Source organism: Capsicum annuum, chromosome 5, assembly GCF_002878395.1.
Source record: "Capsicum annuum cultivar UCD-10X-F1 chromosome 5, UCD10Xv1.1, whole genome shotgun sequence".
NCBI lineage: Eukaryota > Viridiplantae > Streptophyta > Magnoliopsida > Solanales > Solanaceae > Capsicum > Capsicum annuum.
The window spans coordinates 42698402-42770490 of NC_061115.1; positions in this window are offsets into that span (position 1 = coordinate 42698402).

The following is a 72089-nucleotide window of genomic DNA, read 5'->3' on the forward strand; positions in this document are numbered from 1 at the left end:
TGGACTGAGCTTACATACTGAATATGTATGTCTGATAAATATAATGCATGACTGAACTGATTCATGAATGCATGACTGACATGAACATGATGTGCAGCTGAAGCTGAGCATGATAGATAAAAATCTTTGAAGATTTGGTACCTTATAGTGAATTTGGATTTGTGGAGAAAAGATTAGGGTACTTGGTCCCATATCTACTTCTTCTTCCCAAGTGGCTCCCTCAACAGACTAATTCCGCCAAAGAACTTTGACTAGTGGAACTTCTTTGTTCCTTAGTCTATGAACTTGATGATCAAAAATTTTGATTGGAACTTTCTCAAAGGAAAGATTGTTCTAAATATCTATAATTTCTGAGGGAACAACTACAGCTAGATTACCAATACACTTTTTCAATAATGAGACATGGAACACTGGGTGTACTGAGGCTAAATCTGATGGCAACTATAGCTCGTAAGCTACCTTTTTGAAACTACTGAGAATTCTGAAGGGACCGACATATCGGGGACTGAGTTTTCCTTTCTTGCTGAATCTCTTTACTCCTTTCATGGGAGAGATTTTCAAGAACACAAGATCACCAAGCTCAAACTCAAGATCCATTCTCCTTATATCTGTATACGATTTCTGTTGGCTCTGGGATGCCTTAATTTTTTCTATGATCAACTAAACCTTTTCCAAAGCATCAAACACTAAGTACTACTGTAGCCTCACATACTTTAGACCAACCAATTGGAGATCTACATCTCCTACCATAGAGACCCTCAAATTAGGCCATACAAATACTGGAATGACAATTGTTATTGTATGCAAATTCAATCAATGAAAAATGGTGATCCCTACTACCTTTAAAATCAACAATGCATGCTCTTAACATATCCTCAAGAGTGTGAATTGTCCTTTCTGCATGGCCATCTATATGGGGGTAGAAGGTAGTATTGACGTATACTTGGGTAAAAAGATCCCTTTGGAATGCTTTCCAAAAATGAGAGGTAAATTAGGTACCTCTATCTGAGATAATAGATAAGGGAACACTATAAAACCTAACCAACTCTCTGAGATATAGATTTGCATAGTCCTCGACTGAGTAAGAGGTATGGACTTATAAGAAATGAGCTGACAATATACCCTAACAATGCAAATCACCATCTCCCCCTTGGAAGAAAACCTCCATTTATTGATCTCTGACTGAATCTTTCAACTTAACTAGACTTGGATCTTTATCCTGCTTGTCCTTCACCTCAGAAACTAGAGATAACTCTAAGCTACTCTACACCTATACACTACCTTCTGCTTAATCGAGTAAATGGAAACCTAGTAGGGAAAGTTGATGGACTTCCTGAGCTAACTTTTTCTTACTATCCTCAACATAAGCTACACTACCCCTCTATTCAAGGACTGGTTTATTTGGAAACTAAAAATGAACTATTCTATTTCTACAATCAACGGAGGCATAGCATAAGTGGAGCCAATCCATACCGAGAATGACACTAAAATCCATCATCTCTAACTCCATGAGGTCTACTGAGGTAACCTGTTGAGATATTGTGACCGAACAGTTCTTGTATACCTGCCTGACAATAATGGAATCCCCTTCTAGGGTAGACACTAAAAAGAGTTCTGCTAGAGTTTCATGACTGGCTCTAAAATTGATAGCTATTTATGAAGTTACCAAAGAAAGAGAAGCCCCAAGGTCTAGTAAAGCATAAACTTGTAAGTGAAAGACCTGCAACATACTAGTAACTACATCAGGAGAATTTTCCTAATCTTGGCGGGACTGAAGAGCATATAATCTATTCAGATGCTGACCACTGGTAGCACTGGAAGTGGAACCCTATTGAGTTAGCGGCCTGATGGAACTGATAACTAATGGGACTGGCCCTGTTGGTGCGCATCCCTACCTTTGTGAGCAACTACCCGACACTCCCAAATTTGATGGCCTGGATTTCTACACCCGAAGCACATATCAGTACCCGCTCTACACTCACTGTGATGGTGTTTGGCACACTTCAGAAATAATGGATTATTACGAGCACTACTAATAGGTCTCACTACTAACACTGACCTGGGACTTAGTGCCTGGTTCCCTATCCCTATTATCATCTATGAATTTGGGTACTGGGGAATTGACTGAAGAAGTTACTAGGGATGAAGACCTCTAATGAAACTGAGGACGGTTACCACCTTCTGACTTTGCCTAATTAAAGTTAAAATTACCCGTCCAAGCTCTCTTGTTTCGTCTCTCCCTCTTCTTAATCTTTTGCTTCTCTATTTGTTGAGTATGGAGCATCAGTCTAGACAAGTCTATCTTACTAATTAGTAATATGGTCCTATACTCCTTGACCATACTATCAAACAAGCCAGACACAAATTTTCTCATCTTAGACCTACTGCCAACCACCATATGAGGAGCATATCTATCTAACAGAGTGAACTTGATAGAATACTCCCTCACACTCATGCTTCCTTGCCTCAAATTAATAACTTGAACACTTTGGCCTCTCTCAACCCTAATAGAAAGAATCTGTCCAAGAAAGCTGTGGCAAACTCTTCCCATTCTATAGGTCCTGCATCAATACCTCTATAAACTTTTCACTACTTAAACCAAGTATGGTCTACATCCTCTAATTGATATGTAGCCAATACAATACTCTAACTAGGATTTACCCGTATAGCATCCATGACCTTCTGAACCATAGTTAAGAATTCCTGTAGATCCTCTTCAGACTTAAAACCTGTGAAAGAAGAAATATTCATCTTGGTGAAATCTCAAATTTTTGTTGCAGCAGTATTGGCCACTAGGTTGGCTAGAACAGCCACTGGCCATTCATTCTATGCTGCTACAGAGTTTGTTAGAATAGTGAATGCAAACCTAAATTCTATGTGAGAGACATGCTCGTCCATAGGATTTTCCTGGATGGGCTGAGGGACTGGCTGAGTTCCTGTTCTTCTTCCGTTCTTCTTGGGACGCATGTTTTATAAACAGAAGAAGTAAACATATTAGACAGAGAGTTTAACTTGAGCTCAGTCTCACTCGTATGACATGAATACTGAAAGAAGGGAAACTTTTTTCTAAATTCCTTGTAGCCACTCATTCGTAAGTGTGGCGTGCTACACAGCCATGCACAGACACTACCCAACGTGGCTTTCAGACTTCCTAGGACACTTTAAAACATTAGTCTCTGATACCAAGTTTGTAATGATTCGAGACAACCCCCTTAGTCATCACACGGTGCTTACGGTCTTAAAAGACCACAAGCTAACCCATGAGCTGGTACCTGCTGTGAGCACTGAATAATATAATCATAAATGCGAAAGAATAACTGAAGTTCCATAAGATTTTAAATATCTAAATTCAAACTAAAATATAAATCAAGGAAAATGACTGTTTGAGTCTGATAAAGTACTGATAAACTAAATAACTAACTGATTATAATATCTGAAAAGCCTTTTAGACTAACTGGCTGAGAGTTAATAGGACAAGCCCCCAACTAAATCTACTGACTACAGAAATAAAGACATGAAATAAGATAGTCTGTCCTTGGGTGGTGAGGACTTGCCACTGCTACTGTACCGCTGAGAATCTAAGGGACTAAGTGTAATTTAAGAATTGAGCGTCAGCACCTATGATATAAGACATCATAGCACAAAAAAAAGGTATGCAATCAGTACTTTGAATGTACTGGTATGATAAATGAGGCAGGCTAACATGCAAAGTTTCATGAATAGGAGTAATGATCTATCTGAATATACATGTAAAACATGAAATACTAAATAGAGAATATAAAATCTGTAGATATTGAACATGCATAAAAATCTGTAGACACTGAGGATGCATGACCAAGCATATGACATGAGCTGAGTAAAATTTGTAAACTGAAATACTAGAATAACTAAAATTTTTACACTTTAGTCAAGCTATACTAAGATTGAAGAACTGAATTGGAATTGTGATTGAAACTGTATCTGAGACTGTGGGAGATATAATCTAACCGACATTCCCCTAATTTGAGCTAATCGGGGTCCAACCTGTAACCCCAATTGGAAGGGTATTAATATCATGCCATGAGTATTAACACTAGTTGTATGGATTTAAAAACTGATATCATGTCCAAAGGAGTAAGGGTGTCAACCCTAAATCGACCGGTCACCCCTGTGAGATAGTCAAGCCTAATCTAATGTATGACTAATCATATCTGACGCTGGCTACTTATTTTTGGAGTATAGGGATTTCTACTAATAACTCTTCCTATCTAATAGGGAAGCCTCCATCCTTACACTCACTCGGTGCTAAATCCTACTCCCAACTGAATGACACTGAAACTCTAGACTATTCTGAGTTTAACTGACTATGGTATTTGAGATTTCAATACCCCCAGGACTCAAAATAATAGTAGAAACATGACACTAAATCTTGGGGGACATAAGATGAAGGTTTTCATAAAACATTTATTCTTGTAGGCATTTTATCAAATGCTTGTAGTTCATGATTAAAAATAATCATAAAATTACTAAAGGAACTGCATAATTGGAATGAAATTAACATAGAAAACAATAATTCATCTTTTATTTCAGTAAACGACAACACCAAAACATGAAGAACTAAAGAACAACATTAATGTCGTGGAATTATGGTATTAAATTATAGTTCATAGAGATTAATGGATGAAATCTTGCCTTAAAATTAAATAACTTAAAAAGATTACAACTTTGCAATTAAAATGGGATACTTGGACTCTATGGATGAAAGGTATCCATGGATGAACATCTAACATACCTGGAATGTTGGATTTGGAAGGATTGAAGGAGAGTTCTTGAGAAATTGCCTTGAATTTAAGAGCTAGGGTTTCTTGTTCTTGAAAAAGAGGATCATTAATTTTTAAGAAGAATTGAATAATGATGACTACTTAAGGTATTTAGGGGTTAAATTTCGTGTTTTAGGTTATTTAGAGCCGTGGAAAAAGACCAAATTACCATTGGACAAATTTAGAAACAGAAGCTGAAATCTAAAAAACCTGATTTTTGGCCTTGTCACGATGTGCCACTATCGCGCCAAGCCACTAAAAAAAGACAACTGGGACCTGGACAAATGTCGCAACGTGGGGATATTGTTGTAAAGTTTTTGATTCCATTTTGACCACCTACGTGATGCGCCATGATCGCAGAGTCATACTGGAAATTAACAAACGGGAATTTGTCCTGCTCCGCCACGCGCCATGATCGCGGAGTCATACTAGAAATTGACAATTGGTATTTGGGCTACTTATGCGACATATAGAGTGTTAAAATGATGATGTATTGCAACTAAAACTTAAAATCACCATAACTTCTTGCGCTGTTATCGTATTTGGGCGAATTTTATACAGTTGGATAGCTAATTGAATTTCTACGCAAAGACAGGCTCTAAATTGAAAAATAATAAGCATTTTAGAAATTTCATATACGATTACTCATGCACTGGGACTTAGATTATGCTAGAGAAATATGGGGTGTTACATGGATCCACCTTGATCCCCTCACTACAAACAACATGCCTATGGAAAGTCGCAATATTTAACAAAAACTCACACTTAGAAAATTTAGCATAAAATTTCTATCCTCAAGAGTTTGCAACACAATTTGGAGGTGATTGCCATGACACTCCTCACTCTTATAATACACCAATATCTCATCAATGAAGACTATCATAAATAAGTCTAGAAACTTCCTAAAAACCTGGTTCATAAAATCCATAAAAGAAGCCAGAGCATTATTCAATCTAAATGACATAACAGGAAAATCAGAGTGGCCATACTTGGTGCGGAAAGTAATCTTTGAGATGTGAATCTATTAAATTTTTAGTAGATCATAGCCCGAACAACGATCAATCTAGAGAAACACCTAGAATCCTGAAGTTGGTCAATAAGATCTTCAATTTTAGGAAGGGGTTACATATTCTTCACCATCTCCTTAGTTATAAAGTTGAACATTTGTTTAGTTAATTTTCATTATTATGAATTTTTGAATAATGAAAAGTCACTTCTTGAATCACCCACCGAATTATTCAATTATCAATAATCTAAATACATCAAAAGTGACCCATCTTTCTGATGCACAAAATGCATCAGAGCAACCCACGGCGAAACACTAGGAAGGATGAAACCTTTATCAAAAAGATCCTCTAACTATTTCTTTAGATCTTTTAACTTAGGCAGAGCCATTTTATAAGGAGAAATGAAAATTGGACAGGTATCTAGTATAAAATCAATCACAAAATCTATTTTACTATCAAGAGGAACTCTAGGATGATCAACGATAAAAACTTTAGGAAATTCACTAACAAGGGGGACAAATTTAAAATATGGGACTTCAGAATTAGAATCCTTAAACCTAATCAAATGATACAGGAACCCTTTGGAAGTCAACATCTGAGATCTAAGATAAGAAATAAACCCCCCTTTAGGAACTAAGGATCTTCCCTCCCATTAAATTACCTGTTTGTTAAGAAGTTGAAAATACCTTTTAGGACCTATAATCCTGAGATGCTTAGCATGAACGATGCCAATCCATCTCCAAGATCACATTAAAATATACCATGTCAAGCTCTATTAGATCCACCAATATCTTCCTATGATAGATGGACACCACACAAAATATATATATATTTCTAGTAGCTAAACAATTACCCACGAGAGTAGAAATCGAGAAGGGGTTGGAAATATTTTTGGGACCAAAACCAAAATGCATAGCCACATAAGGGGTCATATAGGAAAGGGTAGAACCCGAATCAAGAAAATAGTACACACCATGAGAGAAGAGTTGTAACATACCAATAACAATATACGGGGATGCCTCAGATTCCAAGCAAGTAAAATAAGCATAAAGATGATGTTGACCAGTGACAGTAACTGAAATAGAGCCCTTTGGTTCGGAGCCAAAGAAGTGGTGATTAGAACCTTAGTGGCTCCAGTGGCTATCTTAGTTATAGGATAGTCCCTCCCCTCATTACAATAACCATAATGAAGCTGTACATAAAAATAATAAGGTAGATAAGGTGGGGCCAAGCTCCACTAGCATGAGACTGGGTACCTTGTGTCTTAGGACCGTAGCAATCTTGAAAACAACGGTTACCAGACGGCTTAGGATAAGTCGCACCAGCCAAATAATATGAATCAAAATTTGCCAAAGTCTTTTTCTTTGTCCACTACCTATCATCTTTCACACTGCTATGCTAATTTGTACACTACTATAATTATCTAAACTTATTTTTGCCTCTCTCTTATTTGTACCTTTCTCTTCTTCTCATCCTCTAAATACTACATATAAACCATAAGTCTAGAGATGTCCATATCATTGTTCAACATTGTAGCCTTACACTCCAATACCAAGTCACAGGATAAACTAGAAACTAACTTTCTCATCTTGGATCTCATAGTAGACACTAACAATTGAGCATAATGAGACAACTTCTAAAATTTCATTTCATATTCATTCACACTAATCTTACCTTCGTTCAAATTCACAAATTTCTCTACTTTATCTTCCTTTAGATCCTAGGAAAGAAATGTTCAAGAAAGGCTCTTGAAGTTTATATGAAAAAGATAGCTAAACGTCATCACCTATAAGTTTTACTCAATCCTCATACTACTAATATTCTATGTCTTTTAGTTGTTAAATAGAAAAAAAACACCCTTAGAATCAGTAGCATTCATCATACTAAAAATTATATCAATCTCATAAGCAAACCCTTGAGAATCCTCCTCAACTATAGAATCTATAAAGTTTTAAGGATTCAACCTCATAAAATGACCAATAAACTGACCCCTAATAAAGGAGCAATAAAACTGACATGATTAGATTGGCAAGACTCAGATGCCACCCATTAAGTAGTCAGGCGAATTGATTGGTAGAACTCTGCATTAGAATGTCTTCCAATGGATGCTGAACAAAAGTATCACCAGCTTGGGGAACTCGAAGAGGACTACTAGGGTTTAGTGGAGCACCATGTAGGGCAGTGAACTTAAGAGCAGGGTCATTAGATCGAGTCTTCACTCTATTAAGAAGGTGAGTTTCAACCATACTAACCTTAAAGAAGACAAAGGTCCCTGCAGAGTTTTTATGGATATCATATCTTCGGGGAGTCATGATATGAAATACGAGAAAATTAAGAGTTGGGAAAATTCATAACACCAGACTTATTATCCCATATTAGAGAACAAAAAAGGAAAATATTCCTAAATGTTTTGTGGCCTCCCCCTTATAATTATGGTGTGATACACACCCATAAATGGGACTCTACTCCACACGATTGTATGAACACCCAAAGACCATGAATCATGCTCTGATACCAAGATTTTAAAGACTCAAACCAGGGACTAAGAGTGATGGTTAACTCAAGTACACCATAATCTTGAGATATCCCTCTTATATAACTTCAAGAACATAATAAAGATAAACAACAGAAAACAACCATAGATGGAAATAAATGTAGATAAGAAAAAGATAATATAATTGTCAAAATGAACATCTAACCCACACTTGTCCACAAAATCCTCTAAATACCAAATTATCAAATTAGGTCAGGACAGTAACTCCCCAAGTTTTTGGTCCTTGAAATTTTCTATAATTTTATCCTCACTGTCTTGACTATTACTTTCCCTATGAGTTGAAGGAAAACTTAATGGGTCCTAAGGACCCAATCATAACTAAATTAGTAAGTATGACTAAATTATTCTCTTAGTATGAGTGGTTTAGAAGGATTCATAAGTAAGCATTATGTTCCATTCCTTGCAAATCATAAGGTGTCCAATGCTTACCCCAAATAGGTTCCATGTTGACTATGATTAGAGCCTACAAGTCATAAAGTCTCGTTATGAGTCGTAGTAGTTAAGTCATATGGTCAACAAATTGGGAGTTCCCTAGAGACTATTTCGGCTACAACTCTGGGTTACAATTTGTAATGAGTCCCTATGAGTCATATAGTAACACATAGTCACTGACGACTAAATTTTAGTTTTTAATTGTGGTCACTTTGGACAATTCCCTCCATAGCCAATTAAAACCCCATCTACATAAAGAACTTTATATGGGTTATTTCTCGTTTATAACATACTCAAACACTTCCAAAGGTCTTTCAAGTCTTTTAATTTTCCATACTTAGGGTATTCAAGCAATAGGCTATCAAAATGCTCAAGGGTTGAATCCTTTCAGTGAAATTTTATATTTTAGGCATGTTTATCTTCCCTAATTAGTAAATTATTAAAAGGATATGTTTCAAAGTTTTGTTCATATTGTATTAATATTGGTTTTGAAAATGTGGGTGAGGGTATTTGAATAACTTACATGAATATGATATTTCTTGTTTGTCCCTGTATGGATCATTTTATAATGGTCATTTTAAATATCAAATTGATGCATGCTACTAGTTAATAAATTAAGAGATTGTGTTTTCCTAATTCTTGTGACTTTTGAAATGGTTATGACTTGACCTCAACCCCCTATTGTTGAATTGGTTTTGAATATTAAAAATATGCTCATTGAACTATTGTTGAACTATTGCATAATATTTAAGGTTAACAACGAATAATTATTTTTAATTGAACCTTATGGGGTTGTACAATTTCCAAATCAAATATAAAATTACCAAAGAGGATTGTGATCCCCCCCCCCCAAATAATGATACTTTATGTTACAAGTTGAAGTTACCTTGCAAGTGCAGTTTGTATGACGATACCAATAATGTATGCCTAAATGTGTATAATGGTTTAATGAAGGGAAATGTATAATAATTGTTTAAATTTGGCTTTAATGAGGATTGTGCAACTGAGTCGGGAAAGTGAAGGTCTCGAAGAGATAATACTGCATACTGTTGTTGACAATGCTAGGGTCTAATGACAGTGTGGTTTAGGTCCCACTTATTGTATTAATATGATTTAGAGGTTCGAGTCCCTAATATTATATTACATGATTTTGTACTGTATCACCTTAATATTCTGAGAGGTTTCAGTCTCCCTTAGTAAATATATATACCCTCTAGTTCGGCCATATGTACTAGGGCCCTAATAGCTAGGGAAGAGTTGGTCCCATATAGCCGGTGGATGCCTTCTTATGCTATGACAGTTGAGCTACACAATCTAGGCTAACATTTTAAGAAGCATGCTAAGCCTTGTTTCCATCTCATAGCATATGATATATATATTTAAATGTATTTGATTATATGTATTAGTTTTTAATAATTTCAAATTTTTGATCATGACATTATCTTATCCTTCTACCTGAGTTACAATAAAGTGCTCACCCAACTAAACATCTTCGAATGTTGTATCCTTACACGAAGCAGGTACCAGAGATACCTCTATATTTCCTGTGTATAGTAAAGTAGATTGACTCGATTCTTCAGTCCATTGTGGTAAAGTGGTAAGCTTTCATTCTCTGAAAGACTTAGACATTTCATCCACCATTACCATAGATTAGAATTTAGAGTTTTTATTATCATTCACTTTATCATTTTCATTTTCATCTATCAAAGTTGAGGACATGTCCCCACTAAGACTGGTTTTTGCTTCTTGTTTTAGAAAGCTTTGGTGGATAATTGTAGACATAGATTATGTTTTTTGACTATTTTGGTCGGTAACTAGTTACCGATTATAGACATAGCTTTCATTCTTTAAATCTTACCTTGTTCTATCATGTTATATATTTGAAATTTCTGATATTAGAGATATTGTGTTGTTTTGTTAGGTGCACATAGGTGGTCTCCAATCCCCAGTGGACATAAGAAACATATCACGACCTGTCCCTAGTTTAGGTTATGACAAAGATGGTATATGAGCCTAGGTTTGTTTCCATTAGGAGTCTACCAAAGCTGTGTTAAGTGGAGTCTCTTTTATGTGTGTGTAGCGTGCCACACTTATAAGGTAGAGGCTATGAGGCATTTAGGATTGTTTCCATTTCTTGTTGTTCAATTTCAAGTTATAAAGTCTATGGTATTGAATCTCCTCTAACCCCTATTTATTTGATTCTAAGATCACGCCTCCTAGAAGATTTGATGTTTATGGAAACTCTTCCGTCCTAAATGAGGACAATAAGGATGAATCTCGTCCTACTCCAGTAGTTTATACCCAGTCTAAGGTCGCTTTTTCCAATTGTCCTAATAGAGATCCACTAATTTCCCCTGTCTCTACTCAAGCACCTCAAGCAGGTGTGACTAATGCTATGTTTTTCTAGTTAATTCATTTGCTTACCCAGTTTGTGACCTACCAGACTGAGCATGTTACCTATATTGCTCCATCTCCTAAGGCCAATAAAGTTGGACAATTCATGAGGGTAAAGTCTTCCTATTTTCACTGTATCTAAAGGTAAGAAGGAACCGCAAAATTTCATTAATGAGATAGAAAAGATCTTTCGTGTGATATATGCTATTGATGTGAAGGGTGTAGAATTCGTAGCATATCAGTTGAACAATATAGCATACCAAAGGTATGAAGAATGGGAGAAACTTATGGGAGATGATGTTGAGTCCGCTTTTTAGGATTACTTCTTTAGTGCCTTTCTTAATATCTTCTTTCCATAGGACTTGAGGGAGGCAAAGACTAAGGAATTAGAAAATATAAAGTAAGACAGAATGACAATAAGTGAGTATTCCTTGAAGTGTAAACAACTATCGCATTATGATCTTGTGTTGGTATCTAGCATGAGGGATAGAATGATGATGTTAGCCTCTAGTTTGTCACACGATTTGATCTTGGAGATCAAGGTTACCTTGTTGAACAAGGATATAGACATCTCTAGCCTTATGGTGTATTTGTAATAATTTGAAGAGGAAAAAAAGAAGTAAGTAGAGATGAGTGAAAGAAAGAATAAGAAGTTTTAATATTCGGATTAGGGATGAGGTCGGCAATAGAGTGGTAGAGATGATGGAAAATGGTCTAAGAAAAAATACGGCAATTCTGGTTCCTACTTTATGGCTAGTGCTCATTATCCAAAGTCATTGAGTGATCATCGTTCTCCGCATGATAGTGGGTTTAGATCATAATAATTGCATCCTAAGGCTAGTAGGTATAATTCAACTCCATCGTATCATCCTTGTATATTCTATGGTTAGGTGCAACATGGCATTTTTGAAAAAAGGATGAACAAATATTTTAAATATAGTAAGATTGATCATATGCAAATTGATTTTCCTTCTAGGACTACTTCTGGGGAAAATAAGATTTCTGTTGCTATTTCATTAACTTTTACAATAAAGAGTGCTATTTCTATTTCTGGCTCTAGCACTTATCGTAATTATCTGTATCCTCTTTCCACCCACCAAGAATATGAGGCATCCCATGATGTTGTTGTGGGTACATTTGAACTTTTCTCATTTGATGTATATTGTCTACATGATCCTTGGACTACCCTCTCTTATGTGACCCCATATATGGCTATCTATTTTGGTTTTGATCCTAAGTGTATTTCAAACCTCTTTTCTGTATGCATCCTAATAGGTGACTCTATTAGGGTTAGAACGGTTTATTGGGGTTGTGCAATGTTGTTCTATAGTAGGGAGAACTTGGTAGACTTGATAGAGTTGGACATATTAGACTTTGATATCATTTTTGGGATAGATTTGTGGCATTCATGCTATTCGAGTGTTGATTGACGAACTCGAAGGGTCAGTTTACATTTCCCTAAAAAATTGATGATTGAATAAGAAGGTAGATCCCTAGTACCTAAGGGAAAGATCATTTTGTATCTTATAGCCTAAAGATTGGTTTATAAAGTGTGCCTCTATCACTTAGTGCATATTAAGGATTCTAGATCTGGGGGTCCTTCTTTGCAAACTGTCCCTATAGTCTGTAAATTTTTTGAGGTGTCTCTTATGATCTTCCTGGTACTCCTGTCTATATGGAAAATGATTTTGGGATTGATCTTCTTCTGGATACTTATCCTATTTCTATTACACCTTACAAAATTGCTCTGGCTGAGTTGAAAGATCTCAAGGAGAAGTTGAAAGATCTTCTAGATAATGTATTTATCCTCACTAATACTCTCTATGGGGTTCTTCTATTTTTTGTTTGTCAGAAGGATATGTCCCTTTTGGATGTGTATTTATTACCTCCATTTGAATAAGGTCACCCTAAAGAATAAGTATCCACTTTCAAAAATTGATGATTTCTTCGATCAGTTTTAGGGTGCTAAGTTCTTTTCTATGATTGACCTTCGGTTAGTTTATCATATGGGGAGGTGGATATCCCTAAGAATACCCTTTGATCTTTGTATGGTCATTTCAAGTTTTTGGTAATGTCCTTTAATTTGATTAATGCCCGGAAAACTATTATGGATCTTATGAATTTGATATTCCATCATTTCTCGGATTTTTGTGTGATTGTCTTTATTGATGATATTTCGATGTATCCCAAGATTGAGGTAGATCATGTCGATCACCTCAACTTAGTGTTGCAAAAATTGAAACATCAGCAGTTGAATGCATAGTTATCAATGTGTGAGATCTGGATAAACGTTGTGACTTATCCAGGACATGTTATTTATATTTAAGGCATCATGGTAGATGCACATATCATTGTAGGCTTTAAGAAGTGGCCTAGACCTATAAGTCAAACTGACATTCAGAGCTTCTTGCATTTAGCTAGCTATTATAGAATGTTTGTGGACATTTTCTTTTCTATTGCTTCCCCATTGACTATGTTAACTTAGCAGAAGATGAAATTTTTTTGGTTTAGTGCTTTTTAGGGAAGTTTCATAAAGCTGAAGAATAAGTTAGCATCAACTTTTGTTTTGACTCTGCTTAAGGGCACTGATGGTTTTGTGGTATTTTGTGATCCATCCCCCATAAGATTGTGACATGTATTGACTTAACATGGCAAGGTGGTTGCTTATTCCTCTAGACAATTGAAAGTCCATTAGAAGAATTACCCGACTCATTATTTCAATGGTGTTTCCATTAAAGGTAAGGCAACGTTATTTTTATGGGGTCCATGTTGATATTTATTTTGATAATAAGAGTCAGCAATACGTGATCACTTAGAAGGATCTAAATCTCAAGAAAATGAGAAGTCTTGAGTTGTTCAAGGTCTATGACATAAGTCAATGCTATAATCTAGGAAAAGCTAACGTGGTTGCTAATGTTCTTAGTAGGTTGTCCATTGGAAGCTTATCTCATGTGGACGAAGAGAAGAAAGATTTGTTGAAGGATATTCCCCATTATGCTAATCTAGGAGTCCATCTCTTAGATTCTAAGGATGGTGGTGTGATCGTTCAATAGGTGCCGAAGTCATCCCTTGGTGCTGAGGTGAAGAAGAAGCAGATGTTAGATCCTATTTTGATGCAAATTAAGAATGATATAGGTAAGCAAAAGGTGATGATTTTCGAGATTGGTGGTGATAGTATCATGAGGTACAAAGGTAGATTATGTATTCTCGATATGAATTGGTTGTGAGAATGATTTTTGGTCGAAGCTCATGAGTCTTATTTACTATTCATCCTGGTTCAACAAAAATGTTCCATGACCTTTATGAGATGCATCGGTGTAATTACTTGAAAATAGATGTGACTAATTTTGTGGCTAAGTGCATGGTGTGCTAGCAAGTGAATGTGGAGGACTTGAGGACTAGGGGGTTGACTCAAGATATTGAGCTACCATATGGAAATGAGAGATAATAAATATCGATTTTATTACCGGTCTTCCACGGTCTTGCAAGAAATTTGATTTGGTTTTGTTCATCATAGATAGGATGACTAAGTCTGCTCATTTCTTGCTAGTAAGGAGAAATTTCGTTTATGATAATTATGACAAGTTGTTCATAGAGGAGATCGTGAAGTAGAATGCTACTCCATATTCCATCATATTTGACTAGGGTATTCAATTGTTATCTCACTTTTGGAGGTCGCTCTAGAGAGGTTTAGAAACTAAGGTAACACTTAGTACTGCTTTCCACCCACAGACAGATGGGCAAGTGGAAAGGACAATTCATGCCTTGTAAAATATGCTTAGGGAATAAGTATTTGATTTGTGTGGAAGTTAGGTTAACAACTTGCCTCTCATATAATTTGCCTACAATAACAATTATCACTTTAATATTTGTATGGCCTCGTTTGAGGCCTTATATGGTAGGGGGTGGAGGTATCCACTTGGGTGGTTTAAGGTCGGTAAAAATAAGCTATTTGGTGTAGATTTAGTTCACCAAGCCATGGTAAAGTAAAGGTGATTCAGGATAACTGAAGGCTACCCAAAGGATCCAAAAGTCCTACGCGAATGTGAGGCAAATGGAGTTGGAACTCAGTGTTGGTGATTGGGTCTTCTTTAATGTATCTCCCATGAAAGGATTGATACAGTTTGTTAATAAAGGGAAACTTAGTCCCTATTACATTGGTCCGTACTTGGTTTAAAGAGGGTTGGTAATGTTGCATATGAATTGGAGTTGCCTTTTAGTTTGAACTCTATTCATATGGTGTTTTATATTTCAATGTGGAGAAGGTATGTTGGTGATCCTTTAATAGTTATTCCCTTGGAGGAGGTGGGTATTTTGGATTCCTTGGCCAATTAGGAAGCCCTGATTGAGATTTTGGATTGGTAGGTCCTTCTGTTGTGGACTAAGGGTGTGTCTTTGATAAAGGTTCATTGGAGGAACTAAAAGGTTGAAGAAGCTACTTCGAAAGTCTAGGAGGACATACAGTAAAAGTATGTATTCTTGTTCCATGTTTCAAAAAATCGTGCTTGAGGTATGTAAATTCGTGAATATTTTTTATTTATTTTTTTGTTAAATTCAAGTGTGATTATGTTTGGATTGAAATCATGCAAATAAATGCCTCGTCTTGGAATTCAAGGATGAATGATCATATATGGGGAGGGGAGAGTATGTAAGCCCCCAGATTTTTGGTCGTTGAAAATTTCTGAAATTTTATCCTAACTCTCCTAACTCTTACAGATGACAATGACAATGACAATGTTAATGATAATGAGAACTCTTAATTATAATTTATGATAATAATTGATAAAATGTCTAGGTCTTCCTACGAATGAAAGCTCACCAATCTCCACACGAACCGAAGAACTGAGCCAATCGACTTATCTCTGCACAGAAAAAGTATAGGCATCTTGGGTACCTATATCACATGGGTATATAACACAATTAGTGGGGTGAAAACTAGTATGTAACTCAGAGATAGGGATAACATAATGCCATGATCAACAATTCAAAATCATTCAAAACCAATGCACACGATCAAATGTATATATATATATATATATATCACATGCTGGGATAGGAAAACAAGGCTTGGATTGAATTTTTAAACTTTAAGCTTGATTGTGTAGCTCAACTATCATAACATACTAAGGTATCCACGAGATATATAGGCCTAGCTCTTCCCCAGCTTGTAGGGCCCCAGAGCTTGGGGTCGCACGAACCATAGGGTATATATATGCACTTTGTGGGACTCAAACCACCCGGCATATCAAGGTGACATAAGCACCAAATCATGTAATATAATATGGAAGACTTAAACCATCTAATCATATGATAATTATAAGGGGCACTTGACAGTGCCCGAGCGCACACGCAAGTGGGCATGGTCTACAAAGTAATATAGTGTCCTTAAAGAAAACCGAATATCGATCCCTCAAAGACTTTTTCCAACATCTATTCAATGCTAATTCACTATTGAGATCAATCTAGCGTAAGCATAACCAAAAGAGTTTTGAATTTTTGTAAACTAATGTAAAGTAAACTGTACATAAAATAAAATCCTTGAGACAATCAATGGATACAAACACTGGATTAAAGCACTACAAACAATCTTACTATGCTATTGAACTTCTTTTGCAAAATCGATTATCTTGGTTGTTGATTTGTAGGTTTTATCACATGATCATGGTCTCCCGTCCTCGAATATTCCACCTACTTGGATATTAAAACTACATCATTGAGTAGGGATGTAATAATCCAATTAGATGCATTAAGATATCATCCTACATGTGAACCCAACAAGGCTTCTAGGTATATCCCCATTCTAGATGATAATTCAAATTCTATATTTCATAAAAGAATAAGAATCTTACTTTGCTTATCCCCACGTTCTATCTTCCTTTTCCCCTTCCCCAGATCACAAGGTTGAAAATATATGTATTCTAAATTTAGCTACTCCTTAAAATATTTTTAAAAAGGATAAACAAATAACCAAAGATGATAAACAAATCAAACAAACTCAATTCAAAATGAGAGGAATCATGTTCTTGGCTTTAACCTCAGAAAGGGTGCCTTTAGCCACTAATCGACATAATCATGATCCAAATGCTAGAATAAATAATCAATTATATTAAAAAGCTAAATTAAAGAATAATAAAACCTAATTTTCGCATTAATAAGCCTCCAAAATCTACCGAAGACGTTCCAAAGTGAATACAATGTGATTAAGGTCGTGTATTTATAGTAGGAGGGAAATGGGCCGTGAAGTAATAGAGGGGATGTCGCTTCCCTTGGACCCTGGACTGCTTGGGGATCCATGGACTCAATTCAAGTCCTACAAAGGTGACTCCTACTACTTTATTCCATCGGAGTAGAAGGTACACCACAGTCTAATCGCCTGTCCGCACTAGAATTGCCATTTCACGTCTACTCTTTTCTCAAGCCCTTCTCCTTCTGTATCAACCCCCATGGTGTTGTTTCTACTTGATTTTCCACTTTTATATCATCAAAATATAATAAAATATGGCCAAAAATAATCCTATAACATTAAACACCATGTATTATAGCTAAAAACAACACAACATTCATAACGATGAACTAGAAACTCGAGCTAAGTCTAGGCTTGCCCGCTTTGATCTTTGTTTAGTGTTTTTACTATTAAATTGATCCAATTTCACTTTGAACATTATAAATAATTTTTTCCACACATAATTACATAATATAAACCGTTATTAACTCATTACACCATGATAAATAAGAACAACACCTAGCTCAAGCTAGTACAACTAGTTTTCTCGTTTGAACTCTTACTGACCAATTTATGTACAAACTTGTTTGAAAGACACCTTTAAAATTTTAATAACATACTTAAGCATTTATATTCTTTATTATATCATAATTCACACATAAAGCACATGAATTTTCCTCAAAACAAGGATAAATGATCAAGGATAACGATTCTAAAGTGTATAAATACACCCAACATCACCACCCCACACTTAAAACCTTGTTCGTCCTCGACCAACTCTTTACTCTAAGAATCATAAGATGAGGAGTCTCTACCCTTCTACTATAAGAGAGACACTAATGCTAGTACTACAATGACTGCACAAAATGCAAATTCCTACACTAAGCATGCTATATACACAATTGAAAGTTAAATAACACGACTTCAAAACATACTAGCCTTGAGAATTGACTCACCTAGTTAGAAAAATCATATGTATAATTCAATTAATGACATCACACAATTCACCCAACTTTGATCAAACCTGTGCCCTCACAACAAAAGAGTTACCCATTAATTCTCACATCAATACAATTTCTAACATAATGGGTACAAGAATAAAATTTGTGCTAACTCTCACAAGGAAATAATAAGTTACACATAATGAACCATAGGCTTTCCTTTAGTGTAATACTCAACTAATATCAGAATGTTGAAGCCTAAGATAAAATAGGTCTTCAATGGTTGTAATGTAGGCTAAGGAATGGGTAGGAACTATTTTGGCTGGGAATAGTAACTATCTTCCCTAAGCACTTTAATACATCACACATATCATTCAGCTAACCTTCAATAACTACTTTACACCCATTTTGTCTACCTACGTCTTTTGTTTTGCCGCATCTCATTAAGTTTATTCATATACACATGGTGGGAGTGTTCTTTATTCATACCTTATTTAATTTAAACAAATTTTTATTCTTTCATTACACAACTCCCAACCACAACTTATACCAATTGTACACACAAATAACTATCACTTTAGGGTTTTAATTTCCCCTATCTCCTACTTGACTTTTCAACTCCTTACTTAATTAATTTTTCACTAAAGCTCTTAGAAGCCTTAGATCAAATTAAGGTCAATCAACAAAGGGATTAGGCTACATATAAAGCTTCAAAAAAATAAGCTAAAGGTTTAATGGGGCTAACTAGGATTTTGCACAAGAGTAGGTAAAAGAAGGTATAACACATGGCTATCATAGAAATACCTAAATCATCTCCTAAACCCATAATCTTAATTTTATTTTTCACACACAGAGGCAAGTTCTAGATATCACATGCAACAATGAATATATAAACACCTCACATGCACATGGAACATGCCCAACTCCAGTGGGATCCTTATAGACTCTCAACCAAACAATAGTACAAATTCAATATTAAGCCAATAATTACGAGAGTCATAATCACGAGCCTAGGAGTCTCAAAAATAGTAATTGACACAATCAACATGCTTTTTACCATTAAAACACTTTCATCATGCAATCAACTATAGAACTAAAAAGAACATCTCACTTATTTCTAACACAAAAATTTAAAAATTACCCTTAAATGGGAAATTTCCTCACCCTACACATAAAATCTACTTTGTCCCAAAAGTATACTAAAAAGTAGAGATAGAAATACACCTTGAGGCCTTTAGGACTACCTAGTAGCATTTTTATATATCAAGGGAGTCTGGGGACCCCACACTTAATCTTCACCATGCTCCTTAGATCAGGTTTCAGGTACTCAAACTTCCCATCAACCTGTGACTCCAAAAAAACTATTAAAGTAAAAAATAAAATACTAAAAATAAAAAATACCTTAACTTGGGATGCCTCCCAAGCAGCACCGGATTTAGTATCGCGTCCTGACCCAATATTTAACTTAACCATATTCCTTCATCCTCATTCTCACACTTAGATGCCATCTTCTTATTCGTTTCTAACCTATTGAGTGTGAACTCTAAAGGACAACAACTATCTCAAATTTAGCTTTTTAAGGTTCATCAATCTTCATCAAGTCGAGTTTAGGTATTGAAGGCTTGGGCTGCTCAATGAGGAAGTCTGAAGAGTTATTTTATGGAACAGACTCGACAAACCCACACTTATCCCTTCAATCAAAGTAGTCATAAACAAATATTTATAATGGGATATTGTGTTGAGTGGTTTGTACACTTTTAAAAATGCATTCTCATCATCTAACACATTATGAGTGCACTTTCTCTCATATCTAACAAAGATCCTCCCATCTCTAAAAATGGACATCCCAAGATGACTGCTAATTATTCATCTACCTAAAAATAAAAAAAATAAATTCAGAAGGAATAATAAACTTACCAACCTTGATGAGAGCATCCTCTATGACTCCTTTAAGGCGGGCTATGGTCCCATTTGCCAGTTGCAGTAACACAGAGCTCGATCTCAGCTTCCCCAAGCATAAATTATTGAACAAAGTGAGGGGATTCAAATTGATTCTTTCCCCTAAGTCAGCAAGTGTGTGTTCCACCTCACTATTTCCAATTTGAATGGGGAGAGTGGACTTTCCAAAATCATTGAGCTTTTTTAGCATATTTTGTGTCACTATAGAGCTACACTCCTCAGTGAGTGCTATTTTCTCCATATCTCGTAGCTTTATTTTATTAGAGACCACATCCTTTAAATATATAATGTACTTTGTCATTCTCTACAAAAACTCTAATAGAGGTAAGTTAAAGTGAAGCTCTCTAAACTTGTCAAATAACTTCTTGAAGCATGCATCCTCCTTAGCCTTTATGAGCCTCTGTTGGAAAGGTGGTGGTTTCTCCTTCACTTGTTCAGCAACTTTTTCTTTTGATTACTCAGTCTTCCTTAAATTTTTAGCAACTTGGTCAAACACCAGTGGGGGAATCAACTCTGTATCTACCTTATTAGTTTTCTTTGGAGGCTCTTCATTCTACTTCTTACCACTCCTCAAAGTGATTGCTATTACTTGTTTAGGATTTTCTATATCACTTGGACAACCACCTTGAGGCCTGGTATTTATGCCTATTGGATCTGCCCCAACTGTAACTCCAAACTCCTTTTAGCCTCTTGCTGGCTCTTACACCTACTACCAATTGTGCCTGACTAACTATAATTTTTTTAACATCTCCTAAACATTGTTCATTTGAGTAGTGGAGTGATTACTCTAGACCTGTGGTTGCTGAGACCATTGTTGCTTATTATTCCAATAATGAATTCGGTGTTGATTCTGACACCTTAAGATTTTAGGCGTTCCTATAATTCTGCCTTTGAGCATTTCCCACAAACATCACAGACTCTGGATTTGCAACACACATAGATTCTTAATGCCCACAATTACTATAAACCTCATACCAACCTACAGTCTATTGGATTGCATTTATTGTGGTTACAGGTTGTGCATTCCCTAACTCCATTTTGCTTATGTAATTTTGTTGTACAGAAATCTAGGTAGATATTGCAGTAAATTGGTCCACCTCTTATACACCTGCAACTTTTTATGGCATTTCTTGCGCCTAAATTCCGCTGGGTTTCCCTTGTGCAATATAGTTCAACAACTTATAAATCTGACCATATGTCAACTCCAATACTTGACTACTTGAAGCTAAATCTAGCAAGATTATTATGTTATGATCAAGTGCCTCAACAAAAGTGTGTGCTAATACCTCATTGGACTGATGATGATGCATACAATCCTAAAGAAAAGCTATGAACCACTCCTAAGAATGATACAAATTCTCATCTGACTTCTATTTGAAGCATATAATCTCACAGCGAAGTCTTGCAATCATGCCACATGGAATGAATCAGATGGCAAATTTTTAAGCTAAGTCATCCAAGATTGTGATTGAATTTGCCAACTCAGAGTTCAACTAATTTTTTGCTTCCCCTAACGATAAAAAGAGGAATAGTATCAGCCTTACATAATTAGTTGACACACCTATAGGGATGAATGTGTCACTGATCTCCATAAAGTTTCACAGATCGACTTATGGATCTTCATGTGAAAGCTCCATAAGCCATTTTCTAAAAAAGGGAGGACAAATTTTATAGAAATAGGGTTGACACATCATGAACTATCCTGCAAGCTAGTTTATTATCATCCATAAAAGTAGGATCATCTTATTTTTCTTGTATTTATGGGTTATGGAGGAGAAGGATTGCTTCTCTCCTTCACTAATGGAAGTGCTGCTCGAGTTCGAGGCTTGGGTCAACAAATTCCCTATACCTTTCCAACTTACTCTTCTGTAAACCTATTTCCTGTATAATCAATCCCAATACCAAGTGTAAAGCACCAAAGAAATCTAAAAAGCAAGACCAAAAATAAAACAGTTGCCAAATTAGAAGTCCTTGGTAATGACGCCAAAAACTTGGCAGTGCCTAAGTTCACACACAAGTGTGCATGGTCTACCAAGTAATATAGTGTCCTTAAAGAAATCCAAATATCAATCCCTCTTAGACTTGTTCCAACAACTATTCAATTCAAGTTCACTATTAACATCAATCTAGTGCAAGCGTAACTAAAAGAATTTTGAATATTTGTAAACTAAAGTAATGTAAGCAGTGCATAAAATAAATTATTTGAGAAAATCAATGGATGGAAACCCAGGGTTAAAGCACTACAAACAATCATAATACGCTAGTGAACTTCATTCGCTAAATTGCTTTTCTTGGTTGTTGATTCATAGGGTTTATCTCATGATCATGGTCTCCCGACCTCTAATATTCTACCTTCTAGGTATATTCCTATCCTATATGCTAATTCAAATTCCATATTTCATAAAAGAATAAGAACCTTACTTTGTTTATCCCCATATTCTATCTTCCTATTCACCCTCCCGAGATCACAAGGTTGATAATATATGTATTCTAAGGTTAGATACTCCTTGAAATAGTGAAAATACTGAGAAATAAACAACAAATGATGATAAAAAATTCAAAAAAGCTGCATTCAAAATTAGAGTAATCATGTTCTTTGCTTTAACCCCTGAAAGGGGCCGTTTAACTACTAATCGAAATAATCATGATCCAAATGCTTTAATACATGATCAAATATATTAAATAGCTAAAGTAAAGAAAAATAAAAACTAATTTTGGTGTTAAGAAGCCTACAAAAACTCCCAAATATGTTCTAAAGTGAATACAATATGAATAAGGTCGTGTATTTATAGTAGGAGGGAAATTGGCCATGAAGGAATAGATGGGGCGTATCCTCCCTTGGACCCCCAAACTACTTGGGGATCTGCAGGATCTAGTTCATTACTCCAGAGGGGGCTCCACTTGCTATAGGAGTAGAGGGGGCACCGCTTGCTAATCATCTGCCGTCACTTGAATTTGCATTTTGCGTCCCCTCTTTTCACAAGCTTTTTTTCTTTTGTATCAAGCTTCATGGTGTTGTTTCCACTTTTATATCATCAAAATCGGGTTTACAAGCACCCTATAACATTAAACACCATATATTAGATCTCAAAACAACATAACATTCATAACAATGATCTAGAAACTCGAGCTAAGACTAGGCTTGCCTGCTTTGACCTTTGTTTAGTGTTTTGACTCTTGACTTGATCCGATTGCACTTTGAACATGATAAGAAAATTATTCCACAAATAATTAAACAATATAAACTATTACAAACTCATTACTCATATTAGAATCCACGACGCTTGACCAGAACAACACCTAGCTCTAGCTACTAAAATTAGTTTTCTCATTTGAACTCTAAGTGATAAATTTTAGTCAAAACTTCTTTGAAAGATTCCTTTAACATTGTAATAACATACTTAAAAACTTATATCCTTAATTATATCATCATTTACACATAAAGAATATGAATTATCCTCAAAACAATGCTAAATGAGTTAGGATAATGACTCTAAAGTGTATAAATACATCGAACATCAGGTCTCGAACCACCCGATCATTTAGGCCGTCACATTAGCAACTTCTATTTACAGTAGAGATCCCTTGGGATGTCAACTTTCATGGCTCAGCTATACAACCCTAATTAAAGCCCAATTAAATAATTTTTAGATATTCCAATTTATGGAACCATGACACACTTTGTAATACCCCGTATATCCTTAGTTTAAGATTAACTCTTAGTTCATGAGTTATCCACTATAAAATATTTGAAATACTCAGTATTTTTCATTTTAGAGCCTGCCATTGTGTAGGAAACTCAATTATCTTTCCAACGATATAAAATATGTCTAAATTCGATAACTAGATAAGAAGTTATGGCTATTTCAAGCTTCAGTCATTAAATACCATTATTCAGGCTAGTAGCGCATCACAGAGTATGTCAAAATGGTAATTATTAGTTTCCAGTGAATACAATGATACCAATGTGTCACTTCACTAGATAATTTCCCAATTGTCAAAATCTAGTGTTGCTCTGCGATATTAGAGCATCGCGCCAAGGACCTAATCCACAAATGTCAATTTCTAGTAAAGAAACGCATTTGTAACGCATCACACCAAGCTTCTAGGTCCCATCTAGTATTCCAACTGATTCTACTATATCGCACCACCAACCACATTCCTAGTTGTCATTTTCCAGTGGCATGGTGCGATAGTGGTGCATCACGCCAGGTGCCCAAATCGAGAATTTTTCAATAATGATTTTAAATTATTCCCAAGGGTAATTGTGTATATTTCCATGACCTAAGTTATCCTTAAACGCATAAATTACCCCAAATTAACCTAGTTATATCATTATTATTCAATTTTCCCCAAAATCAAAACATTCTCTCTCAATAAAACAAACCCTAGCTTTAAGAATCAAGGTCAAAAATCAAGAATTTCTTCAAGCACCTTCAAGAACTAATAACTTAATGTATGTTAGGTGTTCATATATGGATCCCTTTTACCCATAGAGTTCAAGAATCCATTTTTAAAAAACTTTATGAATTGTGATTTATGATTTCTATGCTTGGAATTGAATGTATACGTATTCATGATAGTTATTGGATCCAATACTTATTTAATTATAAGTTTCCATGAAATCAAGATAGTTATGTGGTGAATTATATGAATTCTATGCTTAACCCTTGAACTTGAACTTGAATATTGTATTTATGATTACATGTGTTAATCATCATCATGAGAAATACTCCATGCTCCCCAAGTGTTTGCTAAAATACCTATGTGAAATAGATAGTGGAATCTTGACATATCATTAGTAGTCCCAATCATGTACAAAGTTATCCCTTACAAGTGTTTGATGAAATGCCTTTATGAATGAATTATGGACAAGTGTACATTGATGGGTATCTAAAGATCATGCTACGCTTTATTTTTTATGCTATGAAGTCCTAGGGGTATTTAATACCAGATAATATATTTTTTTACCTAGAGCTAGTTTTAGTTACAGAATAGTCTCTGTCCTGTCACAATCAATGGTACTCTCAATCTGTAACAAAACTCAAACAATTACAAAACTTAGAAAATTTTAGTAAGCTTAGTATCAATTAAGTCCTATTCAGTATACTCAACTCAGTGTCTTTAAGTTAGGAGTAGGATTCAGAATGGAGAGAACCCAAGAATGGGGGCTCACCTGCCAGTAGAGGGTGTGATCCTTAGAAGCAATCCTTCCATTCCAGAACTACGTAACCAGTGTAGGTTGAGACATAAAACCTGCCAGTTGAGGGTTGATGGGGTGTTTTAACCTACCAGATAAGGGTTCCAATATTCTCATTAGAGTACCTGCAAGACGTGGGTAACTCTTAGCTTGTCCTTAACCAAGGCATGGTATTTACACCCTTCCAATTGGGGTTACAGATTGGACCCCAAATCAGTTATCTTATCTTATTTGGGGCATGCCAGTTAGATAATTACCTCTCACAGTCTCAGTTTCAGTCTTTGGAATAGAACATAGTTTAGTTTTATAAACTTTCAGATGTAGTCAACCAGTATAAAAAACTTCACATATCAGTTACTCAGTATCGGAACATAGGACTTAGCTTCAGATAAGCTTAGTCATAGTATTTATTTAAATGCATAGTAGTTCCTAGTCAGTTTTTACAATAGTATCAGTTATACATGTACTCTCATGCTCAGTTGCTCTGTATTTTATGGTCAGTTATTATTCATGGATATGGACCCTTGTATTCAGCCTTACTCCATCTATCATACCACTATATTCCACGTACAGACACATGCTTTTTCTTTTCGCTATGATGTCTTATACATAGGTTCGGATGCTCAGGTTCTTGACCACGTACTGATAGATCTAGATTTAGCCAGCAGTAGATTTAGCAGTGAGTCCTCATCTATTGAGGATGGTTTTTCATTTTATTATTATAGTAGATTTAGTATTTCAGTAGATGGAGTTAGTTTGGAGATTTTTCCATCAACTCCATATTCATACATTTCAGTTTAAAGGCTTTTAGACTAGTTTACAGTCAGTATTCAATTTTACAGATATTATCACAGATGATATAATTTTTTAGTATTTTAGATGTTTTGAACCCTATGGCATTGCAGCCTACTATTTCATATTTATTATAGTATATTTATTCAGTACTTATAGCAGATATCAGTCATGGGTTAGCTTGTGGTCCTTTGGGGTCATAAGCATCGTGTTGCATCCAGGGTACAGACTCAGGGTGTTACAAACTTAGTGTCCGAGCCTAAGGTTGTATAGTATCCTAGGAAGTCTAAAAGCCACATCATGTAGAGTCTTGTGCATGGGTGTATAGCATGCCACACTTATAGATAGGAGGCTATGAGATGTTTTAGAAAATAGTTTCCCTTATTTCAGTATTTATGTCATGCGAGTGAGCATGAACTCAAGTTAAAACTCTCAGTTGAATCCATTTTTTTATTTCATTTATAGAACATGCCTCCCAAAAATTCTAACAAAAGAAGAATCAGAAATCAGTTAGTACTTCAGCCCATTCAGGCAGATCCCCTGGATGAGCACGTCTCTCATGCAAAATTCCAAGCTGTATTTAAAACTTTAGCTAATTCAGTAGTATCTCAAAATGAACAGCCAAGTGCTATACCAGAAAACCCAGTGGCCAATACTGTTGTAGCAAGGATTCAGGACTTTACCCGAATAAATTCTCCCATATTTTAAGGATCTAAGTCAGAAGAGGATCTATAGGACTTCCTCGATTAGGTTCAGAAAGTCATAGACATTATAGGTGTGACTTCTAGTGATAGTGCTGAATTAGCTGCCTATCAGTTACAAGATGTATCTTATACGTGGTTTAAGCAGTGAAAGGTAGACAGGGGCAGAGATGCATAGCCCATTAAGTGGGAAGAGTTTGGTACTTCTTTCCTAGAGTGATGTTTTCCCTTAGAGCTGAGAGAAGCCAAGGTGTTAGAGTTCATTAATCTCAGGCAGGGTAGTACAAGTGTGAAAGAGTATTCCCTTAAGTTTACTCAATTAGCTAGGTATTCTACCAATGTAGTTGTTGACAGTAGGTCTAAAATGAGAAAGTCTGTATCTAGGGTATCAGATAGTAAGGTTAAGAAGTACAAAAAATGATGTTGATTAAAGAAATGGACATATCCAGGCTCATGGTCCATGCTCAGTAAATAGATGATGCTAAAATTAGAGAGAGAGAGAGGTAGAACAAGAGATCTAGAAAAGGTAGCTTTAATTTTAATTAGCCTAAGTCAGAGGGTGGTATCCGTTCCCACTTTTGCACAAAATCATCAGTTCTAGCTCTATCCTCAACTAGTACACCAATACCAAATTTTAGAAATGGTAAAAAAGATAGGGCGCCAAGATCTAAGTCTCAGGGTAGTGTTAGCAGTACTTGAACAAATCTTCTTTGTCAGACTTGTGGCAAGAACCATCAGGGTGTCTGTAGAGCTGGCAGTGATGTTTGATTCGGGTGTCGCAAGCTAGGCCACATAGTAAGAGATTGTCCTCAGTCAGGTTCTTAGGGTTAGTATAACCGTCCCCCAGCTCAGTCAGGTCACCTAAATCAGTAGGGTGCCTCTTCTAGTGCTACTAGTGGGCAATGCCCAATCAGACTTTATGCACTTCAGTCTAGATAAGATCAGGAAAATTCTCTTGATGTAGTCACTGGTACGTCACAGATCTTCTATGTACATCTTTTTGCCTTATTAGATCTAGGAGCTTCTTTATCTTTCGTAACTCCTCACATAGCCATTAACTTCTGAGTTAGTTCAGAAATCATAGTAGAGCCTTTCACTATTTATACCCCAGTGGGTAAATCTATCATAGCCCAATGGATAAAAAGTAATTGTCTGGTTATGATATCTCAGAAAGCTGCTTTAGCAGACCTAGTAAAGCTAGAAATGGTAGATTTTTTATGTCATTCTCAAAATAGATTAGCTCCTTTCATGCTATGCCTCAGTTAATTGTAGAAACAGAATAGTTCATTTTTAGTTTCCAAATGAACTAGTCCTTTAATAGATGGGTAGTACCACAACGCTTAAGGTTCAGTTTATTTCATACCTTAGAGAGAGAAAAATGATATCCAAGAGGTGTATCTATCATCCTGTATGAGTCAAGGACTTTAATGTAGAAATTTCAAATCTTGAGTCAGTTTCAGTGGTGAATGAATTCTTAGATATATTTCCTAAAGATCTTCCTAAAGTTCCTCCCAAAAAGAAAATAGAATTTAGAATAGACCTTATACTAGATACTCAGACCATATCTATTCCACCATATAAAATGGCCCCAGCAAAACTCAGAGAGTTAAAGGAATAGTTAAAGGATCTCCTATATAAGGGATTTATCAGGCCAAGTTTTTCCTCGTGGGATGCACCAATTCTATTCATGCGTAAGAAAGACTGTTATCTAAGAATGTGTATCGGGTACTGTCAGTTGAACAAAGTCACAGTCAAGAGCAAATACCCACTTCCCAGAATTGATGACTTGTTTGACCAAATTCAGGGTGCTAGTTACTTATCTAAGATAGACCTTAGATAAGGCTATCATCATCTCAAGGTAACAGAATGTGAAATTCTAAAAATTGCTTTCAAAACCCAGTATGGTAACTTCGAGTTTCTATTCATGTCCTTTGGTCTTACTAATCCCCCAACAGCTTTCATGGACTTAATAAACCGCATGTTCAAGTAGTAATTGGACATGTTCATTGTAGTCTTCATCGATGATATTTTTTCTATTCCCATAGCATAAATAATCATGCAGACCACCTCAAAATCGTACTCCAGACTATCAAAACTCATCAGCTATTCGCCAAATTAAGTAAGTGCGAATTTTGGCTAAGGTCAATAGCATTCCTTAGTTATATTATTTCTGGTGATGGAATTGTAGCTGATCCTCAAAAGACCGAAGCACTGAGAAACTATCCTAGACCTATCTCTCCATCAAATATTAGGAGTTTCTTGGGTTTAGCTAGCTATTATTGCCGCTTTGTTGAAGGATTCTCTTCTATTGCATCCCTCATATCCAGATTGACTCAGAAGAAAGTCCAGTTTGAATGGTTAGATTCCTATGAGAAGAGTTTTCAGAAGCTGAAGACTCAACTCATCACTGTCCCAGTTTTGATTCAACCATATAGTTCAGATAGTTTTGTTATGTACTATGATGCATCCATAGTAGGTTTGGCTTGCGTCCTTATGCAGAGAGAAAAGGTCATAGCCTATGCCTCCAGACAGCTAAATCCTAAAGAGAAGAATTATCTGACTCATGATCTTCAGCTAGCAACTGTATTATTTTCCTTAAAGATTTAGAGACACTATTTGTATAGGGTGCATGTAGATGTGTTCACAGATCACAAGAGCTTGAAGTTTGTCTTTTCTAAAAAAGATGATAAGGTTGTTAGAGTTATTGAAAGATTATGAAATGAGTGTTTTGTATCATTCGGGCAAAGCCAATGTAGCGGTTGATGCTCTCAGTAGACTGTCTATGGGTAGTGTTGCTTATGTTGATGATAGTAAGATGAAGTTAGATCAGGAAGTTCATCAACTTACCCGACTAGGTGTTCACTTAGTTGATTTAGAAGAAGGTAGTATATGGGTGTAGAGCAGTTCCAAATCATCTCTAGTTTCCGAAGTAAAGGAAAAGTAGGATAGAGATTCTAGTCTAGTTAAATTGAAGGAGTCAATCAAAGATCAGAAAGTACAGGTTTTCTCCCAAGGGGGAGATGGTATGTTGCGTTTCCAGGTTGCTTATGTATGCTAGGTGTAGATAACTTAAGGCAATGAATTCTTGCAGAAGCGCATGGTGCATGATACACTATTCATCTAGGGGCCACTAAGATGTACCCGATATGCGGGAGATCTATTGGTGGAATTAAATGAAAAGGGATATTGCAGATTTTGTAGCTAAGTGATCTACGTGTTAGCAAGTTAAGATTGAGCACCAGAAGCTTAGTGGGTCTATGCAAGAGTTTAGTATTCCCACATGGAAATGGGAAGAAGTGAACATGGACTTTATGACAGGTTTTCCTCATACTCGTCATCAGCATGATTCCATTTGGGTTATCATAGATAGGATGATCAAATTAGCTCATTTCTTACTAGTTCATACTTTCTATTCAGCCGAGGACTATGCCAAACTCTATATCAAAGAGTTGGTCAAGTTACATGGAGTCATAGTATCCATCATCTCACATAGAGTTACCCAATTTACCTCTCATTTCTGGAAAACATTCTAAAAGGGTCTTGGTACTCAAGTTCATCTCAGTACAACCTTTCACCCTCAAATAGATGGTCAAGTAGAAAGGACCATTCAGAATCTAGAAGATATGCTAAGAGAATGTGTTGTTGATTTTAAGGGTAGTTGGGATGACCACTTACCTTTTATTGATTTCTCATATAAGAACAACAATCATTCTAGTATTTAGATGGCTTTATTTGAGGCTCTCTATGGTAGGAGATATAGATCTCAAATTGGTTGGTTCGAGGTAGGTGAGGCTGCAGTAGTAGGGCTTAACCTAGTGTTTGATGCTTTTGAGAAGGTTCATTTGATCAGAGAAAGACTTAGGACTGCCCAGAGCCGACCGAAATCATATGAAGATGTGAAAAAATAGGATCTCGAGTTTTAGATTAGTGAATTTGTGTACTTGAAAATCGCCCCCATAAAAGAAGTAAAGAGGCTCGGCAAGAGGGGAAAGCTCAGTCCCCGATATATCGGTCCTTACATGATTCTCAGTTTTTTTGAAAAGGTAGCTTATGAGATTGAGTTACCTTCATATCTAGCTTCAGTACATCCAATATTCCACATCACCTTTCTAAAGAAATACATTAATGACCCAGCAGGCATAGTACCCTTATAGGAAGTAAACATTCAGAATGATCTCTCTTTCGAAGAGGTTCTAGTCTAGATCCTCAATCGTTAGATTCGCAGAGTAAGCAACAAAGAAGTTCCCTTAGTCAAAGTTCTTTGGTAGAATCAGTCCGTTGAGGGAGCTACTTGGAAAGTAGAAGAAGATATGCAGACCAAGAATCCTCACCTCTTGTATGCAACCTCAGATCCAGCTTTGGGTAATAGTACTCCTTAGATTTACTTAGTTCCATGTTCAGCTATAATTATAACTGTAATACCCCATACTTCTCCCTAACTTAAAATTATCCCAAGTATGTTAGAAACTTACTTTGAAAGATGAATCCAATTTTATATATGTGGAATTTTTAAGATTCACTTTTTATCATGTGGGAAATTGAATTAGCTTTTAAACGATACCAATTTTATCCAAATCCAGCATCAGTGTAGAAAGTTATGGCCATTTAATAGAAAGTAGTCAAAACTGCCCAGGTAGGACGATAAAGGCTGACAGACCATCGAACTAGCAAGGGACCATTACCCAAACCATCATAATAGAGGAAGTGAGACCACCTTTTACCTAAGAGCGATGGCTTAGACTGACGGAATATTGAGCTAGGGACGGACCATCGCAGCAGAGACGATGAACCCCTATTATGCCCAGGTGCAACGGTCAGGACCGACGGACCGTCACACCCACCATCATATATTTTGTTCAATTATTTTAAGTTATTTTTTGAAAAGAGCTTTTTGGTCTTTTATCACCCTTTCTAATACCTAATAATATCAAACCAAGAATCCTACCTTCATTATTCATCTACAACATCAAAAATTAGGGTTTTCCTTTTAAAGATCTATTCCCAAACTTAAGATCCAAATCCTTCTGCAGTAAAACTAAAAGATTCAAGTTCTTCAAGTCTAAGGACTTTAAGAAACTCAAAATCAAGGTATGCCATGTGTTGATTCATGGGTCCCTTTCACCCATGAAACTCAAGAATCTTTTTTAAAAATCTAAGATTTGTGTATTTATGAATGTTCATGATTTAAATTAAATTGGAAATTCATGTTCATGATGTTGTAGGGTTTTGATTCATGTTTTGAAATACATGTTCCAATGATTGATCCCAATATGTGATGATTTGCTTATTATTCATGATTAACCCTTCAATTTACAAGTTGATTGATGTATCCATGATAATTAGATGTGTTGATGATTGTATAACCAAATCATGCTCCCCATGTATTTGATTAAATGCCTATGTGAAGAAAAAGTGCCATACTAGTATAAGAATATGAAATTCTCATTCATGTACAAGTTAATGCATGTCAAGTGTTTGTTGAAATGTCTTAGCCAATGAATTATGGATATATGTGTGGCCATTGTGGTGCTTTAGAACTTGTACTTCATGAAATATCCAACTAATTATATTATGGATTATTGAGGTTGGTCATGTATTCAAGAAAGTTATGCTTTGTCAGTTTCTTCCCATCTAGTCGTGGGGGCACTTGTACCTAAAAATTTAGTTGTGTGCCTAAAATCAGTGTCATATTTTTATGATAATCTCATTCAAGCCATGATAAATAGAATTCGGTCAGTTACATGACTCAGGAAAACTCAGTAAATGCAGTACTAGTCCAGTAATCTCAGTCAATTATTAGATCTCAGTAATACGTTGTTAGTTAATGGAATTCAGTGAAACTCAATCTAGTTTAGCTCAGTGTCTATTCAGATGGGAGTAGGATTCAGCACTGAGTGAGCCCAAGGATGGGAACTCACCTGCGAGTAAAGGGTGTGATTCTTAGAAGCAATCCTTGCACTCCAGAACTACCTAACCAGCATAGGTTAAGACATCAAACCTACTAGATAAGGGTAGATGAGGTGGCTAAACCTATTAGATGAGGGTACTTCCATTATCATAAGAGTACCTATAAGATGAGGGTCACTCACAGCTTGTCCTTACCAGTGGCGCGGTATGACACCCTTCCAATTAATATTACAAATTGGACCCCAACTCAGCTATAATAGCTTATTATGGGCATGTCATTTAAAGGATTACTTCCCACAGTTTCAGTTACAGAATCAGGACTGTCAGATACAATCATTCAATCTCAGTAAAAGAACTCAGATAGTTCTTCAGATTTCAAGACTATCATATAAGTCAACTAAGAATAGTACGAAACTCTGCTAGTTCCATCAGAACCTAGAATGTTAGATACGGTCTCTCATCATCAGTTATTTTAGTTATACAGTTATTTGTATCTCATGTAATCAGTACTCAGACTCAGTAATCATGTTATCATGAACTTAGTCACAGTTATTATGTATTCATCCATGCATTCCCCAATCATGTTATCCAATTAGTTAGTGTAGTTCATGCATGTGAACCCTTTACATTCATCCTATCTCACATGCATACTAGTACATTCAAATATACTGACGTATTTTCACTATGGTGTTTTATACCATAGGTTTAAAAGCACGAGCCTTAGAGCATCAGTAGCATTCCAGTCTCAGCAGTTAGAGTTAGCAGTGAGTCCTAATCCTTTGAGGACATGACCATTACTTTATTATATTAAGTATTAGTTTATTTTTTAACCTTATGGCCTTACAGCTTATATTTCACATAATTACAGTATATTATTTAGTGCACATAATAGATATCATTCATGGGTTAGCTTGTGGTCCTTTAGGGTCATGAGCACCGTATAACATTCTAGGTACCACATTTGAGGCATTACAAACTTTGTATTAGAGCCTAAGGTTCAATAGTGTCCTAAGAAGTATGAAAAGCCGCATCAAGTAGAGTATTATGCATGAGTGTGTTGTGCACCACACTTATGGACCGGAGGCTATGAGATGTTTTAAGAATAGTTTCCCTTCTTTCAGTATTCATGTTATACCAGTGAGCATAAGCTCAAATGTAGAATCCAAGTCTAATCCATATTTCCATTTTATTTACTGAATGTGTCTCCCAAAAGGGCTAACAAAAGGAGAATCAAAAATCAGTCAGTACCTTCGCTTATTCAGGAAGATTCCCTAGATAAGCACGCCTTTCATGACAAATTCAAAAATGACTCCCTCACTTTATCTTACTCAGTAGTATCTCAGACTAATCAACAGGCTATTGTCCTAGCCCCTTCTTCAGCCAGTGCTCCAGTGCAAAAATTCTAAGACAGCAACAAGGACGGGGTGCCAGGCCCTAAGCCTCAGGGAAGTGTTAGCAGTTCCTGAACACATCCCCTTTGTCAAAATTATGGTAAGAACCACCAGGATATTATAAAGCTGGCAACGACGTCTATTTCAAATATGGCAAGCCAGGCTACAGAGTCAGACATTATCCCTAGTTAGGTTTTCAGGGTTAGCATAATTGTTCCTCAGCTTAGTCCGTTCACTTGAATCAGTAGGGTGCCACCTTCAGTGCTACCTGTGGGAAATACCCAAATAGACTTTATGCTCTCCAGTCCCGATAGTATTAAGAAAATTCTCCTGATATGGTTACTGGTAGGTTATAGATCTTTCATGTACATTTTTATGTCTTGCTAGATATAGGAGCTTCTTGTTTTTTGTTACCCCTATATAGAATTTGATTTTAGAGTCAGTCCCAAAATTCTAATAGAGCCCTTCTCAGTCTCCACCCTAGTGCGTAAAATTATTATAGCCCGACGGGTATACAAGAACTGTCTGGTTATGGTATCTCAAAAAGTTACATCAGCAAACTTAGTTGAATTAGAGATAACTAATTTTGATATCATTCTCGGCATGGATTGGCTTCATTCCTGCTATGCCACTATCGATAAGTTTATGGCGTCGATGTTCCATCCCTCAACCCTCAGTTACAACATCATTTCAAAAATTGATATTCAGTAAAGGACTGAGATAGTCCTACAGGACCATGGCTTTCAATTATCAATTACTTAGCCATTAGAACTCAGTACTTCAGTACCATTCTAAACCTCAATTATCAAATACCAACATTCAGTACCAGCATGAGTCTCAATTACAGATTTAGTTGCATCCTCTGCTACGATCTTAGATATAGTATCAGCCTCGGCCTTAGTTCAGAAATTAGATCAGTACCACAGTCCAATTTTTGGTTTGCTTGATGATAGCATGTAGTTATCAGTTACACATGTTATCAGTGTTTTAGAACCTCAGCTTACAGAATATTTATGAATTATGTTATACGTTTGGTCTTGCATTCTCAGACAATACAAGTATTTCATGAATTCATGCTCAGCTATCTTATGTTACTCAGTTAGTCCCTTTCTTATGTTCATAAAAACCTCCATATTCTCGGTCATGTATGCCTAGTACTCAACCATCAGTCAGTCATGTTCACATTATAGACTCAGTCATGTTCACATGTTCCCATTCATGTTTTCAGTAAAGGATCACGAGTTCGAAATTAATGACATTATCTTTCTAAAGATCTCTCCCATGAAGGGAGTGAAAAGATTCTGCATGAAGGTAAAGCTTAGTCCCCGTTATATTGGTCCCTTCAAGATTCTCAGTTGATTTGGCAAGGTAGCTTATAAGCTCAAATTACCTTCATATATAGACTCAGTTCATCCAGTCTTCCATGTATCTTTGCCCAAGAAGTGCATAGGTGACCCAGCAGTTGTAGTCCCTATCACAGCATAGATGTTCACAACAGCCTCTCTTATGAAGAGATTCCAATCAAAATCCTAGACTATCAGACTTATAGATTAAGGAACAAAGAAGTCCTTCTAGTCAAATTTCTCTGGATAAATAAGTTAGCTGAGGGAGTTACTTTGGAGCGGATGTAGATATGCGAACCAAGTATCCTCACCTCTTCTCTACCAACTCAAGTTTAGCTTAAGGTAACAATTTTTCTTAAGCTTTTTAGTTTTATGTTCAGCTTTTAGTGACATGCTTGGTATCCATTTGTTCAGAATTCCATTAGAAACTTGGTATTAAATACCATTACATATTCAATCATTTATTCATGCAACAGTTCAATCATATAATCATGCATCAGATATGCATTCTTATTGCGTGTATTAATGAATTAGTTACATATGTTTCAGATATGCGTGTTCAGTATAATATATTTAGTTATCAGTCATGTCAGTCATGAAATCATGTTACAGCCATTCATGTTCAGTATGTACATTAGTTTAACTTCACTACTCTGGCCTAGTCTCATTCGAGGATGAATATTCTCAAGGGGGGGATATTGTAATACCCAGTACTTTTACCTAGCTTGAAATAATTTCGAGTATGTTAGAAACTTACTTTAAAAGATGAATCCACTTTTATATATGTGGAAATTTAAAGATTTTCACTTTTTGTCATGTGAAAAATTGAATTAGCTTTCAAATGATACCAAATTTGTCCAAATCTAGTATCGAGGTAGAAAGTTATGGCTATTTTATAGAAAGCAGTCAAAAATGCCCAAGTACGATGTGAGGGCAAACGGACCGTCGAGCTAGCGATGAACCATCGCCAAAACTACTGCAGTGAAGGCAGTGAGACTACCTTCCTCCTAAAGGTGATAGCTCAGGCCGATGGAATGTCGAGCTAGTAATGGACCATCACCTAAGTCGTTGCAGCAGAGACAGTGAACCCATATTCTGCCCAGGTGTGATGGTCAAGACCGATGGACCATCGACCCAGCGATGGACCGTCGCACCCACCATCGTATATTTTATTTAGTTATTTTAAGTTATTTTTTAAAAGGACTTTTTGGTCTTTTACCATCCTTTCTAATACCTAATAATATCAGACCAAGGCTTCTGCCTTCATTATTCATCTACAACATAAAAAATTAGGGTTTTCCTCTTAAAGATCTATTCCCAAACTCAAGATCCAAATCCTTCTTCAAGAAAACTAAGAGATTCAAGTTCTTTAAGTCTAAGAACTTAAAGAAACTCACAATCAAGGTATGCCATGTGTTGAGTCAATGGTCCCTTTCACATATGAATCTCAAGAATCTCTTTTTAAAATCTAAGATTTATGTATTTATGAATGTTCATGATTTAAATTGAATTGGAAATCCATGTCCATGATGTTGTAGGGTTTTAATTCATGTTTTGAAATACATGTTCCAATGATTGATCCCAATTTATGATGATTTGCTTAGTATTCATGATAAACCCTTTAATTTATAATTTATTTAATGTATCCATGATTATTAGATGTGTTGATGATTGTATAATCAAAGCATGCTTCCCATGTGTTTGATTAAATGTCTATGTGAAGGAAAAGTTCCATACTAGTATAAGAATATGAAATCCCCATTCATGTACAAGTTCATGCATGTCAAGTGTTTGATGAAATGTCTTAGTCAACGAATTATGGATATATGTTTAGCCATTGTGGTGCTTTAGAACATGTACTTCATGAAATCTCCAACTTATTATATTATGGATTTTTGAGGTTGGTCATGTATTCAAGAAACTCATGCTTTGCCAGTTTCTTCGCATCGAGTCCTGGGGGTACTTGTACCCAAAAATTTAGCTATGTGCCTAGAATCAGTGTCATGTTTTCATGATAATCTCAGTCAATCCATGATCAGTAGAATTCAGTCAGTTACATAACTCAGGAAAGCTTAATAAATTCAGTATCAGTCCAGTAATCTCAGTAATATCAGTAATCTCAGTCATTTATCAGTTCTCAATAATATTTCGCCAGTTAATGAAATTCAGTGAAACTCAATCCAGTTCAGTCCAGTATATTTAGTTCAGTGGCTATTCAGATGGGAGTAGGATTCAGCATCGAGTGAGCCCTAGGATGGGAATTCACCTTCGAGTAGAGGGTGTGATTCTTAGAAGAAATCCTTGCACTCCAGAACTAAGCAGCCAGCATAGGTTGAGACATCAAACATTCTAGATAAGGGTAGATGAGGGTTCCGCCATTCTCATTAGAGTACTTGTTAGATGAGGGTCACCTACAGCTTGTCCTTATCAATGGCGCGGTATTGACACCCTTCCAATTAAGGTTACAAATTGGACCCCAACTTAGCTATAGTAGCTTATTATGGGCATGTTGGTTAAAAGACTACTTCCCATAGATTTAGTTACAGAATCATGACTGTCAAATATAGTCATTCAGTCTCAGTAAAAGAACTCAAATAGTTCTTCATATTTCAGGACTGTCAAATACAGTCAACTCAAAATGGTATGGAACTCAGCTAGTTTCATCAGAACCTAGACTGTCAGATCCAGTTACTTAGTATCAGGTATTTCAGCTATACAGCTATCAGTATCTCATGTTATCAGTATTCAGACTCAGTAATCATGTTATCACGAACTCAGTTACTGTTATTATGTATTCATGAATGCATTCCCCACATTCATGTTATCTAGTCGGTTAGTGTAGTTCATGCATATGAACCCTTTGCATTCAGCCTACCTCACATGCTTACCAGTATATTTAAATGTATTGACGCATTTGTGCTATGATGTTTTATACCATATGTTCAAAAGCACCATCTCCAGAGCATCATTAGCATTCCAGTCTCAGCAGTCAGAGTTATCAGTGAGTGCTCATCCTTCGAGGTCATGACTATAACTTTATTATCTCATTAATTAATTTATTTTGGTAGTTAAAGTTAGATAGGGAGATGTCTAATCAACTTCTTATTCAGACAGTTTAGAGGCTTTCATACTACGACATATTTCAGACAGTTTATTTCAGTTTTTAGTATTGTTATACCCCCATTATAGACATTGTTTTATATTCAGTGTTAGTTCACTTTTGAACCTTATGGCCTTACAATTTATATTCCACATAATTATAATATATTATTCAGTGCGCAGTTATAGATATCAGTCATGGGTTAGCTTGTGGTCCTTGGAGGTCATGAGCACCGTGTAACTTCCAGGTACCAAATTTGGGGCATTACATTAACTTGGTATCTATCACCATTGCTTATTCAGTCATGCATTCATGAATCAATTTAGTCATGTACTCATGCATCAAATATGCATGTTCAGTATGAAAACCCAGCTTATCAGTAGCTTCAGTCATGTATTCCAAGCATCATATATGTATTTTTAGTGTAAAAGCTAAGTTTTTCAGTATTTTAAGTCATATATCATGCATCAGATATGCATGTTCAGTGTATCAGCTCAGTCTATCAGTGTTTCTCAACTTAATCAGTCTCATTTGAGGATTAATGTTCCCAAGGGAGAGATATTTTATACCCCGTATTTCCTTAGCTTATGATTAACTATCAGTTTATGAGTTATCTAATATAAAATTTTGAAACACTCAGTATTTTTCAATTTAGAGCCTGCCATTCCATAGCAAATTTTATTAGCTTTCAAACGTTATAAAATTTGCCAAAATTAGATAACCAGGTGAGAAATTATGGCTATTTTAAGCTCTAGTCATTAAACACCATTATTCAAGCTAGTAGCGTAGCGTGGAGTATGTCAAAATGGAAATTTTCAGTTTCCAGTGAGATACTATGATACCGGCATCTTGTGCCTCCTACAAATTTTAAAATTGTCCAAATCCAGCGTTGCTTCACGATATTGGTGCGTCGCTCTAAGGACGCAATCCACAATTATCAATTTCTTGTAATGCAATGTGATTGTACCACATCATACCAAGATTCTAGGTCCCTTTCAGTATTGCATAGCGATTCCACTGCATTGCGCCACCAGCCACATTCCCAGTTGTCATTTTCCAGTAGCTTGGCGCGATAGTGGTGCGTCGCGCTAGGTGCCCAAATCAACAATATTTTAGTAACAATTTTAAATCATTCCCAGGGGTAATTGGATATTTTTCCATGACCCAAGTCATCCTTTAACACGTAAATTACCCCAAATTAACCTAGTTACATCATTATTATTTAATTTTCACCAAAATCAAAGCATCTTATCTCAAGAAAACAAACCCTACCTTCAAGAATCAAGGTCAAAACTCAAGAATTTTTTCAAGAACTAATAACCCAAGTTATTTAGGTGTTCATCTATGGGTCTCTTTCACCCATAGAGTCCAAGAATCTATTTTTTTAAAACTTCAAAATTTATGATTTATGATTTCCATGTTTAGAATTGAATTTATTTATCTTCATGGTAGTAATTGGGATCCAATACATGTTTAATTATAAGTTACCTTGAAATCAAGATAGTTATGTGGTGAATTATATGAATTGCATACTTTACCCTTGAACCTGAAATTGAATGTTGTATTCATGATTGCATGTGTTGACCATCATCATGTGAAATACTCTATGCTCCCCAAGTGTTTGCTAAAATGCCTATGTGAAATAGTTAGTGTAATCTTAACATGTCATTACGTGGTCCAAATCATGTATAAGCTTATGCCTTACAAGTGTTCGATGAAATACCTTTATGAATGAATTATGGAGAAGTGTACATTGTTCTGTATCTCAAGATCATGATATGCTTTATTTTTCATGCAATCGAGTCCTGGGGGTATTTAATACCTGCTAATTTAGCTATTTACCTAGAGCCAGTGCCAGTTACAAAATAGTTTCAGTCCTATAATGATCAGTGGTACTCTTAGACAGTTACAGAAATCAGTAAAACTCAGTTAGTCATAGAACTCGGGAAAATTTAGTAAACTCAGTATCAATTCAGTACAGTTCAGTATACTCAGTTTAGTGTCTTTCAGTAGGGAGTAGGATTCAGCATTGAGTGAATCCAAGGATGGGGGCTTACCTTCTAATAGAGGGTGTGATCCTTAAAAATAATCCTTGCGTTCTAGAACTACATAGCCAGCATAGATTGAGACATCAAACCTTCCAATTGAGGGTTGATGAGGTATTTTAACCTGCCAGATGATAGTTTTACCATTATCATTAGAGTACTTGCTAGATGAGGGTAACTCTCAGCTTGTCTTTACCTATGGCACGATATTGACAACTTCCAATTGGGGTTATAGATTGGACCCCAACTCAATTATATTATCTTATTTAGGGCATGTCAGTTTGAAGATTACCTCTCATAGTCTCAGTTTCAGTCTTTCGAATAGAAATCAGTTCAGTTCTATAAAATCAGGTTTGTCAGATACAGTCAACAATTATCAAAAACTTCTGATATCAGTTACTTAGTATCAGAACACAGTACTTAGCTTCAAATAAACTTAGTCACAGTGTTTATTTATATTCGTAGTAGTGCATGCTCAGTATTTATAGTAGTATCAGTTATCCATGTATTCTTATATTCAATTACTCTATATCATAGAGTTAATTATTGTTCATGTATATTAACCCTTGAATTCAGCCTTACCCTATCTAGCATACCAGTATATTCCACATACTGACATATACTCTTTCTTTGTGCTATGATGTCTTATATCATAGGTTTGGATACTCAGGTTCCTGATCGCGCATAGATTGATCCAGATTCAGCCAGCAGTAGATTTAGTAATGATTCCTCATTTATTGAGTATATTCTTTCATTTCATTATTACTATAGATTCAGTATTTCAATAGATGGAGTTAGTTGGGGGATTGTCCCATCAACTCCATATTCAAACAGTTCAGTATAAATGCTTTTCAAACTAGTTTTCAGTCAGTATTTAGTTTTACAAATACTATCACAAATGATATAATTTATAAGTATTTCGGATATTTTAACCTTATGGTATTTCAGTCAATTATTCCGTATTTATTACAATATATTTATTCATCGCTCAAAGAAAATATCAATCATGGGTTAGCTTGTGGTCCTTCGAGGTCATAAGCATTGTGTAGCATCTGGGGTACAGACTCAGGGCGTTACACACATTTAGGCATACATTGTTAGAATCTTCATACCAATTACACTTACAAATTAACATCTACATACCACACCAATGACTATCACATGGGGGAAATCTAAATACCCCAAACTTTGGCCCTTGCAAATTTCTTGAGTCTTGAACATTCTATTCATTTTATAACTCATACCTTAAGTTGTATGCATGATGATGGATCAAGGGACCCTAGTCGTATGTTGGTCTAGTATGTTGTTTGATAAGTCTATCCTTGTTACGAGCGACTCCATATGAGTAGTATGTTCATGCGACGAGAGTGTTAGGGTCTAATTATATCTTTTCCACTGTTTATCCCTTGGTGTTCTACCTTTGATACGACTAAACCATAATAGTCATATGGTCTAGTGAAAAGATGGGCAAGTGAGTTATAAGTTTGATAGAGTGTTGTGTCCAACCTTTTGTTCTAGTGACGACTTAGTGGTACCAATCATATATTGTGCTGACCAATTAGAGGGTAAACTCGTACCCATTTGCAAGTTTCTACAGCTTCTAAGTTGTGCGTATTTTAGACATTTCCTACCCTAAGCCCTTAAGACCCCACATCATATAACATAAATTGGGCATTGATTATACACTTAGAAATATAAAAACACTCTCTAATAATGGTTGTAATAATGGTTTTGCATATGTAGTTCCTTGGGAATTATGATTTAGACTAGGGGGTCATGTTTAACAATAACTTGATGTCTTTTGGCTTGAACAATGGTTTGATATTTTTATGACCTCAACCTATTTGTGAAAATGTCAATGAGAATGATCTTTTCACCTGTGGAATTATGCTCTACACTAAGGCATTGTCCTAGAGAGTTAATCATTAGTAAATGGCTTTTTGAAGGCCTTATTGGCCATACATTGATTTAAATTATAACCTTGGTGGTCTAATTAACTAGATGGCCTTGAGTTCCTAATTTTTTAATTAAATTGATGTCTTTATTTAGGCAATGGGTTCGAGCCCAAGTTGATTAATAATGGCTATGTGATGTTGTACACTTTTAAGTGGGGTTGGTATGACGATACCAACGGCATGAATTTGGTAAGTAATTAGATTAATGGTTGTGTGTGCGTATTAAATCTTTTAAATGGGCTTTAAAGCATGTTGTGTATACAAGCCGTGAAAGAGGAGTTCGAAGGACTAATACTAGAATCTACGCTAGCCGTTGCAATGACTTTCTAATTAAGAGGTTCAAGTCCCATGAATGAATGTAGGAATGGGAGGTTTGATCTCCCTATATTGAATACATTGGTACTTAAGTCACCTTGATTATGCAAGGAGGTTTGAGTCCCCCATAAAGGAAGATACAAATATGGATATTCTCTGGTTTGTATGGCTACACGTATTGTGGCCCTTCAAGATAGGGGATATTTGTGCCCATATAGCCAGTGGTTGCTTTGTTAAATGACGGTTATGCAAAATATCCCAGGTTATAGTTTTTAAAGGTCATGCTAAGCCTTGTTCCTAATCCTAGTATGATATATATATATGTATCTGTATGTGTATATGCTATTTCATATGCTTATTTGATTTGGTTTTGAATGCTAGCATTATTTTATTCCACTATCCTCGAGATACATACCATTGGTTCGATCGTGAAATATTTTCCGACACTGTATCCCTATGCGATGAAGGCACCAAAACTTTTTCTACTAGTTTTGACCAGTGATTAGGTGTTCGAGTTGGTTTGTGAGTTAACATTGAAATGGTGCTTTTCAATACTTATAAAGGCTATATTTAAAGGTCTTTATTACTTGTGTCTTAGACATTGTTAAGACTTTATTTTGGCTACCATCGAGGGCATGTCCCAACATTTTATTTATTTTAGTTTTTAGAGACTTTGTTAGAATATTGTGGACTTGGGTGTGTGTTTTTAATAGATTGACTCGGTGATGAATGGTTGTACGATTATTGGTAATTGGTTTAGAGATTTCGTAAACTAATATTTGTCTTAGCTTACAATATCTTGGTATGTGTTTGAAATTTATCCAACACTTAAGGTTGTTATATTGACTAGGTTAGGTGAATGGGTAATCTTTGGTCCACGTATGACAAGGGATACCTATCATGGATTAGATCTGGTTTTAGTTGTGACAAAGTTGGTATTAGAGCCCTAGATTCATAGTCAATTGGGTGTACACTAAGCTGTGTCAAGTAGAGTTTTTTTATCGGTATGTAGCATGCCACGCTTATAAAAGTGAGTCTATGAGACATTTAGGAATATTTCCCTTTCTTATTGTCTTACTTTGAGCTATATAGTCTAAGGTCATCAATTTCTCTAATTCTCATTTTTTAGGTTTTTTAGATCATGCCTCCTAGACGATATAAAGCTCTTGAAAACTCCTCTATTACACTTGGGGATGCTATGCTTATGGGTTTCAAACCCGTTCTAGTAGTCCAATTCTTGATTTCCCTCCTGGAGTTCCATCGGTTCCCTCTAGAAATCCTCAAACTCCTCCAAAAGATGCAATTAACACTGAGTTTATTCTGTATATTCATTTATTTGTGTAGTTTAAAGCTTCTCAGTCTGAGCGTAGACTTCATCTTCTGAGACCACAAGGGTTGGCTAATTCATGAGGTTGAGTCCTCCAACTTTTATTAGTATTAAAGTTGATGAGAATCCTCAATCTTTTATTGATAAGATGGTGAAGATCCTAAAGATTATGCCTACTTCAGATATTTAAGGTGTGGAGTTTGTTGCAAATCAATTCTAGGATGTGGAAAATCAATAGTATAAGGAGTGGAAACAATCCAAAAGAGATGATGTTGACTCTATACTATGGGATAAATTCTCTAGTACCTTTTTTAACTGCTACTTTCCTAAGGTTTTGAGAGAGGCAAATGTGAAGGAATTTATGAATCTAAGGCAAGGTAGGATGTCAATCAAGGAGTATACCTTGAAATTCTATTAGTTGTCTATGTATGCTCCTGATTTGGTATCTTGCATGAGATCTAGAATGTGTAAGTTTGCTTTTGGGTTGTCCCGTAAGTTGATTCTAGAATGTAAAGTTGCCTTGTTGAACAAGGATATGGATATTTCTCAGGTTATAGTGTATGTGCAGTAGGTTAAGGAAGAAAAGAAAAAGTGGGTTAAGATTGGTCAAAGGTAGAGTAAGAAATATCAATTTTTTTATCAAGTGAGGCTTGTAAAAAAGTTGTAGAGATGGCGAATGTGGCCTAAGAAGAAGTGGGGGAGTTTTGGGTCTTTAACTATGACTAGTACTCCTTACCCAAGGCTATTAGCTGATCACTTTTATCAGTATGGTGGAGGGTATCGGGCATAGGGAGCCTAATGTCAAGTTGGTGAGGCTCAATCCGCTCTATTGTATCCTCCTTCTAGATTTTATGGTCATATGCACCGTGGATAATATGAAAAGAGAAGAAACAAAAGTTTTAATTTTGGTCAAATTGGCCATATGCAGTGTGATTGTCCTTCTAGGGTTTCTATTATGTCTAATAAGGTTCTTGTTTTCTCCTCATTAGCTCCTGTAACAAAGGGTGCTGTTTCTGCTTTCGGTATCAGCACAGGTTAGAATTGCTTATAGTCTCTTACTTCTCATCAGGACTCTGAGGAATCTCCATATATCATTACTAGTATGTTGAAATTCTATTCCTATGATATGTACTGTTTTCTTGATCCAATGTTTACTCTCTCTTATGTGACCCAATCTATGGTTAGGTATTTTGGTTTTGTTCTTGAGTGTATTTCCAAGACTTTTTCATATCTACCTCAGTGGTGACTATGTGCTAGTAAAAGTCTATAGGGGGTGTGTGGTATTAGTTGCTGATAGGGAAACTCTGGTGGATTTAATAGAGTTAACTATAGTTGACTTTGATGTGATTTTTGGTTTAACTGGATAGACTCATGCTATTATTCTTTAGACAGTTGGATATGTAAGTTCATGTTTAAATTTTATATTGATCCCATTGATAAATAGGAGAGAAGTTCTCTAGTGCTAGAGGGGAGGTTTATATCGTATCTTAGAGCCCAAATATTAATTTCGAGGGGATCTCTCTATTATTTGGTCCAGGTTAAAGATGCTAACTCGAAGGGTCCTTCATTAACATCCCTTTTCATGGTTTGTGAATTCCCAAAGGTTTTTCCTGATGATCTACCTTGTGTCTCTCCTAATAGAGAGATTGTTTTTTGTATTAATCTTGTTCTGGACACAGCCTATTTTTATTCCCCCATATAGTATGGCTCCAGCTAAGTTGAAAGAACTTAAGAAGCAGTTGAAAGACCTTTTAGACAATAGTTTCACCCATCCTAGTGTGTCCGTATGGCGTGCTCATGTCCTATTTGCATGTAAGAAGAATGGTTAGCTTCGTATGTTCATTAATTACCAACAGTTGAACAAGGTGATGGTAAAGAATAAGTACCCACTTCGAAGAATTGGTGATCTCTTTGATTAACTTAAGGGTGACAAATTTTTCTCTAACATGGACCTTCAGTCTAGGCATCATCATCTAAAGATTAGGGAGGTGGATATCCCTTAGACAACTTTCTTTACTCGATATGCGAAATTTATGGACTTGATGAATAGGGTCTTCTATTAGTTTTTAGATCTATTCATGATTATATTCTTGGATGAATTCTTAGTTTACTACAGGAGTAAGGATGACCATGCCGATCACTTTCGTATTATGTTGCAGACCTTGAAATATCAATAATTTTATGTTAAGTTCTCTAAATGTGAATTTTAGTTGAACACTGCTACAATTCTAGACCATGTTGTGTCTAGTAACGCGATCATGGTGGATCCTCAGAAAGGTGGTGTAGTTAAGAAGTGGCCTAGACCCACAAATCCAATTGATATTCAGAGCGTTTTGGGTTTAGCTAGTTACTATAGGAGGTTTGTGAAAAGCTTTTCTTCTATTTCTACTCTATTGACCAATTTGATTCAGAAGAAGGTTATGTTTTTGTGGTTTGATGCTTGAGAGGCTAAAAGATATGTTCACTTCAACCTCAATCTTGACTCTACCTGAGGGTACCGAGGGTTTTGTTGTCTATTGTGATGCATCCCAAGTTTTCTTGGGTTCTGTGTTGATGCAGCATAACAAAGTGATTGCTTATGCCTCTAGATAGTTAATGGTTCATGAAAAGAACTATCTGACTCATGAGTTAGAGTTATTAGTCATGGTGTTCACTTTGAAAATTTATTGTCACTATCTATATGAAGAACATGTTGATATCTTTTCTAATCATAAGAGCCTGTAGTATGTGTTCACTCAAAAAAAACTTAATCTCAGGCAAAGAAGGTCGCTTGAGTTGCTGAAGGATTATGATACGAGTCTTCACTAACATCCAATTAAAATAGACATTGTTGTTGATACACTTAGCAGGTTGTCAATGCGTAACTTGTCGCATGTTGATAAAAATAATCATGAATTAGTGAAGGATATTCACCATTTGGATAACCTTAGATTTTATCTCTTGGACTCTAGGTTGGTGGTGTGTTTAAGCAATAGGGGACAAAATCATCTCATGGTTGTCAAATAAAGGAGAAACATGTATTAGACCTTCTCTTGATGATAATCAAGGATGATATAGGCAAGTAGAAGGTGACAACCTTTGAAATCAGTGATGATGGTTTCTTGAGGTTCAAAGGGAGGTTGTGTGCTCCTGATATTGATGGGTTATGAGACAAGATTTTTATTGTGACCCATGAGTCACGGTAAATGATTCATCTCTGTTCAACAAAGATGTATATAATATAAAGGATATATTATGGTTGATTAATATGAAGCGATATGTAGAAATCTTTGAGGCCAAGGACATGATGTGTCAATAAGTAAAGGTGGAGCATATGAGGCCCGGTGGGCTACTCCAAGCGTCTGAGATTCCAGTGTTGAAGTGGAATATAAGTAATATGGATTTTATTACTGTCCTTTCACGGTTGGAATATTAGTGTGACTCCATTTCAGTCATCATAGATAGGATGACTAAGTCTGCTGACTTCTTGCTAGTGAGGACAACTTATTGTGCTAAGGATTATGCAAAGTTGTTCCTTCAAAAAGTTTTAAAGTTGTATGGTGCACCTGTATTGATTTTTTTGAATCTTGGTAGTTAGTTCTCATCATACTTTTGCCACTTTTTTCATCATGGTTTTGGTACTAAAGTTAGTCTTAGTAAGTCTTTTCACCCGCAATCGGATGACCAAGCTGAAAGGACTATTCAGACATTGAAAGATATGCTATGAGCCTATGTGATTGACTTTGTTGGTAGTTTGTTTGATGATATACCTCTGGTTGAACATGCATATAAAAATAGTAACCATTGTAGCATTGGTATGGCCTTATTTGAGGCATTATATAGTAGGGGGTGTAGATGTCCTATTGGTTGGTTTGAGGTTGTTGAAGCGGAGATATTTTGCCTAGATTTAGTTAAAAAAGTTATTGAGAAGGTGAAGGTGATTAGGGATAGGCTTAAGACTACCCAAAGTTTCCAAAAGGTCCCTGCAGATGTACAACAAAAGAACTCATAGTTTCAGGCTAGAGATTGGGTGTTCTTGAAGGTCTCTCATATGAAGGGAGCAATGCAGTTTGGAAAGAAGGGAAAGCTCAGTCCCCGGTATGTTGGCACATATCTAGGTTTGAGAAGGGTTGGTAGTGTTGCATATGAGTTTGAATTTTCCTCTAGCATGAGTTCTATTCATCCGGTATTCCATGTGTCTGTGTTACGAAAATGTATGGGAAAACCTTCGTTGGTTGTTCCCTTGGAGAACATTGGTATTTTGAATTCTTTGTCTTATAAGGAGGTCCTAGTGAGGATCTTGGATCAATAACTTCATCGATTGTGAACCAAAAAAGTGGATAGGGTGAAGGTTCTATGGTGGAAACAAAAGTTTGAGGAAGCTACTTGGGAAGCCAAAGAGGACATGAAGTCGGAGCATCCGTTCCTATTCCCGATTCTAGAAAAATCTTCTCAAGGTATGTTTTGTTCTTAACATCTTTGTTTTCTATATTTGCTAAAGGAAAAGGGTGGTTTACTTGGCATATTTGTTTTCTAACTTTGTCAAAGGTAAGAGTGAAGGGGGGTAGAGTCCAATTGTGATTGTATTAGTTTATCCCATCATTTGATGAGGAATGATCCTAAGGGGTTGGGGGAGATTTAAATACCCCTAACTTTGGCCCATGCAAATCTCTTATGTCTTTATAGTTTGTTTGACTTAAAACTCACACAATAAGTCATATGGTGTTGTGTTGGGTATAGGGACCCTTATGTTCGTCAATGTATTTTTGGACAAAGCTACCCTAGTTATGAGAGACTCCATACGAGTAGTATGGTCATGTGACGAGAGGATTAGGATCCATTTATATGTTGTCCAAAGTTTAGACCTTGATTTTTTGCCTTGTATACGACTAAACCATACCAATTATAGTGTAGTGATGAGTTAGGCAAGGGATTCTTATATTGGTGAGAGTGTGGTGTCCAACCTTCTGTTCTGGTGATGACTTAGTTGTACCAATCATATCTTGTGGTGACGAGTTGGAGAATCAACTCGTACCCAGCTGCGGGATTCTACAAATTTTAAGATGAGGGTATTTTTGATATTTCCCACCCCAATCCCTAAAGACCCAAAGTCTTATAACATAAATTAGGCATTTATTTTACACTTAGCAAGATTAAAACACTCTCTAATCTCACTCAATAACCTATCAAGAAGATAGGGCTAGGGTTCTTCAAGGTGGTCATCTAGAGGCTTAAGGATCAAACGTCTCCCCAAAAATCTTCATAACTCAGACATGTGACTCTTTCTTCTTTTTTAGTTCACTAAAATAATTTGTTTTAAACATTTCTCATGAGTCATTAAGGGTGGTTTTGAACATGGTTGAGGGTTTGAATGAATGTTGTTGGGTAATTTTTTTTCATGATTTAAATTTTTTTTATGCATGTTTTTATAATGGTTTTGCACATTTGGGTGCTTAGGAATTGTAACTTAGACTAAGGGTTCATGTTTAACCCTAACTTGATGGTTTTTGGCTTGAATAAGGGTTTGGTAATGGTATGCCCTCAACCAGTTTGTAAAAATTTCAATGAGAATGATCTGGTCACATGTTGAATTGTGTTTTTGACTATGGTATTGGCCTAGAATTTTAATGATTTGTAAATGGTTTCATGAAGGCTTTGTTGGCCAAAACATAATTTGAATTGTAACCTTAGTGGTCTAATTGACTAAATGTGTTTGAGTCCCTATGTGTTGAATAGAATTAATGTCTTTGTTTAGACAGTGGGTTCGAGTCCCAAGTTGATTATAATGGTTATGGCATATTGTACGCTTACAAGTGGGGTTGGTATGACGATACCAAAGGGATGCCTTTGGTAAGTAATATGATTAATGTTTGTGTGTGTATTGAATGTTTTACTTGGGCTTCAAAGCGGGATGTGTAATCGAGCCGTTTAATTGTAGTCTAAATGAAATCGCGCTATCAAATGCGGGTGTCTATATGATAGAAAGGTTTGAGTCCCCTGAATGAACGTTTGAATGGGAGGTTGGAGTCCCTCATATTGTATACATCGATTCTTAAGTCACCTTGATTATACCACGAGTTTCGAGTCCCCCGTAAAGTCATATACAGATATGGATATTATCTTTTTTGTGTGGCTACATGCATTGAGGCCCTTCCAGCAAAGGGAGAGCTGCGCCTATAAAGCCTGTAGGTGCCTTGTTATATGATGGTTATGATACACAGCCTAGGTTAAAGTTTTCAAAGTTCATGGTAAGCCTTGCTCCCTATCCTGACATGATATATATATATATATATTTATATATGTTATTGCATATGGTAATTTGATTTGGTTTTGAATGATGCCAATAATTTATCCCTAAGTTACATGTTAGTGCTCAACCACTAATAGTCTCTAGACACTATATCCCCATGCGATGCAGGCATTTGAATTTCTTCTGCTTTTCCTATGTAGTGATTAGGTGTATATGTTGGTTCGTGAGTTGACATGTACGTGGTGAGCTTCCATAATTCGAAAGTCTTTATTTCATGGTCTTTATTTTTTGTCTTTTAGACATTGTTCAGACTTTGTTTTGGATACTGTCGGGGGCATGTCCTGACATTTTATTGATTTCAATTTTTAGAGGCTTTGCTAGATTACTGTGGACTTTGGTGTGTTGTTTTGGCGTATTGGTTCGGTGATGGACGGTTGTCCAGTTACCAGTGATTGGTTTAGACATTTCATGAATCAATAATAGTCTTAGCTTACAATATCATTCTATATGTTCGGAATTCATCCGACACTTGAGATTGTTGTGTTAACTAGATTAGGTAAAGGGGGTGCTCTCCAGTCCACGTGGGACTTTGGATACCCGTCACAGCCAGGCCCTGTTTCGGGTAGTGACAAAATCACAATCCCCTTTTGTTCAATTATACATTAGCTAGGGTAATTACACAACCCTATAAGATTCAAATTAAAAATAATTATGCTTCATTAACCTTTCACATTTTGCAATAGTTCAATAGTAGTTCAATGCACATACTTTTCATAGTCAACCAATGTCATGATCCTACTTATCAAGTCATGATGGCACCTACCGTAACCCACCAGTAGTCAAGCCAACCCGTAGTCCAAAACGGCTAGTAACGGACTACTCAATAATATAAGAAAAATAATGCACAATATATGAAATAAAGGTCAATATATAGAAGATTCCCAAAACCTGGTGGTATCAGTACAAGAACTTCTAATATAAAAAGAGTACAAAAGTGAAATGTCAAGAGTAATACAATGAAACAACATATCTTCAAATACAACTTAGAGACAAGTTAATACATAAGAGAGAGATAAGTAATGGTCCAAACGTCAGAAGCTCACTCTAAGTCTCTGAACCAGGGTTGCTCCATACGATGCACAAATAACGGCAATAACGCATACTAAGATGTAGGCTACTACCAACTGAGCTCCAAAGATAAAGCACATATATACAACATATAAACATAATGGAAATTACACCCAAGAGTCCAGAAATCATATGTCAAGTCATTGAGATAAAAAGGAATAACTATCTTGTTTATGTCCAAGAGTCTAACATAATAAAACTAAGTAAGCGTCAGGGTGAATTATCCTATTCTAGCTACATTCAATATACATCAATGCTAGACCATATATCCCAGGTCAATATATGAATAAAGAGCCAAAGAAAAATATATATAATAATATACAAGGCGATGAAATAACTATACGACAAGAACAACAAAGGAAGGGATATATGGTAGTATCATAACTTCATATAGCCAGATATATATATATATAGGCATATAAACATATAAACACAAGGTTATCTCAAAGCATAACCTATATCATCATATTCTAATTTTGAGGCCTCATTATATTATAATCGAGATTTAAATACGATCATACTCGATGTTTCTAATCCACATGGCTAGACATGAAATAATTGTGCATAACAATGCAATCATAAGATAGGAGAGGCTGAAGACAAACCTCAAATCCCGATACTGGATCAAAGACCATTCTATCATAAGCTAACCATAATAATGATCATAGCAATGATACCAACAATATAAATAACAACGTGAATAACAAGCTACTCCAGAAAACTAAATACCTAGCCGAGCCTATGCGTACCCCCACTGTCCCAAGTTCAGAAGATTCAATCAACATAAAACAACACAAGGCATATTCTTCACCCATATACATGCAATTGTCCCATACCGACTGCTAGACATAGGCACATACTGGTAATAGGCAATGCACATATAAGAATGATACAAAGTACACAATCAATGTCACAAATCATCATAACTGTCCTCATCAGGACCATCATTATCTTAATCAACCTCCGACATTGTCAAGTATCAACATATCATCAATATATCCTCCAGCCTTTCTAGGTATCAATATCATCATAATAGTATCCTCTGGCCTTGTTGGCTATCAATATCATAATAATAGTATCCTCCGGCCTTGCCGAGTATCAATATAATCACAATAGTATCCTCCGACCTTTCCAAATATCAATATCATCATAATAGTATCCTCTGGCCTTTTCGGGTATCATTATCATCACAATTGCCACTACCGAATAAGATACACTAAAATACTCATAAACACATCATCACAATTACCACTACCAAATAAAAGACACCAAAATACTCATAAAAATACATATATCTGTAGAGAATATCTATATAGTCAATACTTCCCAACTACTCATTAGTTAACCAACACTCATTATAATAGAACACTAGTTCACTAGTCATCAAATAACCTCTGGTTATTATCCTTAACATTATACTTCACATAATCCTTACTCAGGGAATAGCAACTAACCGCAATTTATTAATTAGCCAACATCTAACATCTAGTCAAGTTTCATCACTAGACCAAAACCGCCGTTTATCCACCATTCATCATTATCAACCAATCATACTATATCCTATAATAATTACCTGACAACACCTTACTACTTCCCACAAAACTATATTTTATTAACTTACACCATTCATTAACTAGCCATCATCAACTACCGTGTTTTAACTAAGCAAGATTCATTAATTAATAGATTATATTACTATCCATCAAGTGTTGTAGTCCCCTAATAGACAACTACTTACCACATAGCTTTACCATCTAACAAAAAGAGCAGTCATAAGACCACATTTAAGCTATAATCACATTATTTATAATAGTAAATAATTATGAATGTACCAAATCTATGCATTCCATCACATGTATTCAATCCGTGGAAATATAAGCATCATACCGCATCTTTCTCCGTCTCATATCGAAGAGATGTGTATACAAAAAAATTCATATTCATATTCATATACTATAATCACATCATTTATGATGATAAACATTTCTAGGCTATTCAATCAATATCATAACACGTCCCTTGGACCATTAATTTATCCAAAATAATCACAACATCATAATCATGTCTTTAGAACCATACGCATATCCGGGACCTATATCAATAATCATATTTATAAGTCGTAGTATATCTCTAATCATCTAACATATAGGAGGCATAATATCAATAAGCATGTAATCATTTCTCACACAAAAGGTATCTCACATCTAGGAAGCATAATCTAGATAGATGTGTAATCATTTATCACAAAAGAGGAATCTCACATCTAGGAGGCATAATATATATAGAAATGTAACTGTCTATAAGATATTTTATATCAATAGGTCATACATCATTACTATGAGGAATATCACTTCTCTAGGCCAATTTATGTATGCAGGAGGAAAATTGACTCTATCAGTCCAATGATCATGACTAAAGGAAATAGCAACTCTATAGGCCAATCATCAAGTATAAGAGGAAATAGCATATCTATAGGCCAATCATCAAGTCTAAGAGAAAATAGCATCTCTATAGGCCACCTAACATACCTAGGTGGAATATGATCTCTAAGAGCCCAATAACGCATTCACAAGAAGTATCATAACCATAACTCAAAAGCCACAATTCAGGAACATCAATAAAAGTTACAAAGTTATGAAGTAACCTTATTCTAAGGTTTACTAACCTTATCCATTTCTAACTTCCGCACTAAGTCCACAAGACTTAACACAAGCATAGGCTATGTGGGCCGAACGCTCCCACTTCTAATCCACAATTTCCATAATTAGGAATACTATGCCCCAAACTAGGCTAAGGTATCTAGTTCATCTTCTTGATGAAAAGTAAGTCATATTCAACCTTAAGATAGCAACTTCAACTAGAAACAAGGGTACTGAAGTCAACTCTACCTAACTTACCGTTTCAAAACTACCACACTATCCCAATAAGGCTAAATATACAAATAATGCTTCAAAATCAAAAACCATATTCCAAGCATAGAATTATATCATATCTATGCTATTACTAATCTAAACTAAAAAGGGAAGGCAATAGGATACAAAAGGGTTATAAACATGCCATCTTACGGGTCCAAAACCCTGTCTAATCATCAAACATCAATAAATAAAGGCCAAGTTATCCTACGCATAATAAAGCCAACATCCATATTCACACACAACATATATCACACATCATCTATGAAGAAAAGTAGATAGAAGCCTAGCTCAAGGACAAACTGCTAAACCTTATTTCACGCACCACATGTTTGTCTTAACTTTACAATCCTCAAAATGACATCACACTATAAAAACCATAATCTACTCACCAATACGAGTCTGATGATACCCATGTAGCACTATTGTTCTTTGGGTCCATAAAAGACACCAATAAGCCAAGTGGGTCCCACATACAAAAATGAGCTTCCGAGACTAACCCAATTTTCACAAATGAATAAGGAATCATAACCTTAAAGAATTAGTGAAAACTAAGCATATTTTGGGCTAAAATCAAGTGCTAAGTAATATTTGGATTTTGGGTCCAATATACGAAATTCAAGCATGAATTCAAGAATTTCTTACCTTAATCTTAAAGATAATCAGGATATATGCCCCTAATGATAATTAAGCACCAAGTCACCTCCCAAGACCAATTTTGAGTTATTACACTCATTTTAGGGTCTCTAGTTCTAAATATTGAAGGGGAAATGCCCCAAATTCATCTTGGGGCATTTATATAGCCCCTACAGTTACTCAGATGTCGTAATCGAGGTCCTACATGCCACGATCACTATACTCATGATCATACACTTTTGGTCGTGATCGTGGTTGCACCAAATGAGGGCAAACTCAAAAATAAGTTTTTGTCACTCGAAACACATTCGAACTACAAAGAACATTCTCCAATAGTGAATATTGAGTGTAAACCACATTTCAAATCCATTGGACTCATCAAAACTTTTATCGGAGATCGTTTAAGAAAAAAGTGGGTCCATTCCTATAATATTATCACTATTTATAAAATTTTGCTCAATAGTCGAAAATAAGTACGGGTGTCTTGGACCTGAACCAAGGGTTTCCTTAGCCTAAAATTGACATTCTGAACATGATGGCGAAGTTAGATTTTGAATAAAAGATTATTTCAACCAAATATGGGCCTCACACCCATTCATTCTAACTTGAAACTTTACAATGAATAGGTAGAAATGAACTCGAGTGCATTAGGAACCAAACCAAAGGTATACCCAGACTAAAATCGATATTTTAGATCTGCTGGCATAGTCAGAATTTGCATCCAAGATTGTTTCATTGAAGTTTTTGACCGATGGCCATTTTGAACCAGCAAAGACTTTAAAATAGGAAATTAGATGTAAAAAAACAAACGAACTGCTCATCGAACCGTCTATCCCACCAAGTCATAAATGACTTGGGGTATCTATGGAAAAGCTCAAACGATGAAGATAAGCATAAATATGAAAAATGACATGAAGGGTCATTACAATGTCCACTACTAAAAGGACTTTCGTCTCCAAAAGTCAATGGATAGAAAAAATCTCAAAAACTCGAAGGATGAGGTATTGGGCCCGCACGCTCTAAGTATGACTTCCCAGATAAGATCAGCAAAGACAAAACACTTAAAAGGGATTTCTCCACTTGTATCCATTTCTTTACCAACCCTCTCATTCTACTTCAAGAATAGCCAACTTAACTTAACTGCTAACTGGCCTCCAACTGAACTAAAAAGGCTGATCCACGCACATCTACATCACATCACACTGATACCATAATCAATGAAGGATTATCCAAGCCAAAAGTAAACCAAGACATGAGTCATATAACCAACTACAAATCAAAAAATAACCTTTCTTTACCCTTTTTACCTGTTATATACTCCAAGTGAAGAGGAAAATGACCTGAGTCTCTTCCACACAGTCTCATCACAGAGAATTCATAGAACTAAAGTTAATCCACTTAGAGTCAATAAGGAAAACATAAGAATTAGATCATAAGGAAATATCTGGGCATACAAATGGAGATAATCACGGAATATAATATTTGCCAATGTTGTAACCAATTTGAATAAAAATTAAACTAAAATCTCAAAATCTAAGGTATAACTATGCATCACTGAATATTACACTCCAGGATGTCTCATCCACCGAGAATGAAAACATATTGAATCCAACTTGAGAATATTCCTTCCACTGAGTAAATCATCAAAAATTCCCAAGGAAACTGAAACTCGAGGTCAAAATTGAAATAACCAATATGAGGACCATGGGCAATCAACTGAGTACTTATCATCTATAATCCAGCCGAAGTCTAGAAGACTAAATATTCAACAATGGAGTAGGCTCAACCATCATATAAATGAAATCCAAACTGAAATAAGTCAAAAACGAAGGCTACATGATAGCTCTACAATACCAAGCTAAAATCTCAATACTAAGGTTGAACCACTCAATCTCAAATACTAAATCAAAACAAAAAATGTGTAGGCATTTATGCCATTCTAAGTCTATCATACTTCCAAATCACCATTCCAAGGAGTTAAAATCCAAAACTAGGTTAATAAAGCTATATAAATGTCAACTATCTCAATTTGACTCTAGTATCCAGATCTATCATACCTGAGATATATGATACAAGTCCACAGTTGAGACATATTTAGAGAGCAAAATTACCATAGGGATAACCGTTGACTGATAACACAAGAAACCAACTTTATATCAGCTGGAGGGAATGAAACATAACCACAAAATTGGAGTCATGCCAAAGAAAAAATCACTAGCTGAAAATACATATAACCTACTCCATATCTGCTGGAGGGCATAAACTATCCTAACATACTCAATATATCTCTAGGCTGAAAACCAAACTAGTGAAGAAAGAAAACTTTAGCAACTCGAAGAAATGCAACTTAAGTTGGGAACTAACCAATGTAATACTCTATCTGGGCAATGAAATAGCCACCGGCTTATATCACTAAGGAGAATCACTTCACCAAGCCTCATAGGGCGAACAAAAGCTAAATTGTGGATTTCCTAAATCCACCTAAGAACAAAATCATCGAAGAAGAAATACCAATCTCAAAACCAAGGTCAAAGTCATGACCATCACTAGAGAAAAAACAAGTCAAGCTAAAGAGTTTCTAATTTTCCAACTTAAGAAGTAATCATAAAAAAAGGCCACCTACCTCTAACTTTTGAACTCCACTACAAAAAACCATATCACAATAATAAAGGAGTATCCAATCACCATACTAACAACAAGGCAACCATCACTAGGGAACGAACACATACCCATTAGATTAATCAATGACATCTCAATATTTAAAAATCTCGATCGGACAAAAAAACAACTAAAAAGGAAGAACGAACCTCAAACTAGTCTATCTATCAAACAGGTTATACGAGAAGGGATATCCAAAACAAAATCCTTCACAACCCAGGAGGCAAGTCTAAGGATCTCAAATCAATAACAGGCAACATAACTAAATTGGTGACTCAAAATCCACAAAAACCATGGAAGGTCACTTACCTTCGATACCACAATATATCCCCTAAATAAATCTAATACAGCTAACCAAGAGGGGACACAGTCAACCTTGGCATACTAGGAGGAAGAAATCATCAAATTAGGCTACATCTACTCAAGTCACCAAATAGTATCACGAGAGAATTAAAGTCTAACTAGATAACACTACTTTATACAGCTACCCAACGAGAATCAAATTCATCATTTAACAATATGTAGTAATAACATCAAGTAATACCAATAACCTTACACAATGGTAGCAATAGTAGTAATATCAATATTAATATATTGAACAGGTGATGCCAAAATGAATATCAATATCATGTACCATTCAATGGCCACAATAGGGTTAATGTTCTAAGATAAATGAGACTCAAACCCAAAATTACACCCATAGGGGAAAAACAACAATATAGATTTACTCCATCCACTACCAAAGGAAATAAACCACAGAGTAGTAACATAATCATGAATTCAACAATAAGGCACATATAGACCGATATAAATTCATCAAAAGATATAATCATCAATTGTTATGAAAACCCCTATACATATAATAAGAGATAAATGCAAGAAATAAAAGCACACCAATAGTGTTGACCTTAGTAGTCACATGCCTGATGGGCGTAGGAAAATAAATTTGAATGGGTCCAACTTGAATCAAAACACTAAATCATCAACATAGGCGCTAAGCGTACCATTTTTAATTAAAGATTCCATAATATTATGAGCCGGTCTAAAGAAGCTAAATGATTGGAATCTTATGTTAGGGATACTCCAAATACTAGTCATCGCTTTCTCTGTAATCATAGTAATTCTTGGAGCATCAATATGGAGATAAGACAATCTAAGTCCAAATTGTTGTCCAACTGACGCTGAGAGAAATTCACAAAATTATGTCCTAACTTCCAAAATCATAGACTATCATAGGAACTCTAACCTAGGGGGAATACAGGCTAACTCTAGCTAATCACCTAACTCATACCAGGGGCATTCTCTGAACTAGTGTCTCATCATAAAACAACCAAACCATAAACCTAGAATACTTCAAGATACTGCCTCTCATAATCCAGAATGGTCATTATGGCCAGTAGAACCATACCACACATCGAAAGTCTGATGGGAACTCTTTCTAAATCCTCTTTGGCTGGCACTGAGGATCTTCTATATCAATCTCTGCCCTCTAGTCTGATGCTTTATTTAAATTCAAGAAACATATATTAGAGTCATGTCTGCATCTATAGAAAATATTGCATCGTCCTTCAGGGATAGAATAGAGGCAAGGAATGTGTTCAAGGTTCATAGGAATATGAACACACAATAAGGAGTCATGAAGTGGATTTCCCAAAATGTTATTTTAGCCTCCCAAAGATAGGTTATGGACATCTCTACATCAATCTACAGGACTCTACTAACACTTAGCTCTTGTACTAATACACCAATGAAACGTACTAATACACCAATAAAACCTAGGCTCTAATATTATTTTGTCATGACAGAACTTCTCAGATCATGATGGCCCCTACCATAATTCACCAGTAGGCAAGCTAACCCATAGTCCAAAATGGCTAGTAATGGACTAAATAATATAGGAAAGAAAATACAGTATATATGAAATAAAGATCAATACAAGGATTTAACTTATCTCCAAATACAACTTAAAAACTAGTCTTATACATAAGAGAGATATAAGTAATGCTCCAAACGTTAGGATCTTACTCTAAGTCTCTTAACCAGGGCTACTCTGCACGATGCACACATCAATGGTAATAACTTGCACTATGATCTGCAGGCTGTTGGAATATAGTATGAGTACCAAACGAATGGTACTGAGTAGGCTACTGCCTTCCAAAGATAAAGCAGATATATACAACATTTAAATAGAATAGAAACTACACTAAAAAGTCCAGAAATCATATGAAAAGTCAATAAGACAATAAGGAACAACTATCTTGTTCATGTCCGAGAGTCTAACATAATAAAACTAAGGAAGTATCAAGGTGACCTATCCTATTCTATCTATATTCAATATATGTCAATGTTATACCGTATATGCCATGTCAATATACGAATAAAGAGCAAAAGAAAAATATATATAGTAATATACAAGGTGAAGAAATGACTATACAACTTGAACAATAAAGGAAGGGATATGTTGTAGTATCTCATAGATTCAGCTTCATAATGCTAGATATATATAGGTAAATATACATATAAATACAAGGTAAACTCAAAGCATAACCTATATCATCATATTTTGATTTTGAGACCTCATAATAATAGAATCTAGATTTAAATACTCTTATACTTGGGGTTTCTATTCCACATGGCTAGACATGAAATGATCATGCATAATAATGCAATCATAAGATAGAAAAGGCCAAAGACATACCTTAAAATACTAATACTGGATCAAAGACCAATCTGTCATAAGCTAGCCATAATAATGATCATAACAATATTAACAACAGTATCAATTACAACTTGAATAACCAGCTACTCTAGACAACTAAATACCTATCCAAGCCTATGCGTACCCCTACCGCCCTATACTCAAAAGTTTCAATCAACATACAACAACACAAGGAATATTCTTCATCCATATCTATGAAACCTTTCCATACTGGCTGATAGACATAGGTGCATACTAGTGATAGGTAATACGCATGCAGGAATGAATGTAAAGTACACAATCAATGTCATAAATCATCATAATTGTCCTCATCAGGACCTTCATCAATATATTAAACCTCTAGCCTTATCGGGTATCAACATATCATGAATATATCCTTTGTCTTTACCGATTATCAACATCATCACAACGGTATCCTTCGGTCTTTTTGGGTAGTAATATCATCATAGTAGTATCCTTCGACCCTGTCGGGTATCAATATCATCATAATAGTATCCTTTAATTTTGTTGGCTATCAATATCATCATAATAATATCCTTTGACCTTGTCGGGTATCAAAATTATCACAATTACATTCCTTGGCCTTGACGGGTATCAATATTATCATAGTAGTATCGTCCTGTCTTGTCGAATATCAATATTATCGTAATAGTATGCTACAGACTTATCGGATATCAATATCATCATATTACTGTTACCAAATATGATATACTAAAATAATTATAAATATATCCCTAAAAAATATCTATCTATTCAATACTTCCCAACTACTAATTATTAGTTAACCAACACTTATTATAATAGAATCACTAGCTCACTAGTCGTTACGTAACCTCTAGTTATTAACCTAAACATTATCCTTCACGGAATCTTTACTAACAGAATAGCAACTAACAACTATTTATCAATTAGCCAACATCTATAGTTTAGTCAAGGTTCATCACTAGACTAAAACCTCCATTTATCCGTCATTCATTATTATCAATTAATCATACTGTATCCATTAATAATTACTAGAAAACACCTTACTACTTGCCACCTAACTATCTTTAATTAACTAACACCATTCATTAACTAGCCATCATCAGCTACCAGGTTTCAACTAAGCAGGATTCATTAACAAATACATTATATCCCTAGCCATCAAGTGCTATAGTCCTCTAATAGACAACTAGTTACCATATATCTTAACCGTCTAACAAGAAGAGTAGTCATAAGACCATATTTATGCTATAATCATATTATTTATAATGGTAAATAATTACGAGCATATCAAATCTATGCATGCCATCACCAGTACTCAATCAGTGGAAATATCAGTATCTTACCGCATCTTTCTCTGTCCTATACTAGAGAGATATGCATCCAAGCGTATACAAATTCATACTCATAAACTATAATAACATCATTTATAATGATAAACAGTTCTTGGCTATATAATCAATATCATAACACATCTCTTGGCCCATAAATTTATCTAAAATAATAACAACATCATAATTATGGCCTTAGTCCCATAAAAATATCTGGGATTATATCAATATTCATATTTATAAGTCGTAGCTCATCTCTAATCATCTCACATATAGAAGGCATCTCACATATAGGATCCATAATATCAATAAGCATGTAATTTTCTCTCACATAAGAGGCATCTCACATCTTAGAAGCATAATATAGATAGACATATAATCATCTCTCACACAAGAGGCATCTCACATCTACGAGGCATAATATAGATAGACATATAATCATCTCTCACACAAAAGGCATCTCACATCTACGAGGCATAATATATATAGACATGTAATAGTCTATTGGATTTCTTATATCAATAGGTCATACATCATGACTAAGAGGAATATTACTTCTGTAGACCAATTTACATATCGAAGAGGAACATCATCTCTATCGATCCAATGTTCATGACTAAAGAAAATAGCAACTCTAAGAAAATAGCAACTCTATAGTCCAATCATCAAGCCTAAGGGGAAATAGCATCTCTATAGGACAATCATCAAGTTTAAGAGAAAATAGCATCTCTTTATGGTACATAACACATCTAGGGGGAATATCATCTCTAAATGCCCAATATCATTTCCAAAAGGAGTATCTTGACCATAACTCAAAAGCCACAGTCTAGGAATATCAATAAAAGTTACCAAGTTATGAGGTAACCTTATTCTAAGGTTTACTAGACTCATCTATTTCTAAAATCCGCACTAAGTGCACAAGATTAAACATATGCTTAGGACTAAGTCGGCCAAATGATCCAACTTCTAATCCACAATTTCCATAATTAGGCATACTGTGCCTACAAACAAGACTAAGTTATCTAGTTCATCTTCTTGATGTCAAGTAAGCCCTATTAAAGCCTAAGATAGAAACTTTGACTAGAAATAAGGGTACTCAAGTAAACTCTACCCCACTTATGGTTTCAAGATTACTATAGTAGCCCAATAAGGCTAAATATACAAATCATTCTTTAAAAGCTAAAACTATATACCAAATATAGTATTATATCGTATCCATTCTATAACTAATCTAAACTAAAGAGCGAAGGAAATAGGATACAAAAGGGTTATAAACATGCAATCCTATGGATCAAAAACCCTCATCTAATCTCCAAGCATCAATATATCAAGGCCAAGTTATCCTACTCATAATCAAGCCTAACATCCATACTCACACGCAACATATACCACACATCATCTATGAAGAAAAGTAGACAGAAGAATACCTCAAGGACAAACCACAAAGCCTCACTTCATACTCCACATGCTCTTATGTATATTACAATCCTCAAAATATCATCATACTATCAAAACCATAATCTACTCCTCAATACAAGTCTAATGATACTCATATTGCACTATTATGCTTCAGGTCTAAAAATGACACCAAAACCCCAAGTAGGTCCCATATACGAAAAATGAGTTTTCGAGATCAACCCTATGTTCACATAAGAATAAGGAATCATAACCCTTAAAGAATGGGTGAAAACTAGGAATACTTTGGGCTAAAATCAAGCCCTAAGCTAAATTTGGGCTTTGGGTCCAAACTATGAAATTCAAGCATGAATTCAAGAAATTCTTACCATAATCTTGAACATAATTGCAATACAAGATGATAATTAAGCTCCCAAGTCACCCCCCTGACCAATTTTGAGATATTACACTCATTTTAGGGTTTCTAAGTCTAAATGGTGAAGGGGATATCCCCCAAATGCATCTTGGGGCCTTTATATAGTCCCTAAAGGTACATAAATTTAGAAATCGTAGTCCTACAGGCTGCAATTGTGGTCCTACAGGATGCAATCGCGCTCACACCAAAAGATAATAAAGTCAAAAATAAGTTTTTAACTCTCGAAACTCATCTGGAATCGAAAGAATATGATCAAATTATGAATTTTTAGTGTAAACCACATTTCAAATCCATTGGGATAATCAAGACATTCATCCGAGATCGTTTAGGCAAAAAGTGGGGTCCATACCTATAGTTTCATCACTTTTCATAAAATCTACTAAATAGCCCAAAATAAGTTCGAGAGCCTTGGGACCTAAAATAAGGGTATCCATAGCCTAAAATTGATGATCCAACATAATTGTGAATTAGTATTTTCAATCTGAGGTCATTTCAACCAAATATGGGTCCCACACCAATTCTTTCCAATTTTTAACTTTCCGATGAATAGGTCGAAATGAGTTGGGTGAATTGGGACCCAAACTAAAGGTCTACCTACACTAAAATAGGTATTCTGGATCTGCCGGCACAGTTGGAATTTACGTCCAAGATCGTTTCACTGAAATTTTTGGCCGATGGTCATTTGGAAACAACGAAGACTTCAAAATAGAGAATTGGCTCTAAAAAGCAAACGAACTACCCGTAACCGAACCGTCAATCCCATCAAGTCATAAATGACTTGGGGTAGCTATGGAGAAGATAAGCATAAATATGTAAGATGACCTGATAGGTCATTACAACCAATTCCACAAGAGGTGGGGGTTGAGGTCAGGTCATGACCACTTCAAAAGTAACAAGTTTGGAGAAATCACAATCCCTAAATCTATTCACCATTCCCATTCCTCAATTTAATTTTAAAACCACCACTAAATCCTAAACCATGCAGGGACAGACAGGAAACATCAAATAAACAATAGCTATTCAAAAACCCTCAACCCATGTTTTCAAAACCAGCATCAATACTAAATGAGCAATACTTTAAAACATATGATTTTGTTAATTTAGAAATTTCAGAAGTGTAACATGCCTGAAATACCAAATTTCAAGGAATGAATCCAACCCTTGATCCCTTGGATGACCTATATCTTTAAAACCCTAAGTATGGCTGCTGGAGAGAATACAAGAAAGCTTTAAAAGCGTTTGAGTATGTTATGAATGAGAAATAACCCTTGTTAAATGCCTTATAAACGTGGGGTTTTAATTGGTTAAGGACAAAATTGCCAAAGTTCCCTCAAATTAAAAGCTGAAATATAGTGGTCGGTGACTACAGGTCATTATACTACTCGTATAGACTCATTATGACTCGTCACCATGAGTCGTAGCAAAGAATGTCTCCAAGGCACTCACACTATTACACCCTATGACACAAATAATATGACTTGTAATGGGACCCTACGACGTTTAGGATCTAGTCGTAGTCAACACAGAACAATTTGGGGTAAATATGGACACCCTATGATTTGCACCAAATGACTCATAATGGGTGCTTAAGGCTATTAATGAGTCAGTCGTACTCAGAGAAAAACTTAGTTACACACTTTTTAATTAGGTTATGACTTGTGTCCAATGACTCGTCAAGACTTCCTATGACTTGTAGGGTAAGTCATGGTCAAGGAGGTAAGGATAAAATTTCTTAAATTTTCCAGGACCAAAAACCCAGGGCATTACATACACTAGTATATACTAAGATGGTAGAACAATGCATTTATTAAAATTATTTTACTGCAAACATACCCAAAGTTACCTTTAACAAAGACAAAAAATAAAGATTTTATGGAATACACATACCTCTAGCATAAATTTTTGGAACGGTGAACAAGAATGTATACTTGGACTTCATGTATTTCTTGGCTTCCAAAGTATCTTGTTTAACCTTTTGGTTCTTTCAAATAACCTTTGTTGATGCCACATCCTTAGTTCGTAATCGATGAACTTGCTAATCCAAAACCTCAACTGAAACTTCCTCATAGGATAAGGAATCCAAAATACCCACCTCATCCAAAGGAATAATCATAGGAGGAACATTGATGCACCCTCACAACATTGAGCCATAAAAAATGAATGAATAGAGTATAAACTAGAAGGCAACTCAAATCCATATGCAATATTACCAACTCTCTTCTAACCAACTACGAACCAACATAACGGGGACTGAGTTTCCCCTTCTAACAAAACCGCATCACTCTTTTCATGGGAGATACATTAAGGACACCCCAATTACAAACACTAAACTCTAACTCCCTTTGGCTCACATCAACGTTGGACTTTTTGTGACTTTGGGAGTCCTTAAGTATATCTTGAATCACCTTCACCTTCTCCATGGAATGGTGAACCAAATCAAGATCAAATAATTTATTTTCACCAACTACAAACTACCTAATAGAAGACCTACACCTTCTACTATATAAGACCTTAACCGGGGCCATACCAATGTTAGAGGGATAACTATTGTTGTTGGCAAGTTATTGAGAGGTAAGTGGACAACCGAACTACCACTAAAATTTAAAATTACAAGCCCGAAGCATATCTTCTAAGACATGAATTGTTTTTTTCGTTTTCCCTTTTATCTGCGAGTGGAAAGCAGTACTAAGGGTCACCTTAGTCCTCAAACCTTTCAGGAATGACCTCCAAAAGTGAGATGAGAACTGGGCTCCTTGATCAGATAATATGGAAACTAGAGTACCATGCAACTTCATGATCTCTTCAATAAACATCTTGGCATAATCCGCTGTAGAGAAATTATTCCTCATAGGCAAGAAGTAAGCAGACTTAGTTATACTATCCATGATGACCGAAATTGAATCAAATTGTTGGCAAGACTATGAAAGACGGATAACAAAATCTATATTAACTATCTCTAATTTTCACACCGCTGCTCAATATCTTAATTTAACCCACCGGGCCTCAAGTACTCCACCTTCACTTGCTGACACACCATGCACTTAGACTCACCACATCCCTCATCATATTATTCCTACAATAAATCTCCTTAAGATCATTATACATTTTTATTGATCATTATCTTAGTACATCAAGATACCATCAACACCAATCTCAAAAAACATCACCTTCTGCCTACCTATATCATTCTAGATTTGCATCAAGATAGGATCCAGCATTTATTTATCCATTGGCTCAGCACCAAGAGACATCTTTGCTACCTCTTGAAATATCACACGACTATTTTTTAAGTCCAAAAGATAAACTCCAAGATCATCCATATAGTGAATATCCTTTACCAAATCCCGCTTCTCTTCATCCATATAAGATAAGAATCCCATGGAAAACATGCTAAGAGCATCAAGAATGATGTTAGCTTTTCCTGGGTGATAGTGAAGACTCATGTCACAGTACTTGAGCAACTCAAGCCATCTCTTTTGCTGGAGATTTAGCTCATTTAAAGTGAAAATGTATTGTCGAATCTTGTGATCAGAATAAATATCAACATGGAACCCATACAAATAATGTCGTCATATCTTTGATTCAACAACCACAGCTAATAATGCAAACACTTGGACATATCACAATAGACAAAAACACCATCAATGCCCCCAAGTACATTCATGATCGGCGCCGAAGTCAACTTAACCTTCAGCTTCTCAAAACTACCCTCAAAAATATTAGATAACAAGAATTTCACCTTCTTCTAAGTCAACTTAGTCAATGGGTTAGCAATAGAAGAGAAACACTTCACAAACCTTCTATAATAACTATCTAAACATAAAAAATATATGTATTAATGAAGATAGTAGTAGAAGGATATTACAGTAGATATTATACACCTATGATAGATACAGGAGCAGAAGCTAATTTATGTAGATATAATTGTTTACCAGAAAGTAAATGGGATAAATTAAAAACACCAATAATAGTTAAAGGATTTAATAACGAAGGAAGCTTAATTACTTATAAAGCTAAGAATGTAAAAACACAAGTATAGGATAAAATATTAACAATAGAAGAAATCTATAATTATGAGCTAACATCAAAAGATATTTTTTTAGGAATGCTGTTTTTAGATAAATTATACCCACATATAATAACTAGAATAGATTGGTGGTTTACAACACCATGTAAATAGAAAGTAAGAGAAAAAAAGTTACTAATAAAATAAGAAAGAAAACTGATTGGATAGAAGAAAGTGAAAAAATTACACAAAAAATAAAAAATATAAAAAATACTGAAGATACAATAGAACTGGTCGAATTTTCAATAAATAAAAAGGAAATAACTATATTTTTAATAAATAAGATAGAAATAATTAAGAAAAAATTAGAACAATTATATAGTGAAGATCCATTAAAAGGATGGGAAAAAACATAAAATCACTGTAAAAATTGAATTAATGGATAAAATAACATAATAACCCAGAAACCATTAACATATAATTTTAATGATTTAAAAGAATTTAAAATACATACAGAAGAATTATTAGAAAAACAATATATACAAAAAAGTAATAGTAAACATAATAGCCCAGCATTTATAGTAAATAAATATAGTGAACAAAAAAGAGGAAAAAGTAGGATGGTTATTGATTGTAGAAATTTAAATGCAACAAATATGACTTATAATTACCCAATACCAAACAAGATATTAAAAATAAGACAAATACAGGGATATAATTATTTTAGTAAATTTGATTGTAAATCAAAATTTTACCATTTAAAGTTAGAAGAAGAATCTAAGGAATTAACTGCATTTACGGTACCACAAGGATTTTATGGATGGAATGTACTACCATTTGGATATAAAAATGCACCAGGTAGATATCAATATTTTATGGATAGTTATTTTAAACAATTACCTAATTGTATAGTATACATAGATGATATACTATTATATACAAAAATTAAAGAAGAACATTTAAAATTATTAGAACAATTTACAGATATAATAGAAAAATTGGGAATAAATTTAAGTGAGAAGAAAGCAGAAATTATGAAAAATCAAATAAATTTTTTAGGAATACAAATAGATAAAAGTGGAGTCAAAATGCAACAACATATAGTCCAAAAAATAATAAATTCAGAAGAAGAATTAGATACAAAAAAGAAATTACAATCATTTTTAGGATTAGTAAACCAAGTAAGAGAATATATTCTAAAATTAGCAGAAAACTTAAAACCATTACAGAAAAATTAAAAAAGGATGTAGAATAAAGATATAATGAAGACGACAAAAAACAAGTACAAAAAATAAAATTACTTTGTAAAGAATTACCAAAATTACAATTTCCAGATGAAAATAGAAAATTTACATATGTAGTAGAAGCTGATGCAAGTGAATATAGTTATGGAGGAGTACTCAAATATAGATATGAAGAAGAAAAATTAGAACATCATTGTAGATATTATTCAGGAACGTTTAACGAAATAGAAATAAAATAGGAAATAAATAGAAAAAAATTATGTTCTTTAGTAGTCTTTCTAACTTTATTTTTAATTCTTTACATTTTTCAGATATTATTTTTTTTAATTCTTTATATTTTTGTACGTTATTCATTTAAATAATATTTGGGGAAATATCTAAATCTCATCATAATTAATGAATTAATTAAATTTATATTTAGTAGATGATAGAATTATAAAACCTATAGAAAAAAGTATAATAACTGCCATAAAAGGAAATTTAATATACCAAAAATTTAAATTTATAATAAGTGCGAATTATTCAGTAGCAATAACAGATAAAAATATAGATAAATCATTAGTATTATATTAGAAAATATCAAGAATAGAACTAACCGCATGAAGTAAAATATTTATAGCAACATGTAAAAATCTATATGTATTAACAACAAAACATAAAATAAAGGGAAAAAAAATAAAATTAATAAAATACAAATAGAAAGTCCTTTTGAACAATTCGTAAAAATAATTGATAATAATAATTATAGTTACAGAAATATAGACATAGAAGAAGATTTAGAAATAATAAATGATAGAATAAGTACAACAAAAAGAATAGCTTGTGAAAAACCAGAATCATCAAGTTCATAAAAAAGAACAAGTTATAAAACAAGTTCAATAATTAATTTAAACCAATATTACATAACAGGAACAATAAATGAAAAAAGAATATTTAATACTCTTAAATAAAGGACAAGAAGAAAATTATATAGCAAAATATCTAGTAAAACATGAGGAAATAAAATCTGATAATAATATATGCCCAGATCTATCAAGAAGCTTAATAAACGCTAAAAATATACCAGAAAAAAGAAATAACAATAGGAGTTAGAAAAATGAAAATAGAATTTGAAATAAAGGAAGAAATGCATAAAACAGACATAATATTAGGAATAAAATAGTTAGAACAAGTAAAACCATATAGTATAGAGCATACAATATTATCTATAACATATAACAGAGAGAAGTTATTCTTAAGAAGAGCTTTAACATGATATAAAAATATATGTATTAATGAAGATAGTAGTAGAAGGATATTACAGTAGATATTATACACCTATGATAGATACAGGAGCAGAAGCTAAATTATGTAGATATAATTGTTTACCAGAAAGTAAATGGGATAAATTAAAAACACCAATAATAGTTAAAGGATTTAATAACGAAGGAAGCTTAATCACTTATAAAGCTAAGAATGTAAAAACACAAGTATAGGATAAAATATTAACAATAGAAGAAATCTATAATTATGAGCTAACATCAAAAGATATTTTTTTAGGAATGCCGTTTTTAGATAAGTTATACCCACATATAATAACTAGAATAAATTGGTGGTTTACAACACCATGTAAATAGAAAGTAAGAGCAAAAAGAGTTACTAATAAAATAAGAAAGAAAACTGATTGGATAGAAGGAAGTGAAAAAATTACAGAAAAATTAGAAAATATAAAAAATACTGAAGATACAATAGAACTGGTCTTATTTTCAATAAATAAAAAAGAAATAACTATATTTTCAATAAATAAGATAGAAATAATTAAAAAAAATTAGAATAATTATATAGTGAAGATCCATTAAAATGATGGGAAAAACATAAAACCACTATAAAAATTGAATTAATGGATAAAAATAACATAATAACCCAAAAACCATTTACATATAATTTTGATGATTTAAAAGAATTTAAAATGCATATAGAAGAATTATTAGAAAAACAATATATACAAAAAAGTAATAGTAAATATAATAGCCCAACATTTATAGTAAATAAACATAGTGAACAAAAAAGTGGAAAAAGTAGGATGGTTATTGATTATAGAAATTTAAATACAAAAACTATGACTTATAATTACCCAATACTAAACAAGATATTAAAAATAAGACAAATACAAGGATATAATTATTTTAGTAAATTTGATTGTAAATCAGGACTTTACCATTTAAAGTTAGAAGAAGAATCTAAGGAATTAACCGCATTTACGGTACCACAAGGATTTTATGAATGAAATGTACTACCATTTGGATATAAAAATGCACCAGGTAGATATCAACATTTTATGGATAGTTATTTTAAATAATTACCTAATTGTATAGTATACATAGATGATATACTATTATATACAAAAACTAAAGAAGAACAGTTAAAATTATTAGAACAATTTACAGATATAATAGAAAAATTGAGAATAAATTTAAGTGAGAAGAAAATAGAAATTATGAAAAATCTGATAGAATTTATAGGAATACAAATAGATAAAATTGGAGTCAAAATGCAATATAGTCCAAAAAATAATAAATTCAGAAGAAGAATTAGATACAAAAAAGAAATTACAATCATTTTTAGGATTAGTAAACCAAGTAAGAGAATATATTCTAAAATTAGCAGAAAAGTTAAAACCATTATAGAAAAAATTAAAAAAGGATGTAGAATATATATATATATATATATATATATATATATATATAATGAAGAAGACAAAAAACAGATACAGAAAATAATATTACTTTGTAAAGAATTACCAAAATTACAATTTCCAGATGAAAATAGAAAATTTACATATATAGTAGAAGCTGATGCAAGTGGATATAGTTATGGAGGAGTACTCAAATATAGATATGAAGAAGAAAAATTAGAACATTATTGTAGATATTATTCAGGAACGTTTAACGAAACAAAAATAAAATGGGAAATAAATAGAAAACAATTATGTTCTTTATATATATGTTTAACAGCGTTTGAACCATATATCGTGTATAACAAGTTTATT